General features: G+C 43.1%; 3 protein-coding genes across 7 annotated transcripts in view; all 3 read left to right on the top strand.

Annotated features, from left to right (window-relative positions):
* The window catches only part of arfip1 (ADP-ribosylation factor interacting protein 1 (arfaptin 1)), a 28,070-nt gene extending 27,669 nt beyond the window's left edge, over positions 1 to 401 (top strand). For all 3 annotated transcript variants that reach the window (XM_079500160.1, XM_079500158.1, XM_079500159.1), the window contains one exon: positions 1 to 401. This exon is cut by the window's left edge and continues 2,857 nt beyond it. The gene's annotated coding sequence lies outside the window, so the exon portion shown is untranslated.
* A 27,879-nt stretch (positions 402 to 28,280) lies between these two features.
* On the top strand, positions 28,281 to 59,115 carry fhdc1 (FH2 domain containing 1). Its single transcript, XM_079499168.1, has 12 exons — positions 28,281 to 28,489; positions 29,390 to 29,599; positions 34,110 to 34,171; positions 39,389 to 39,491; positions 40,158 to 40,243; positions 45,213 to 45,313; positions 46,485 to 46,555; positions 48,271 to 48,378; positions 50,142 to 50,212; positions 53,851 to 53,968; positions 54,838 to 55,002; positions 55,479 to 59,115. The coding sequence occupies exons 1-12, from the start codon at positions 28,289 to 28,291 to the stop codon at positions 57,699 to 57,701; spliced, it is 3,519 nt and encodes a 1,172-aa protein (XP_079355294.1). The 5' UTR covers positions 28,281 to 28,288; the 3' UTR covers positions 57,702 to 59,115.
* A 7,393-nt stretch (positions 59,116 to 66,508) lies between these two features.
* Positions 66,509 to 72,089, top strand: part of iqce (IQ motif containing E) — a 30,256-nt gene continuing 24,675 nt past the window's right edge. For 2 of the 3 annotated variants that reach the window (XM_079499171.1, XM_079499170.1), the window contains exons 1-4: positions 66,509 to 66,972; positions 69,192 to 69,239; positions 69,438 to 69,483; positions 71,204 to 71,365. In XM_079499171.1, coding sequence (XP_079355297.1) covers positions 66,895 to 66,972; positions 69,192 to 69,239; positions 69,438 to 69,483; positions 71,204 to 71,365 — 334 coding nt within the window. In that variant the 5' untranslated portion in view covers positions 66,509 to 66,894. Of the gene's footprint in view, positions 66,983 to 69,191; positions 69,240 to 69,437; positions 69,484 to 71,203; positions 71,366 to 72,089 lie in introns of all 3 variants that reach the window. The other variant, XM_079499172.1, reaches the window with a different exon arrangement.

Genomic DNA, 72,089 nt, shown 5'->3' with positions numbered 1-72,089 from the left:
ACATTGATGTAAGACCCCAGTAGCCAATGGCCTACATATTTGTCTGTTTCTAACTGGGTGTGTCCTCATTTTGTTCATAGCCCAGTATAGCAGTGTGAGAGTGTGTGTGTGTGTGTGTGTAATATGTACATCAAAATGTTGTTCCCCATAATTACGCATAGATGATATATTTGTAATTCTATTTTACCTTGGGGCTATGCAGCATTAGATGAATGCTGTTATTCGGCATCTACTTGGTGTTTTTTTTCTCCTGAAGACTTGCTACAGTATGTATGTGTTGGCGGAAACTGTATCTACCTTTTTGTAATAATGAAACGTTAATAGATGGATGTTGAGTTTTAAAAAGGGTCCCTCTGAACATTGTAGAACATCTTTTGGACAAAAATAAACCTTCTCCTTGGCTGAAGTCTCTTGTGGTCTACTTCATCATGTGTGTCTTTGCATGTTTGCTTTTATATTCTAGTTTTAATTTGGGAAGATAACTCAAATATCCGATGTATATGCTCACAACATGCTGTGTTGCGATGTGTTGTGAGCTTGTAGATATGTTCGAACCTCATATTTCCAAAACTTTGTTTTCAGGACTCAAATTAAAAAATAGACCTAGATCTAGCTTGAGCTTGTATGATCAAGTAGTAGGGCATTAATTTATGGAAAAACACAAAAGGTTTAAATATGGATATTAGATGTTTCTGCCTGACAGCAACGATACCCCTAGCTATGGTTTCATCTGCTCAAATCAACAACAATATCCTATACCCAATTTGACCGATGGGTAAATTTTTGTTTTGTTCACTGAAGAACAAAATTATGATTTTCACCCTTTACAGCTTGATTTATACATGGTTGTGCATCGCGTTGTGCTCAGACAATAGCTCACACCGCATTGCAGCTTGTAGCTCTGGTCCATAGCTCTAATGCAATGCAACGCATTAGAGCTATGGACCAGAGCTATGCAGCTTGTAGATCTGCTATTTTCAGTGCTCGACACCAGAGCAACTAAGTAGCCTATAAATCAGGCTTTTTTTGTCTCAGTTGAATATTGCCACTAGAGGCCAGCATTGAGGGGTGTGTGTGTGTGTGTGTGTGTGTGTGTGAGAGAGAGAGAGAGAGTGAGCTTGTGCGTGTGACTGAGGGGGAAGAAGGTGTATGGACATTATTACCATGAGGAAACAGACAGTGAAGAATCATTTTAATTCTGTATGTTTTATTCATGTGCATTCAAGTAACTAAGTACCTTTACTCAACTACTGTACTTAAGTACAACTTTGAGGTAGCCTACTTACTTTACATGAGTATATAAATCTGTTGATACTTTATACTGTTCCGTGTATTATGTATTTGAAAACATTAGTTACTTTGCAGATTTGTATTAACATAAAACCCCTATTCTATACTTCAAAACATGTGAGCTTGTAGATTCCTCCCCCAAAATGAGTTCTTCTACTTTTGGTCCCTGTTTGCTGCCAATACTTTTTGGTTCTTTTACTAAGTTCAATATTGAGTACAGGGCAGGCCCTTTACTTGTAACAGCCCTGTATTGTGGAATTGATGCTTAAGTTAACAATCACAAGTACTTCCCACCACTGGTTTTAAAACATGATGGTGCATGTTAGTTTCCCCCACTTCCCCTCTGTTCAGGTAGCCTATAACCCCCCTGTCTGCTGCTCATTGTAAACAGAGCAGTTAGGGTCATTGTATTGAGTTGTATGTACTGTTGACATAAGGACTCCGATGGCTGTAATCCCTTCAGTGCAACAGGATGAACCTTCAGCACTAAAAGCTTGATCCTTTCTGTCCACCACTGATGGAGTGAGTCTTGTCTGAGTTTATTCTGGTCCAGGTGCAGGTGGGTCCTGTTTAATCCTACCTCCACCACACCCACACACACACTTAACAACAGGTTTTTTATAAAGAAAAGAAAAGAAGAAAAAAACAAACAATAAAGCCTCTATTTGATGTTTTATTTCTTAACACAACCACTGCTGTATCCTTGCATATGTGTTTCCTTCCAACAATGAAAGGAAAATGATAGAAATCACAGTATGAGTGTTACGCTGTGTTAAGGGACTCACACACCTTTTCAGCTTGATGCCCAAAAGATAAATGTGGTGTCTCACCAGGAGGACCCACACTTAAAACACTTGTTGGCAGAAACCTCTTATATCCATACTCGAACTTTCTGTGTTTTTCGTAAATGAATGCCTTAGGCCTACTTGATCATACTATAGGGTCACACAAATGGTATCAAAGTAGTAGATCTACAAGCTTGAAAAGATCTGCTACTTTTGCTAGTTTTGAATTTGAATCCTAAAAAGTAACTGTTTTAGGACATACAGTATGAGGTTTCCACCCGACAGATGATATTAATTAATCACTCAAAAAATAGTGAAAATAGCTGAGAAATATGCTTTTTAAAATGTGTGCGTGCGTGCGTGCGTGCGTGCGTGCGTGCGTGCGTGCGTGCGTGCGTGCGTACACAGACAGGTAACAATACTAAGAGGTAACAATACTTCAAGTAAGGTCCAAATTGCTGGACCCCACAAGAAGAATGTAACAGAGATTTATTTTTTTAGAGCAAAGCTTACAATTAGGAATAGATTCAGGTTGGGGTCATGGTTACTGGTTAGGTTCTGTGTGTGCGTGTGTGCATGCATACGTGTGTGCATTTGAAGGAGTCAGCGGCTCGGCGTATACCCATTCACAGGCGGTGCAGATCATTACACATGTAACCTACATGTAATGATGTGGAGCTGAGCCCATTTGACAAAGTGCTCACGGGGCAATTAAAGCTCACCGCAGAGCTCCACTGTAAAGGACACAGGAAGTCATTAAGACTCACACCTAATTAGTTTTCTGTGCTGTTATGCAAGTCAGTGGTTCTCAACCTGTGGGTCTCGACTTCCCACATGATTTTGTGTCCCCAGATGACAGTAATGTGACAATTTAAGGACCTTTAAGACCTTTTTAATACCTCAAAAAGAAAGAAAAGAAAAAGAGCATTACTTCATCAAAAGTAACTATAAAAACTGCTCAAACATTGGCCAAATTGTCAAATAAAATAAGGAAGAGGCTTTTATTTTTTCTCATTGAAAATAGCCGGTATACAAGCTCACAATTCTGTTTTTCACAATATTTATCTGTGGAACAGAAAATTGAATGCCTCAACTCCTACGTTATCAGGGTGGCCATGGGGGGTCACAGTCTGAAACGGTCAGTCAGGGTAAGGCAGATATACGTATATATTTCATCTAGAAATGGAGCCGGCTGTGCGTGAAAGGAGAGGACACAGATTCCATCTATGCCGTTATTAAAGTCTGGTAGTTACTTAACACCTATACATCAATTGATCTGTTCCTGGTGTACTTTTAAGTCTTGGGTCGATATTCTACCTCCTGTCACACCTCACAAATTTTAGGATGGGGGTGATCATTATAAGTATTCTTGAGGTCCAGGCCGGGCACCTCAAAGATATGTAGACTGTACTACAGGGGCTCTCAAACATTTTCATGTCAAGGACCCCAGATTGGTATTTGGCATGTATTAATCCATACACGCCCATTTGAAATGACTATGTGCCATTTTTATTAGATCTATAGTACATTTCTACAATTCTACAGGGGAAAGTTAAACATATGATCTGATTAGTCATTCACTGTTCTTCATTTGGCTGGGGACCCCTGGAACCCCCACAAGAATCCTATAGGGGTCCCCTGGACCTCACTGACAAATATTGTGGGCTACTTTTTGCTCTGTTACACTTTAGTTACATGTTAGGAAAATCCTGTGCGCTTCCTCTGGATGTCTTTTTATTTAGGCACTGGTGCTGAGCTATAATAGATTAAAAAACCATTGAAGTGGAAAAAGTGGAACTCAAAATGAAGGACGCAAGACTGGCTCAGATAAACATTCTTATTTAGGCCTACTGGGAACGAGTAGCCTCAGCCTTCCTCAGAGCAGATTTTCTTAATTGTCTTAATCTATTTATTGTTTACATTGTAAAAGGGGGAACAATTCAGTCAAAAGTTCAAAACAAAATAAGGTAGTATATATAGGTAGGCTACAATTAAAGGGGAATAAAGAAATGTTTAGGCCTATCAAATTTGCAGTGATATACTTTGCAACTTTGTTACTTCGGAAAGCTATAGATTAAAGTAAAAAAACAACAATAACATCATATGAATAGTGCATTTGCTGACAGTCACGAGTTTCAAATGTACATCAATTTGCCTGATTGGGATAGAACTAATGTTCTATGCCTTATCAGACAAATTGACCCCCCAACATGGCAGGTGCAGACAGGTGCACCTACATTTGAAACTCATTAATAGGAAAGGTTTAATAGCCTGCTTGGGATAAACGTTTGAAACTAAATGTGCAACATATATCCAGGTTTTGCATTTGCTTGGTATATATAGTATACCAAGCTATATAGTATATAGAACCATTGGTACATTGCAATAGCAGCAGTTGTTCTAATGTGTTTACAGGTAGTTGCTTTGTTCCTATAGTGTTGCCTCGGTAGCCGGTACAGTCTACAGTCTACACAGACAGTGCAGCATCACTGCATCATCGCAGCGGTCACAGTCACAAGCCGGACACGTGCGCGTGGTGCGCCGCGCGTCCACGCCTCGGTGTCACGCGCAGCTATAGGCGTGGACGCGATTCCAGCACCTGGACCAATCGCATAGTCGAGGAGGAGTGCTGCTGCTGCTGCTGCTGCAGGCTGCAGAGCAGACCCACAGCAGAACATAGCGGACTGTCTGCCTGTCCGCCGGCTCTCTACTAACTAAACCATCCTTCATACTATAGCAACTAACCTGAACTAGGTCTCCTCTGAGAACCTCTGAGCCCCTCAAACACCACAGCCTGCAGCCCGGGGACCCCTGTCATCCTCCCCGGTAAGTGACACTGTCTGGCACCCTATATTTTATGTAGCCTAGCTGATCTTCTATATTAGAAATGAGGCTTAATGAGCTGTAGTGTAGAGTATACAGACACTTGTTCGCTGCGTCTATGCATGTGTAATGACCTGCTGCTGGGTTCATGTTTAAGATGGTTCTCTGTGACCGTTTTAACCTTCTCATTTCTTCACTGTTTTTACCAAAATATGACGTCCCTGACAACACAGCCCTGTGTCCTGCAATGCAGTTAACAATCACCCGGTATAGCCTATAGGGAGATGATGTATATATATATATATATATATTTTTTTTTAGGATAACACATAAATAGCCCATTTAAATGTATAATGGCAATTTAAAAGTTACAGCTGTGGGATATTGTTTTCCATTGATAAGAGCTATTCTGCTCATAAGTGGCACTGGTTAGATTGTGTTGTCTTATTGCATATCCTCGATCATTTTGACAATGATTGGGGGGAAACTTCATTGTGTAGCTTGTGTATTTTTTTTTTTTTTTTGTCCAATGCATTTCAACCTCTCTTAACTTGGCTTGTGTCCCTATGTTGGGCATGTCATTATTTAGGTGAACATTATCAAAAGTTTTTTTCAGACATTTTTCCAGAAATTAATAGATCTACAACATTGGTTCTCAACCACTTAGGGTTTCTTGTAGGGGTTCCAAATGGACCGGGGTCTGTAACTCGATCTGAGAGTGTACAAATGGAAACAAATGGCCCCTGAGTCTGTAACTCTGAGTGTACAAATGGAACCAAATGGCCCCTTACGGGTCTGTAACTCTGAGAGTGTACAAATGGAAGCAAATTGACCCTTACGGGTTTGTAACTCTGAGAGAGAGTATACAAAAATGCAACCAAATGGACCCTTACACATCTGTAACTCTGATAACTCTGAAAACAAGAGGGTTGCGCACACCCAGTCCCTCGCTGGTGCTGGACGAAGGTAGATACAGTTCAAAAGAAAAGGAAATCTGCACAACAGCTCCTCAGTGATGACTGGCCTACACCTGATGAAGGCCAGTCATGGCCGAATAGTTGTCACTGTATGTCGGCGACGTGTTTAAGTAAATAAAACACTGTGGAGCAGAGCTGTTGTGCTGTTGGACTTCCTTTTCTTTTGAAGCGTGCAAATGGAACCAAATGGACCCGTACATTATCAGAGTTACAGTGTCCTTGAAATTTAACAAAGGTTGAGAACGACTCTGATCCTTCAAGATTGTAGATTGTCTATTTTCACTATTTGTGGTATAGGATGAATATGCAGTATCTTGAGTGGTGAAGTCAGTGGATTTAGCTCTATAGTAGTCCTGCTGCTGTGTTGTGTTGTTGTTGGGGTCCCTAATAATAAGTGAACTTTCAACCCGCATGTTGGTTTTGGTAGCAGGACCCTGGACACGGCTTCCTTTAGCTTGGCTTTGTGCGTCACACACACACACACACACACACACACACACACACACACACACACACACACACACACACACACACACACACACACACTGAGATGAATTAGGGTGCAATCCATCCATTCAAGGGTTGGGAACAATACTCTTCCGTGGGAGGAGAAAGAAAAAGTTCCTCCGAGAGGTCGGGTCAAGGGGGGCGGGGGGCAGTGTCACCCCTGGTTGCTGGGGAGTCACAGACTTAACAGGGAACACTCAATCCTCTGACGTCATCTCAAGGGGGATGAGGTGAGGGGGGCTTGATTTATCTTTGTGGGAGCAGGCAGGGCTTGAGGATAGTAGACGCTGTAAACGCACAGATCAACTGGCAAGGCCTGTGTGAAGAGTTACAATTTACACTTTAGGCATTCATTTTAACAGGCACTTTTATCCAGAGCAACTTACGAGCACGAAAAACTGTTGTTATCAACATTGGAGAATTCTAATGTTCTTTATTGAAAACCCTGTTCTCCTAAACAGTTATTAAATGCTTAATGATTGATCACTTTCATTCAAAAATGATTGTAATTCTAGTAGCTTTTATGAATGCGGTGAGAGATCTATAAGAAGCAACTTCTTTGACGTAAAACTTTGTGTGACAAGTTTAAACCAAGGAATGCCTGGAAGCTACTGTAGCAACAAGTGACAGCCACCCCAACACGCCTTTGCCAAACGGTATTGTGTTTATCTTTTGCAAATTAGCTTTCGGTGCTTAATGTAATGACATGATATTCTTCAAATGCCCCCAGGGGTGTTATCTTAGATAAACACTGCTTTGGGGGGATTTATGGACCGTGCTTATGCTCTCCTCTTGTTTTGTGTTTGTTTGGAATTCTGTCACGTAATCTGTGTGCATGAGTGCAGCCTGTCTTTCTCAGGTGTACAACTATCCATTCCTAACACACCGGTTGTCAATGTTGGGTCTGGCCGGGGCCCACTGAGGGGTCCAAAATGGACCCTTGCGTCTGTAAAACTCAGTAACATTACAGTGATGTCAATAGGCTTTCAATGTAATGGGTCCCAGGACCCAGGGGTGGTCTTTTAGATGGGTCCCAGGGACATTTTATGAGTCCTACTTCAATGACGTTAGAGTACAGTACTGAGCACAGTATTGCATCCAAGGACATTCTCCGTCCTTTCTCAATTTAGTGAATTTAAGGATGCAGGAAGATGCGGCCTATTTGCATCACTGCATTAACACTTATTGAGAATTGTAGACAGCCTATAGATTGATATTCCGAAAGAGAGAGAGAAAAAAAGGTTCCATTTGTACACTCTCAGTTACATTGATTGATTGAATACTTTATTAACACGTTTGTTAACAGTACAGGTAGTCAAAGGTTATGCTAAAAGGATAACAGAAAAAGCCACATGGGCTTGTTTTCATTGTGGTTTATTGTACTCTCATCATACCATATTGGAATACAGCTCAATAGCATAAGGTAGGGGTAGGCTAGATTTACAGAGAAAGGAGAGGTGGGGTCAGATTAATGTGTTAATGTGTTCACGATTAATATGTTCAAGGAGTGCATTATATTGCTCTATTCTCAATTGTATTATATTGACCCTTACAGGCCCGTAAGGGTCCATTTTCCCGGACCAGAAGTTGAGAAACAGTATATCAGTATATATAACAGTATATCCCACAGAGGCTTGCCGTGTGCGTTTCTTCTCCTGGGGGCATCCCCCCCCTTCCCCCCCTTCCCCCACCCCCCTCCTCTGGTCTTGTAAACATGTTTGCATTCTCTCTCTCTCTTTCTCTGTGTGTGTGTGTGTGTGTGTGTGTGTGTGTGTGTGTGTGTGTGTGTGTGTGTGTGTGTGTGTGTCTCCCATCTGTTATTTCTATGGTTACCCAACACACCTGCCTTTAGCGTGGCCTGTCCCATCTTTGCACAGCACATTAACTGTCCCCATGTTGTTTGGTGTGGTATTGATATGCTGTGTCGTCGTTTCACATTTTATGTAATGTGTTATGGACGTTGTTGTTAAGAGAGGAGCGTACAGGAGAGCATGTGGACCTGCTTATAAATACACTTTATTTTGAAGAGATGTACAAGGCATGTGTGTGTTTGTTTGTTTGTTTGTTTGTTTGTTTGTGTGTGTGTGTGTGTGTGTGCGTGTGCGTGTGCGTGTGCGTGTGTGTGTGTGTTCACCTGATGAAGGCCAGTCATCACTGTGGAGCAGAGCTTTTGTGCAGACTTCCTTTTCTTTTGAACTACCTTTGTCTGCTTTGTTTGTTTTAAACTTTATTTAGACTAGAGCATTAATGCTGAGGTCTGAAGCCTGATTATTCTTTTTTATTATTGTTCTGTCATGATTAGTTGAAGTGTAATACCTCCATTTGACGTTGTCAACTTTGGTTAGGATCCCCCCCCCCCCCCCCTCCCCCTCTCTGTAAGTTACCATCTATGAGCTTTTTGGCAAATACTGTAACTGCCTAGTCATACAATTGACCAGAGTGAGCATACATAGATCAAACGTGCGCATGTAACTTGCCTAAAGGCACGAGGCAAGAGCCAAGCTCAGTTTCTCAACCACAGGACTTACACAATACAGTCCCCTCAGTGTTAAAGGTGCTGCAACTGCAAGTGATATCTTTGAGTTAAAACAAAAGGTTTTTCTGTTTGTTAGAAAAGTTAAAAACTCAATACAATTCTGATAGCAATCATTTCTATTGATTTGTTTGTTTGTTCAGTAACGGGTGTCTCCCTGTCTCTGCAGTTGTGTAGTAAACAGAAAATAAGCATTTTTGTTTTCACATGGGTCACCAATTTGATCCAATCGGGAGAGAGAACCCATTTATCAGCTAGTGTTCCAATTCCAGTTTTGTCAGCTCTTTTTTTCACTTTCAGTTTTACTTTGTTTATCCTGTGTCCTGTATGAGTTCTCGCTCCCGATTGGACATGAAATTGGTAATGGTATCCCAACACGAAAATGTATTTTCTGTTTACTAAAGAGCTGGAGAAACAGGTAGACCCCTGTTACGGAACACTCTAGTCTATACTCTATAGCAAATGATTTCTTCTTCATATATTACAAAATTAACACTTATTTTAACAGAAAAACATCACTTACACCCCCTTTGACTTAACTCTGAGAGTGTACAAATGTAACCAAAGGGACTTGTTAGTGTTGCGGATGGATACATGGAACCCTTGGGGTGTTCCTGTGTAGGCTCTGCTGGTGTCATAGGGACAGACAGAAGAAGTGATCTGTGTGGGCGGATCATTGATCACCTGCTCACAAAAGAACAAACGGCTGCAAAGATTCAAAGCTGTGTTTTGATGTGTAGCTCAGTGAATGGACCTCCATTCATTCATACTGCTGCTCTCACTGGCAGCCTCTCTGGCTTTTGTTTCACATGGTGGCACTCTCTTTTCCTCCTTGTCTCTCTCCTTTTCGGTTAATTTACAGATTTTAGTGTCTCTTTTTGTTTGTGCTTTGACTGGTGTCTCTTGTCTTTTTTTTAAAGATTTTTTTTGGCTTTTCTGCCTTTATTGATAGTTTCAAGTGAAGTTTGACAGCAAAGAGGGAGAGAGAAGGGGACTCGAACACGCAGCGCACTGTCAAGCCAGAGCCTATATGGAATGCGCCTGGACCACTAGGCCACCGGGCACCCCGGGTGTCTCTTGTCTTGAAGTGACCTCTCATGGTTTTGTGAGCACACTATACATTTTGTCATCACCAAACTGAAATTTGGGTGTCATGTTATAGACAGTTAATAGTGAAGAACTAAACCAAGGTACTGTAATAAAAATAATACAGAGATTAAAGATCCGAGGCACACACATCTGGAAAAACGTATATTCCTTTTTTCCGATTGATAATTCACGGTAGAAGTGTTTAAACAATACATTATTCAATTCATTTTTCTAATTTTCATATTATGAAAAACGATGGATAGTGTACATACAACCCATACATAGCAATACAGCTTTCTTAGGTGAAAAACGAGCTGCTGGCCCTATAGAATATAGATATCATTCTGTACTGGCTCGTTGAATGAGTGTACATTATGTCGAAGCCAAGCATCTACCGCTCAATCAAACAGAAGTTTGTTCAGCACCTTTCATGTCAGCTCAATGCTGAAACTGGCAGTGAAGGAATTAAAAAACAAAACTATAGTATTTATAATGAATAATGTGGTCAGATCAACATATGGAATGTCAGAACAGGTTAGCACCATATATGGAGATCTAAGGGTGGCAGCCGGGGCAGTGTCTTGAGTGTACAGGGTTTGATGAGGTCTGGCCATATATTGAGCGTGTCTTGAGTGTACAGGGTTTGATGAGGTCAGATGAGGTCTTGAGTGTAAAGGGTTTGAAGAGGTCAGCTCCTGTCTATTTTTGAGAAAAAGCATCCGGGCGGATGCTTTTTCTATTTTCCAAATCCAAAGTCATGGTTCCTGTTAATCCTAGGAGCACCAATCTACGTTTTAAACTTTTTTATCTCCTTTGAGCACCTGGTTGATCGCTCTTTCCCTCTGAAAACATTATGACAATATTGTAGAGTTGCGGGTTAGCTTGCCAGGCGCACAGCGTGGAACCCATGTGTTAGCGTACATGTCAGCTAGTCATTCAGATAAGTCTCCTCTGAACCCGTCTACAGCCTCTTTGAACACACAATGACAGAGCAGCGCGGGACAGCCTTCCCTGCCACCCCTGCCAGCTTTAATCTGGCCATTCTGAGCACCTCTGGTTTCGCATGCAGGGTTGCAGGCTACTATTAGCAGATTGACGCTAAGCCAGGGGGATATGTTGTGTTGAGGTGTCACCCTGCCCTGCACATAGAATTTTCTAAATGTCTGGAGGTGTTTGTTTGTGTTGTTGCAGTAGTAGATAGGAGATATATACATGTATGCAGGGAAGGCTTGACAGTTGTAGGATGCCATTTTGGGCGCAAGGGCTTGACGGGAGGGGAGGTCAAGCTGAGAGACCGCACAGTATTTGTGTACTACTCACTAGCTCTGCCTAAATATTGTGTGTGTTACACAGAGTACATCCTACGGTCTGGTCATGTACTGCAGCTAGTGTCTTGAACTAGGAACCTTGATCAGCCTTGATCACACACGCACGCACGCACGCACGCACGCACGCACGCACGCACGCACGCATGCATGCACGCACGCACACACACACACACACACACACACACACACACACACACACACACACACACACACACACACACACACACACACACACACACATTTGTGATTTGTGACAGGGTGTTGTGCAATCATCCCCACCGCCAGGGGACGTTCTGCAGTTTTCTTTTTCTGATCCAATATATTAATGTGCTGCATCATTAATAATGGCTGCTCTCTGACAGTAGTGTGGACGACGTTACGTAAGGACACAGAGCCCTGAGCAGAGAGAGAAGCTACTGGAGATGAGTGACGGTCAGTCACAGAGCCCTGAGCAGAGAGAGAAGCTGGAGATGAGAGATGAGTGACGGTCAGTCAGCGCCATGGCCAAGCGCCAGCATGTCCTCTCTGGGCTACAAAGTCACAGCCAGCAGTGGCACATTTTGTTCAAGTATAAAAATAAGTACTTCAGTTCAATTTTGAGATTTACTTTGCTTGAGTATGGATTTGGCCGCAGGACCCCCCCCCCCCAGGAAGTACCCTTGACAAGAAGATTTATGTTAAAACAATTACAAATTGTTCAAAGGTTTCCAAACATTTTCGATATTGCTCAAAAGTCTTCAGAAATAGCAAAATGCACTCGCTGCACGGCACGAAGTGTTGCTGCCATTTTTGAATAGTCAATGTATACAGTAAATGTATGAAGTGGATCATAAAATGTTTGTGATGCTTAACATTTTGCTGGGGACCCCCTGGAACCCCCTGGAACCCCCCTGGAAACACCCTCTAAACTAAAATTGTGTTGAAAAAACATTTAGTTCGGTACTTATATACTGTACGTATATACTACGTATATTTGGATGCCAATACTGTAGTACTCAAGTAAAATTTTGAATACAGGACTTGTAACGGAGTGTCTACATTGTGGTACTGCTACTTTTATTTAAGTAAAACACAGTAGTGTTGTTTAGATTGACACAGAGTGTGTCCTTCCTTGTGTGTCTCAGCAGCAGGCAGTGAGCTGTCAATCATACACTTGACACAGTGTTGAAGAACTGTTTACTGTCTGTCTGTCTGTCTGTCTGTCTGTCTGTCTGTCTGTCTGTCTGTCTGTCTGTCTGTCTGTCTGTCTGTCTGTCTGTCTGTCTGTCTGTCTGTCTGTCTGCTTTAGTGAACACTTTATGGTTTGACAGGTTTATCCATCTGTTATTAATGATGATTATCATAAAGTTAACATCGTGCATTATTAAGACACGACCCACTGTGTGATCCTGTCACAACTCATTTGCATTGTGTGTGATCAGAGGAGGCTGGGCGCTCCATTACAGAACAAAGTGTAGGCGGAGGAGGGGAATAATTGGGCGTCGTTCGTATGAGCTGGAGTATGAACTGAAGAGTCATCACTGTCGCCTCCAGCCGACGAGAGCCGCCGCATTCACCATGAATGAGACAATGACACATACATGTCTATTTATAGAAGCATTGGTACAGGCCAGCATCATCATGGTAGAGAGGCACAGACGCACAGAGAGAGAGAGAGAGAGAGAGAGAGAGAGAGAGAGAGAGAGAGAGAGAGAGAGAAAGAGAGAGCGAGAGAGAGAGGCAGGCAGGCAGGTAGCTCTGGTCCATAGCTCTAATGCTGTTGCATTTAGAGCTATGTTACCGATGACTTCCGGCTCGCATAAATGCAGACCAGCCTCTTGTCTTTAGCGTAAATCACCAATACAAAGTCGTAGTGGTTTGATTGCAGCATGCCAATAAGATGCAAGAATCAGTGATCCTAAGAGTCAAACCTGGAGATGACTGAGGCGTCTGGATAAGGAGCTGCATGGGCAGAGCTGGGCAAAGAAGGCTCTGATTTTGAACAGCTCAAACCTACAGGGTGGAGTGATCTCTGCACTGTGTGTGTGTGTGTGTGTGTGTGTGTGTGTGTGTGTGTGTGTGTGTGTGTGTGTGTGTGTGTGTGTGTGTGTGTGTGTGTGTGTGTGTGTGTGTGTGACCATGGCGTCATCATCAGCAGGTCATTCCTTTGCTGTTGACAAATAATAACGTACTCTGTGATGATAATCCGCTCAAAGCTGATTTTCAGGATTTTTTAGAGTGAAGAAACTGTCGAGTTTTGTTACAACAACCACGATAATCCACACTGTTCTTCAACTTCAAACGACGTTATTAATCCCACGCGGGGCAATTAGTTTCACACTCTTAGTTATTCTCTGTGGGGTTCTGTACATGTACAGTACTTTGTTTTGCAAGTCGCTTGATTGTATGTGCCCTCTGACTGTAGTTTATGACATAACTATGTTGTAGATCAGTCATTTTACCTATTTTCTAAGATTTGACAATTTTGCCAATGTTTGAATGTTTTTCTTAGTATAGTTACTTTGTTCATAACTTTTATTGCAGTAATGGTCCTGAAAAGGAAATCATCTGCATTTACCCTGCATACTCTAATACTGTATGTTGGTTTGTTTACTGATCAGTGAGAAAACAATGTCACACATTAAATCAATCATTTGGGGACCCCCTTCTAAATCATTTGGGGACCATGTGCAATGAGAAAAGTCCAGGTGAGCCTTGGGATTTTAATTCAACAACTTTCAACCTGCTGTCCCTAATTCTGTCATACTGTCTATAGGATACATTTATTGTTGTTTTTAATCATTTGACTATTTAAGTTTGACAACCTATTTATGTTTGACAGGTTGACAACCATAAATAACCACCTCTTCAATTTCTACGTTGGCTATCAAAATTGTATTTACCGTATTTATTTTCGGAAATGTTCGGAAATTTAAAAAAAATCTTGGAAAATTCGGAATGATGTAGCTTGAATCATATGTTGTAGATTCATCAGTGTCACTGAATTACAATTATTTGTTTTGGTTCAAATAATCACAGTGCGTAACGGGCATGAGTGTGCGATGGCGAGAGAGGGAGGGAGGGAGGGACAGTCACTTGAGAGGGACCCACTGTATTCCACAGGCCATGAAGAACACAAGGGAGAAGGATTGGACCAAACCCAAACCTAAACAATACCGACACACTCCAGTGAAACGACCACAACACTGACCTTTGATTAGACTTAAATCTTGCATGTCTAAACTCATTTATAGGCCTGTCACAAACCATTACGTAAGCGCCCCGGTCACAATTATACTTGAGATAATCACAATCATCTTTGAATGATCGTCAGAATCATTTTCCATGTTGAAATTATCATCAGCAGATCTATCACAACGTGGCGTGATGTGACATGTTGTGAGCTCGTAGATCTGCTATTTTTATTGTTTTTTAAGTTATTAAATAGTAGACTAATTTCTTTGCATATTTAAGTTATGTATCATATCTGCCCTGTGCAAACTGCAATTGTTTACAAAGTCTAAATGCCAAATTAATGTAATGTTTATGTTCCAATGTTCAATGTCAAATCACAATTATAAAACTGGGCACAAATCAATTAAAAGTAAAAATGTCATGATCGTGACACAGCCCTTACTCATTTTCCTGTCCAGAGTGATTTCATGCGTCAAAGAAAATAAATTATATTATCATCAAATATAAATAGTCAGTGGCATTACTGGCAGAACTGCGTAGCTTTGAACTCCACGCGTTTCTTCGAGGTGAAACTGACTTTTCAGCTAAAACAATCCATAGTTTATCTTTCATTGGCCAGTGAGTGATGTTCCTGTGGCTTGTGTTGAGCTGTGAATATTTCATAGTGGGGTGTCTCACGTCGGGGTCAGTGCCTCAGAACTGTTCAGGACAGCATGAGTTCATCTGGAACGAGGAGGATTACTTCATTATTTCATACAGAAGGATGGTCTTCCTGCTTTCTTTGTCGCACCTCCAACGGTGCCATGGCATCACAGTCGCTTTCAACCAGTCGTGGAATTGTGTTCAAATTGTGTTAAATTGCTGTATATTCTGATAGCATTCATTGCTATAGAGTGTTTGTTCGGTAACTGGAGTCCACTCTCCATGTCTCTCCTGCTCTCAGGCCGGGATGCAAGTTTTATCCAATCAGGAGAGAGAACTCTTACAGGATACTTTGGAAGTAATGACACAAAGAAATGAGCACACACAAATGTAAACCGGAACACCATAACATTTAAACTGATACTGTATATAGGTACTTGAAAATGTATATTCTGTAATCTGTTCGAGCTCTAGAGTGACAAGGAGAATAGGAGATTATCACATTATAAATAAATAAATAACAAAAAAGTGGGCGGTGCATTTTATCATGATGATGATAATGATGATGATGATGATGAGAACATCATCATACATCAGCCAATTAAATCATCACAGTCCGTGCTACAAACACATTCCGTGCTTAAACGGAAATACAAAGCTGTGCATAGGAGCGTCTGTAGTGTCTGCACCTACCTGTAAGTACAAGTAGAAATACCACTATATAGAAATAGTCTGTTAAAAGGCTTACAACTTACAAGTTAAGTCTCTGAATTCACAATACTTGAGTAAACGTACAAAAGGTATTGGCATCATCAAACTATAATAAAAGAACCAAAAGTGACCCATTTCACAAGGTTTTACAAAAGGCTTTCAAAATGTCTTTCAGAAATAACAAGAGAAGAAAGTTGCAGCATCACACCACGTTGTGAGCTTAAAGGGATAGTTCAGATTTTTTGAACTTAAGTTGTATGAAATACTTGCCATTAATATAGTGGTTGCAACTGTATTAATTGATTGCCCGAGTCCCATGGTGGGAGTTCTGCTCTGTATTTTGGTCAATATTAAGTAGTTCCGGTCATTTTGTGGGGGGCACTGGGGCCACGCAGTAAAAGTAAATGTATCCACAAAACGAACGTAATTTGTATTGTTGACCTATTTCTAAAATATTAGTGCGACTTTCGTTCAACTTTGACCCCTCTATCACATGGAACTATTTTTTGGGTGTAGTGATATGGACACAAAAAACATAGTTCTGTGTGATAGAGGGGTAAAAAAAGAACGGAAGTTGCACTAATATTTTAGAAATAGGTCAACAATACAAATTACGTTAGTTTTGTGGATTAATTTACTTTTACTGTGTGGCCCCCAGTGCCCCCCACAAAATGACCGGAACTACTTGATATTTCACCAAAACCAGAGCAGAACTCCCACCACAGGACTCGGGCAATCAATTAATACAGTTGCAACCATTATATTAATGGCAAGTATTTCATACAACTTAAGTTCAAAAAATCTGAACTATCCCTTTAAGTAGACTTTTTTCGAATATCAAAATTAGACATGATTGGTTAATGTGTGTTTTGTAATAATAATCAAAATATGCAAAGTGACTTGTAATTGTACATTTTTGGGGGTCATTTGAGTACCACTGAAGTAGTTACCACTGAACTACTGAAGTAGTTACAGTATAGTTACTTTCCGCCACGGAGGAGGATTACATCATGACTTTATTCATGGGATCACAGTGGCTTTCAAACTTTGCCTGACTCCATCTTAGTGCAACTAGAAACAAGTCACTAATCTTTCAATCTGGGAACACATCGGCCAAATAAAAATGTAAAAAAATAAAAATAATCAGCTGTGGAGCTCTGAATCTGAGAGATTACTAATCTTTCAATCTTTCAAAATATTCGATAAATCTAGGATTTTCTGGATGGATTGCCTTCCTGAATAAAACGCTACTTTGTCCAAAGCTCTCACTCCCTCATGCTTCATAACAGAAATGAATGAATAATACAACATCAGTTCAATATTAAACCGTTGTTGGCAGTGTACTATAGCCGCCCGAAAGCCACTCATCTGTGCTTTGAATAAAACAAACGTAACTCAGCCTTATTTTTACACTCCATTGCAATTATTTATTTACAGTGCGATTGTCTTTTTGTTCAAATGCCAGTGTAGCCAGGTGTGAAAAGGGTATCTGCAAAATAAAATAAAAGTAGACACTCTTTCAAATCTTGAGAATGAAACAACACAAAGGAACAAGCAGTTAGTAATCTCCACATTCTACTGAGATAATAGATCGAAAAAGGAGCACACAAAACAAACGCTATTTTTTACTTCTACCGTACTTCTTCTCGTGGAATCAGTGTGTGCACTCAGGGCCCTGTGATTGAGGGACGTTGATTGGCTCTTCCACATCTTGGTTTCAGCAAAACGTCCATTACCATGCCAGTGCTTGGGGGCCAGAGGCAGTCTGCAGAAGACACACGATAATGTGAATTGACGCGACCGGGATGGTTTACCATGCTACTAGAGAGTACATTACAGGAAAGACCCGTGCGAGCAGAGAGGGTCATTGTTGTCATCCGTCGCCTTCAGCCACACGGTGTGAAGTAGTGCAGAGAAAGAGTCTGCTGAGTCGTTGCCAGGCCTGCGTTACTGCTAATGTTTGTTCTGTTTGACACACATGCAACTGAAAGATGTCATTTCATACACCTCTGTGTGTGTGAATGAGCATGTCTGGGCTATGAGCTGCTTTTGTCTGGTCTCCGGGTTGTTGTTAGGGGGTGTACGACGTCAGTGTTGCCAGGTCTGCTTATTATAAGCGTAAATATTGGCGGTAGCTGCAATATTCCAAATGTGTACTTGCTTAGTTGGGCTTATTCTCTAACGTTGGTTAAACAAGTGGTTCTCAAACATTTTCTGGTAAAGAACAACCCAAATTATGTATTTGTCTGCAGACAAATACATATTTTTTCTTTTTTTTAAAACACATTTTCAAATTGTGCGTATTTGCTTTGTCCTAAGTAGCGTGTGTGTGTGTGTGTGTGTGTGTGTGTGTGTGTGTGTGTGTGTGTGTGTGTGTGTGTGTGTGTGTGTGTGTGTGTGTGTGCGTGTGTCTGTGTGTGTGTGTGTGTGTGCGTGCGTGTCAGTAGCTTACAGGAAAAAGCGGCATCTGTTTGGCTAGAATAAAAATATCTGACAACGTGCTCTTTGGTACAACTGGGTGACAGAATTGATGCAAAAAAGGGATGAGACCAAGGCACTTTAATAGTTTGACTTACGCATAGCAAGAATATTTAAAATGCACATGCACGTTGCGGGCGGCAACAATGCCTTCATCAGGGTGACTAAACAAGATTGCAGAACAAACATGGCTTTTAAATAGGACATAACATCACAGGCTCATTACTGACTTGAATATTTACTACTTTAATATATTCACGTCTGTTTTCTGAATTCTTAGTTCCTTTACTCCCAGGTCGATTGTCTTTATAATCTTTTTGTATATTATATTGTTAGCCTATTTTTTTTACTAGTGTTAACCACTTATTCTGTACTTGTTATGTATCCTTTACATGCTGTACTGTATGTCTGTTTCTATCTAACTAGTATCTATCTCTCTCTCCGTTCGTCCGTCCAATTCACCTTAAAGCAGTTTATGAGCTCTGAAAAGGTTGTCTGAGGTCATCGGTTAATAATATTAATTACCACATTATCTGACCCACAGATTTGCTCCTCATCGAATATGGAACATAATATCAGGTTTACATGAAGAATTTCAGGTCAAACAAAAAAAAAAAAGAAAAAAGAAAAAAAAGTCAATCCATAACATGACAACTCCTGTTGTGCCCCTATCTGTGTTTAAGTGACGTGGGAATGAAAAGGCCGGTCTTCCACCCGCCCGCACCCCCACGGCGGTTGGTTGGTGGTCAGTGGGGTCGGAAACGGGATCAAAAACAAACACCCCCCCCCCAGCCCCCTCCCCCCCAGTGGAGTAGTGATTACTCCCACTGGGCGCGCACAAAGCTGCTGCTCGCTAACGAGCGTTTCCGTGACGATGGTGACGGCACAAGATCGGGTCAAATTCCCCTGTCAGCCACACACCCTCTGAGATGTGGGGGGGTGGGGGCACTCAAGAATCCTGCGACGGGTCAGTGCCGGCCGGGTAGGCCTATCACAATCATTACATAACGTTGCTGTTGCCGGGCAGAAACCTCTCATCTCCAGGGTCCCCTACGCAAGTATGGAAAAGTATGGAATTTCATTTCATACATTTTTGAGGGGAGCTACCCCCTCCTATAATCAGCTATTAGTGTAGATTTTCGTCTTACACAAACATTACATTTCCATTGACAATGAATGGAGAATTTACGTCATATGTATCTGAGCAAATTGACATGTTATGACATGATGATGTACAATGAAGAGCGCCCCTCACTTCACCCGGGTGTGATTTAAAAAATAATAATGTATGGAAAAATACTTACAGTATGTTTCCAGACTATTACCTCTGTTCTTTTTTCCCGGCAGGGGACGCCCCTGGTCCCTGCCCGGTCGGTGATTCCAGCACCCCCCTGGCCACCCTGGAAGTCCCTCTGACACTGAATCGTCCCACTTTTTATATCTGACACCTCAATTTGTTCGGCCGCAACTTGCCCGGGGAGTGACCCAAGGGCCTGAAATTAGGGTCTAGAAAAAGGATGGAATTTTGAAACTCCAAATGTGTTGGAACTTTTTCTAACTTTTTGTATGACACAAAAGCATCAAAAGTATCAGATTCACCAAGCGTGGCGCAACGCGAGTGAGCGACGTAGATCTGCTACTTTTGATTTTTCATTTGAATCCTGAAAAGTAACAGTTTTGGACATAATGAGGTTTCAACCCGCCAGAGACTATAATCACCTGTTGGCAATTATTTGAGCTACAGTAATCGCAATTATTCTTTGCTTAATCATTAGATTATGTTCCATTCGTCTGTATAAAAACAGAAAACTGTTCTATTTAGAAGACATAGAATCGGCCGCAGGTCTTAATGGGTTAACAGAAATGTAATATTGCCATCATAGTTTCCAATTGTCCACTCTCTTTTAACCACTTTCAACCCTTGTTCGGGATTTTATATTAGTGCAAAACATTCAAAACGCCTGTTCCGCAATATTGTGGAATAGTAACGGCACGTTTATGTGTAGTAAACATGTAAAATGTTAGCAGTGTTACAACCAGCGCTATATTTTAAACCAAGGAGATGCCCCCACAAGCCAACAACTTTGGTATCACACTATGACTTGGCAGACAGAAATGCTGATTTTGTGTTGTCATATATCAATATCTTACTGTTACTTTTCAGGATAAAAAAGGCAAAGTATCAGATCTACAAGCTTGCGTATCTGCTACTTTTGGTGCTTTTGTGTGGCCCTGTATGATCAAGGTTACTTCCCGGCAGCAACGATATACTGTACTTGTGGACAGGGCCTAACATTGTGAGAGACGGCACTGACTGGAGGTCAGTACTACTGGTTTGAGAAGTCGTTAATGTGCTTCCACTGACTGACTGGAGGTCAGTACCACTGGTTTGAGAAGTCGTTAATGTGCTTCCACTGACTGACTGGAGGTCAGTACTACTGGTTTGAGACGTCATTAATGTGCTTCCACTGACTGACTGGAGGTCAGTACTACTGGTTTGAGACGTCATTAATGTGCTTCCATTGACTGACTGGAGGTCAGTACTACTGGTTTGAGACGTCATTAATGTGCTTCCACTGACTGACTGGAGGTCAGTACTACTGGTTTGAGAAGTCATTAATGTGCTTCCACTGACTGACTGGAGGTCAGTACTACTGGTTTGAGAAGTCATTAATGTGCTTCCACTGACTGACTGGAGGTCAGACTCAGTACTACTGGTTTGAGAAGTCATTAATGTGCTTCCACTGTCTGACTGGAGGTCACTCAGTACCACTGGTTTGAGAAGTCGTTAATGTGCTTCCACTGACTACTACTGGTTTGAGACTTAAAGCTGGTTGCAGGAGAACAGCAGCACATTACGCACGCACGCACGCATGCACGCACGCACGCACGCACGCACGCACGCACGGCACGAACACACACACACACACACACACACACACACACACTACACACACACACAGTTCTCACTTCTCCATCATTGTGATCTCTGGTCTCAACTGTTGAGAGACCATCGGCCTAAAGGCGTGTTGGACCTCATGTTACCAGCATTCAAGAGAGCGAGCGCACGCACGCACACACACACACACACACACACACACACACACACACACACACACACACACACACACACACACACACACACACACACACACACACACACACACACACACACACACACACACAGGTTAGTTTCCAGCGGTCAGGGGAGCATTCCTCAGGTCCTGGGTGTGTCAGGTCTGTGTCAGTATAATGGAGACAGATTGGAGCCAGAGGGCCCATCAGGCCAAGCTGCTACAGGTGCATGCAGGGTGACAGCTGGCAGGTGGCTGCTGGCAGGTGGCTGCCTGTCATTCAATCACACCCTCTGACTGTCTGCTTTGTCCCTCTCACACTTGTCTGTGGGACACATTAGCCCTGTCAGTCAGTAGTAGTAGTACCCGCATTCCCTCCAGTTCAAGTCGTTTAAAGTGGTCAGTGGTTCTCACACTTTTTCCATGTCATGGACCCCCCAAAATTGTTATTGTATTTGGCCACGGACCCCCATCTGAAAAGATTTTGTGCCAGGGACCCCCCATAAGGGCATTTGGTGTTGTTAAAACAGCCAATCTACAAGCTCTAGTCTCCACTACTTCACACAACAATCTTGTCCTATATGAAGTATGGCTAGTATTAGTTTAAAGAGAGTTGAAAGATACAAGGTTTCTGTCCGACGGCAACGACTTGCAATACACAGTGGGTGCAAATTAGCAGTGTGCACACTTTGTTTTGTTTATGTTTATGTTTTGTTTGCACTACGGTGCTTGTGTGCGTGCGCGTGATCGTGTGTGTGTGTGTGTGTGTGTGTGTGTGAGTGAGTGAGTGTGTGTGTCTGTGTGTGTACAGTATGAGTGAGTATGTATTTGTGCATGTATCTGTTTGGCACAAAAACAGCTGACGGTGTGTGTGTGTGTGCGTGCGTGCGTGCGTGCGTGCACGTGTGTGTATATTTGTGCATGCATGCGTGTGTGAGTCTGTTTGGTTCAAAAACAGCTGACGCTGCAGTGAAGCTGACTGCAGATGAAAGAGAGACAGTGAAGACAGGCCGAGAGCAGAAATGTGAACGCTGTCTCTCCATGTTTCCATCCTGATCTTGACACCTTGGTGTCTGGAGCCACTGATCACTACACAATCACACAGACTGTGTGATTGTGTATCTATACACTCTATAGCCAATTTACACGCTCGCTTGTGAAATCTTCGATGCTGAAAAGGGTTAAATAATAATGGACCAAACTGAGATATTGTCTGGGCTCTAGAATCACAAGTGTAAACTGTCTCTGTCGGGGGGAAACCTCATATGTCAAATAAAAAAACCAAAAGTAAGATGCTTTTGTCTTTGTGTGATGATCAAGTAGGGCGCAGATTTACGAAGAAAACAAAAACGATAAGAGGTTTCTTCCCGACAGCAGCAAAATGACGGTTCTATCAGATCGAAAGGACACCTTGGTTAACTTCTCATCCTCCAAAGGTGTTATTTGTGTGAGTGAACAAATATGATGTGGTTTCGTATTATTTCTTTTGGTTTTGGATGGCAGTGTCCTGGTGACAAAGCTGCTGTGTCACTGTCACCTTCCTCTGCTCACAGCAGGAGCGAGGTCAGGTTGAACCTCAGCTCAGATCCAATGAATTACACATGAGTGGAGGACGTGTGTGTGTGTGTGTGTGTGTGTGTGTGTGTGTGTGTGTGTGTGTGTGTGTGTGTGTGTGTGTGTGTGTGTGTGTGTGTGTGTGTGTGTGTGTGTGTGTGTGTGTGTGTGTGTGTGTGTGTGTGTGTGTGTGTGTGTGTGTGTGTGTGTGTGTGTGTGTGTGTGTGTGTGTGTGTGTGTTAGAAGGAGACTGGCCATGCATGCAACATGAGGCCATCAGTGATGTCAGCTCCTGTGTTAATTCGTAATGAAGGTTGGATATCAGGTAGACCAGCTCCTTACCACCATGACTTATAACTAGTAGAGTAGACTAGACTAGTAAAAGTAATATTAATATTACTAGTCATCATCATCATTTTTCGACCACGGTCGAGATCGTGGATTTCACAATAACACGCCAGACTTCCCGGTCCTTCATTGCCCTCCCCAGTTCCTGCTTACTGATGCCTGTGTCCCTAGCGATGACATCAGGGAACGACAGTTTTCTACCTCTGGTCTGCTTTGAGGCAGGACTCCAGAGAAGAAGGGAAGATATAACCTCATTGTCAGCTCTGTAGCAGTGGCCGGCAAACTGTTCTTCTGGATCGGACTAGTGAAGAAACACGGGGAAGGTTGCCATATATTAGATTAGTCGATGGGTGGCTCTTCCAAGACAGATTTTGCGCTCTCATTAGAAGGCGGGTGTAAGTGCCATCCAACCGTTTCTCTAGTTTCTTTGAAAGTGTCCATGTCTCGGAGCCATAGAGTAGAATCGGCTCAACGGTCGTCCTAAATATTTTTACTTTTAACATCTTACTAAGCTGGGATGACCAGATCTTATGCATGTCATTGCAGGCTGACCAGGCCATAATCTTCCTAGTTTGAAAGTTATTTTGGGAAGAAGATATATGAACCCAAATACTTGTAGTCATCAACATGTTTCAGAGGAGTGTTGTTAAGTGTTTTTATAATGTGGTTATTGTTATAGGGTTTGTTTTAATAATATTAGTTGCGACCAGAGGTCGCTGTTAACTATGGAATTGCGCATTTCCTGCCAGTTGGGGTGTCGGGCACCATATATGGTGGTCGGGGTGAGAGAGCACGTGACATCACGTGACATCATCAGGGATGGAGCACGTGACATCACGTGACATCATCAGGGATGGAGCATGTGACATCATCATTCCATATGTTGATCCTTCCCCATCCATCCTTCCTCTTCGATGTCTCCCTTTTGACTGATACCTGTCCATTTAAACTCCAGACAGGCCTGCGCCCAGCAGCCGGCAAAAACTAGAGTTCTTAACAGGCCCGAAAATTAAGATCTTACCACCCATTCCGCTCGCCCAGCAGTCTGCTGTCACCCAGGCGGACACCCTCAGGCGTCTTACCGGTAGTGGTACTTATAGTGTTTTTATTTTAATAATATAATAAGGTCTGTAATCACCGGTGAGTGTTTATTTTGTGACATTTGCGTTTGTGTAGACCAGGGGTTCTCAACGTTTTTTGCTGGGGACCTCCGGAAATGCTTTAGCCATGTCACCACTGGTGTAGACGCTCGACAAGGCCAGATGCACCACGATGGATTTGAACCCACGACCTCCGTGTTGGTGGGCAGGCACTTCACCACTGCATACTTACTTTTAGGTGCGCCTTTATTACTTAATACAGTAGAGTAGACTGAGTAGGAAATGGGGCGATATATTTGTGGAGGGGGGTGACACGCAGAAAAGGTCGCTGGGATCCGGAGTCCAACCTGCAACATGCTGGCAGGGTGCCCAGACAGCTGCACCAGCCGCCCGGGCCCCGAGCACCCCATTCTGTCCAATTAATTGTAACTTCTGTTATGTGTTATAGCAGTACAGTCACACAGAGCGTGATTATAGTGAGGTGTATTTTATTTTTTCCAGCAAAATAATAGTTTGATTTCCGTTGTTTATTTGTTGTTGTAGTAGTAGTACCGGTAGTAGGCTATTGTAGTGGGCTCCTATACAGAAAATATAATATAATCCATAGGTTTATAGATGATAACTGGCTGGTCAAAAGATAGTTGGAGAAATTATGTTAAAATATAAAATGTTAAATATATTGCGATTTTTAAGCCACACCATTTTTTTCTCCAAGGTTGACAAAAATGGCTTTATAGATTGAAACAGATACTTTTGTATAGGGGGTCAGGGTGTCCTTGAGAAAGAAAGAAAGACAGACAGACAGACAGACAGCTTCCTCTTTTACAAGTAGCCGTAGAGCGGAGCTTTGATCAGCTGCTACCTGAGAGCACGGTCTCTGCTCTCCTCTCCTCTTGTCATCCATGTCAGCCTGGGACTATGGGTGTCTCCTCTTCAATCACACTGTTTGCCCTCAAGCCCCAAATCTGACTCTCAGGTTGCTGAAAGGGAGATGTTGGGGCCCGTCGGCGCTCGCGCGTCTCATCATATCCACTAACTGTCTGTCTGTTTGCTTGTTGAGACAGAGTGGAGGATCATTATCGTCGTGGGGAGGGACGGAGGGACGCAGGGGTGTTTGTCTGGAAATCGAGACGGTTTGATTTGACCACAGAACAAGGATTTTGGGGGAGACGAGCCTTGGGGAAAGTCCGGTTAGCTGAAGAGGTCTTTTCACAAAACGGGCACCATGTAACTTCATCTACACAGTAAAATCATTAGTGTTACTTTATAGGGGATGGATGTAAGTGATATTATTTTTTATTATAGAATAATTAAGTGTTAAATAGCTATATATTCCCATGGCAATCATTGGTTCTAAAGCTTTTCAAAGTCTCCCCTTAACTCTGACAGTATACAAATGGAACCATGTGGTTCCATTTGTATACTGTCAGAGTCTGTGAGGTCCTCCTAAAGCAGGGTTTCTCAAAGTGGGTGGCATGTCACCCTAGGAAGCCTTGACGCAAGTCCAGGCGTGCCTTAGAATACTTTGATAATGTTTGGAATTGATCAGTATCACTTCAATTTAGCCACGTATACACCCTCTATAACGGACTCTAGGGTGGGCGGCCATCTGTCTTGACCATGTCGGGGGAGAGAAAGAGAGAGAGCCTCCTTACCACAAATACCAGATCTACAAGCTTACAACAAGTCACGGTGTGACGTGCTGTGAGCTAGATCTTCTATTTGGGGTGAATGTTCCCCCAGAATAGGGATGCTTCAAGTGGTTAAATGCCAAGTATAAAATGTATTTTCAATCTGTCCTATAATGGAAACAGATATTTTTCCTCGTGACTAGCCTAAGTATCTTAGGGGGAAAGATTTAAATATTGACCTACTGTTAATATTACATATAATGTGCTATAAAGTACCAATGTAATTCAGGGGTGCCGTGGATGAAAAAGTTATTAATAGGGTTGCCGTGGGCCAAAAAGGAACCCAGAATCCACTGGAATCCACTTTGAGAACCACTGCTCTAGTGTGTTTTCTCAGGTGGGTCTCCCCATCTCTCCAACACTTTTTCCTGATTGGGATACACATTTCATCTAATCAGGAGGGAGAACTCATACAGATAACATGATAAACAATGGAATTAGGAAGTGATCGACAACAAATTGGAACTGGAACACAAGCTAATAAATGGGATGTGGGATTCTCTCTGCTGATTGGACAACATTTGTAGTCCACGATATGCATGTATTTCACAGAGAAGGGGAGACCCCCGTTACTGAACACTAATGATTACTATCAGAATATAGAGTTTTAACCTTTCTAACAACAACAACAATAAACGATTTGTTTAAACCCAAAAGATATCACTTACAGCACCATCATTTTGTTCCGTTTGAGCACTCTCAGCAATGAGAGGATATTACACTGTATGTACATTGTACCAGTGTGCCACCGGTCATTTTACACCCCACAGATTGACTTCAAAGACCAACAAAAAAAAGAGAGAGAAGGAAATCACAATAGGATTATTTGCCATTTCCCTGATTGTGAGCTGTTGTGACTGGCCTGATGTGTTGCAAGCGTTTCCGTTGACCCGGGTTTCACCTCACGGGTCACGACATCACGCATGACTGCCTCCTCATAATCCCGTCCCGTCTCTGTTTTGGTTTGTCCTGTACAGCTCCATGGCCCTTACTGCCGCTACCCACAACCCCCTGCTTCTTCTCCGTGTCCTGGGAGGCGCTCTTCAAAGGCCTGGCGGTGGCGGAGGAGCGGCTGAGTGATGGAGACAGACACCATCAAAGAATACGCCGCTTCCCCTGGTTGTGCGCTCCCTCCACTTTGACCCTGCGACCAGCGGCCATTTTGGCAGTGATATACAGTGATGTTTTATCATCGTGAAATTTGATTGATTGACCTGATGCGACCTGAAGAAAGCTAGCTAGTACATTTTAAACATTTTTAGTTTTTGTTTATAATTTTAGAGAACCTTTTGAGTGGATAAAACATCCATCTTTCTACCGCAACCCCACCACGGACATTGACGTCTGGCAAGCGATACAGTGATGTTTCCTCATGGTGAAGAAGACTTCGGAGTCGACTTGATACGACCAAAAGAAAGCTAGCTAGTTAATTTTAACTTTTTTTTGTTAATCATTTTTCGAGAACTTTCCAGCGTTGTGACGAGGTGGTTTGTGACGAGGCTCGTATGCTGACCTCTCACCCTCGGGACTGAGGAGGCGTCCCGCCCTGGCCCCGCCGCCCTGCACTGTGATGCTTGTGATTAGTGGTCCGTCTCCGTCCAATGACACAGAGGCCTGCAGCAGCGAGGGAAGCAGCTTCTCCAGCGTCTCCACGTAGGTTTGGCAAAATTATTTATTGCATCATCACCTTGATTGCAATTGATTTCAGATCAACGCAATTATTATATGCAATGCGATATGTTGTGAGCTTGTACAAATTATGTCACAACGTATCACATTATATTTGGCCTGTTTTGGCCATAGTACAGTACATTACCGGAATTTATTTTCATTATAATTGATAATTATAATTTATTTGCATACCGTATTTAAGTTAAAATGTTTCTGAAAAACCTACGTTTCTAAGTGGTTCTCAAAGTTTTTCATGTCAAGGACCCCAGAAATGTAATTGGCCGCCGACCCCCATCTGAAATATGTTCCAGGGACCCCCCCAGAAGCAAAGATTTGAGTTAAAAAAAGCTCGCTCTTAGAGAATATATATTCAAAGATTTGGCCAAAATAGCAGATCTACAAGCTAAAAAAATTTGGGGACAGTTTGAGAACCACTGAAGTGACCAACTAATATTCCATGACGGTTTTTACAGCCCCACCTCCACGCCGACTAGCACCTCCGACCCGTCCCCTATGTCCATGCACGCCTTCGACGCCCAGGGCTCCTCCCAGCATGAGTCAGACGCCGCCCACCACCTCCTCCCTCCTCCCCCGCCCCCTCTGCCCCCTCCCCCGCCCCCTCTACCCCCCTCCACCACGCCGCCGGCCAATCACGGCGTGCGGAAGAAGCGGCGCGTGCGGAGTTTCTTCTGGAAACCCATCCCGGAGGAGAAGGTTTTAGTTTTTTTTATTTATGTTTTGTTGCATGTCGGATAGAAACCTCTTATGTCTCTTATGTTTTTTCGTAAATTAACGCCCTACTTGATCATACAGTGTCACGTATCAAACGTAGCAGATTCACAAGCTCTGCTACTTTTGATTTAATCCTGAAAAGTAACAGGTTTGGACATATGAGGTTTCCACCCGACAGAGACGTTATATTTGTTTTTCTCAACCACAGAATTGGTGTTGAGAATGTAATTTAGATACAGTAGCATGTTGTTTAGACAGATGTTAGGTTCATTGTTTACCTGCTCATGTCCTATAGTTTCAATGTAATTTAGATACAGTAGCATGTTGTTTAGACAGATGTTAGGTTAATTGTTTACCTGCTCATGTCCTATAGTTTCAATGTAATTTAGATACAGTAGCATGTTGTTTAGACAGATGTTAGGTTCATTGTTTACCTGCTCATGTCCTATAGTTTCAATGTAATTTAGATACAGTAGCATGTTGTTTAGACAGATGTTAGGTTCATTGTTTACCTGCTCATGTCCTATAGTTTCAATGTAATTTAGATACAGTAGCATGTTGTTTAGACAGATGTTAGGTTCATTGTTTACCTGCTCATGTCCTATAGTTTCAATGTAATTTAGATACAGTAGCATGTTGTTTAGACAGATGTTAGGTTCATTGTTTACCTGCTCATGTCCTATAGTTTAAAATGTACAGAATTAATATTTGGATAGTATGTTGTTTAGAAAAATGCTAGGTTAATTTCTTAGCTGGTATCCTAGTTTCTCAGTACTTTGCTCTCTCTGTCTGTACTCTATTTGTTCACTCTTATTCTGATCTCTCACTCTGGATAAAGAGTGTCCGCTAAGCGGCTAAATGCCTGAATTGTGAATTGTTCAGGTGCGGGGGAGGCCCAACATCTGGACGATGTCCGTGCGACAGCAGCAGCAGTACCAGATCGACGTGCGCTCCGTGGAGGAGCTGTTCGGTCAGCAGGAGGAGGGGCCGGTGGTGACCACGGGGGCGGGCCGGGGGGAGTCCCCGCCCGTCACCGGACGGCCCGCCCTCATCGCCCGCTCACGTTCCTTCAGGGAGAGCAGCAAGGACGAGGTGAGTAGGAAACCAGGACATCATGTACTGTACTGTACTGTACTGTACTGTACTGTACTGTACTGTACTGTACTGTACTGTACTGTACTGTACTGTACTGTACTGTGTGTACGACTGTCTGTATGTCCCCTGTAGGGGTGGAAAGTCTAAAACTGTTACTTTTCAGGAGTCAAATCAAATCAAATGCTAAATTAGCAGATCTACAAGCTCTATACGCTACTTTCGATGCTTGTGTGTGACGTTGTGGTATGAACAAGTGGGACATTAATTTACGAAAAAACACAAAAAGATAGAATATGGAGATAAGAGGTCTCTGCCAGACAACAACGATATCTAAAGAACGTTTGATAGACTTATCACTTGGCGGGTGTATTTCTGAGGTCTAAAATAAAAAGAAGTTAAGACAGAAACACCAAAAATGTGGTGTCAGTAGCAGGAAGAATATTGAACAATAATAAAGAAAGTTTGAGAACCACTGCTCTAGTAGTAAAACAAACAACTTGTCCCAGGTGTTTGTGGGGAAAACCGCTTATAAAGCAGTGTACAGGAGTGAACAATGCATCTATTGCACTCCTGGGAGTAGGATTGTTTAATCCATGGAAGTGTCAATTATTGTATGGGTACCGTATACATTAGTGAATGCACAGTTTGCACACACTCTAAGAAACAAAGGTCACACAAGTGATTTTTAGCTGAGGTCAGAATCTTTTCTCCTTGGGGTCCCTGGTGGCTCAGCCAGTTATAGCACAGCTCTCCCTGTGGGCATGAGAACACGGGTTCAAATCCAACTCCCGTCTCGTCTCTCGTGCCTGTCCTCTCTGCCAAGAATGCCAAAAATAAATATTTCAAAAAACAAAATCAGTTGTTTTTTTATTTTTCTGCCCACAATTAAGCCATACAAAGTCTAGCCACCCACGTCTATCCCAGATGGACAAGAACCCACTCCTGCCAAACTCCTCTGCTGGGTCTCCATGCTGCCAATCCTTACGCCTTTCTGCTCAAATGATCTAAATGTATTCATGCTACAATCTGCCCACACTCTAAAATCCTCACATGTAACTTATTGCTATAGTTTAACCCATTTGTGCTCAAACGTTTTCATGTCAAGGATCCCAACAATTACACAGTACGTGTTTGACCACCACCAGAATGCCCAAAATAGAGATGGCAGGTCTGTAGGTCCTCTGTAAATATGGACCACATTTTTCAATAATGTGTGGTTGTCACAAAATCCTCTCATGGCAACACCAGAGTGCCTTGGCACACCGTTTTGGGAACCACTTACCTATAATACTGACAAGCCAAATTCCCCCTTAAGGGGCTAATTCACACCCTCGTTCTTCAGAGAAGTGTAGAAGAGGAAATATATTTAGGCTGCCTGTACTTAGCCAACACAATAGCGTTCACCCGTCAATGTGCGCTCGTGGAGAGTAATGTTTGAGAGGTAAAGTAATCCATGTGAGGCTTAAGGGACACTTATGTCACGACACAACACCCTTTCTGTGTTCCCACAATAGTGTGTAACGCAGGTTTGCTGTAAAACACACACAAAAGTCTCTTGGAAACCTCCGCATATTACAGTAAAATCCTCGGCCTAAATTCAACTCTGAGCGCCGTACATTTGGTTCCATTTGTACACTTTCTGAGTTACAAATAGATCATATTAACACTGACGGTTTTACTGGGCCCACTTGGTCCACTGGGGCTTTCAAATATAGCCTCCTCCTGTGCTGTGCTCACAGACACACCAGGGTTGTCTCTTGTCTGACGCAAGCAGGCCATAATCTCTGGCAGTGGTGCAAAATAACTTGAGGTATTTGTACTTTACTTGAGCATTAATTTCCATTATTTTTACTTCTACTCCAATACGTCTTGGATTCAAATATTGTACTTTTACTCCACTACATGTATTTAAAAACTTTAGTTATTAGTTACTTTGTAGATGTTTGATTATCATTATAAAACATGCGTTAACCACTTCAGCTCTATACATTTATCCGATTAGCCGATCTACAAGCTTTTTTTTTTTACATTTGAAAACTTGTGAAATGGTACATTCTGCATAATGAGTACTTTCTACTTTTGGTATTTTAGTTTAAATAGATTTTGATGTCAATACTTTTATACTATATTACAGAATTGATACTTTTACTTAAGTAAAACATGGGAGTACTTTTTCCACCACTGATCTCTGGCCATCTTACAGTAATGTGGAGTGCTTTGTTATCGTGATGTATGTTGTGACACGACGTTGCGGTCTCCCCTTTTGTGCGTCGTCTTTAGTGAAATAGACAGTTGGAAAGCTGAGAAATGAGACTTTGTTGTCACGTCACAGGTTTACAGGCGTTAAAAGATGGTGCATGCTATTCTTTTATCATACAAGCTCACATTGTTAGCGGTTTCAAGAAGGGGTGAAGCACCGAGAAAGAATTGAGAGATAAAGAGACATGGAAAACAGGCCACATATGTAAAATGTCATTAAGGTGCATGGATAAAAAAAACGTAATACTATAATATAAAATAGTGATAAACAGCATTTAAATAGCAGCAGATATTCAAATAGTCATTTGTGTGTACAGTCTCTTGTGCAGGTCAGACATCGCTTAGGAGCAGATATCATACATGTCAGTGTAATACTACAGTATACCAGTAAGATGCCCTGAGGGTGAGAAGCGACCTCGGGTTCACGCATCTGCCTGGGTGACGGCAGACTGCTGGGCGAGCGCTGGCGCTTTGGCATGGGGGGTCAGATCAACATATGGAATGAATTCTGTACTGGCCATATATGGAGCGTGTCTTGAGTGTACAGGGTTTGATGAGGTCAGATCAACATAAGGAATGTCAGAACAGGTCAGTTCGATATATGGAGATCTAAGGGTGGCAGCGGGGGCAATGTCTTGAGTGTATAGGGTTTGATGAGGGCCTTAAGTTTCGGGTCCGCTGAGAACTCTAGTTCTCTAGTAGTTCCTATGGTCGCAATTAGATAGTACCAGTGTAGTAGTGGAGTGTACCCACAGTCATACAATAACCCTGTTTGGCAGCTTGTGTCGTCAGGAAGGCCGGCATTGCAACAGGTGGAAAAGCTCTGTTGGGATTCTATGATCGGCTAGGACACTGGTTCCCAAACACTGGATCTATTTGTGGGTCACGGACACATTGTTATGGGTCCCTTTATTTTTTGTTTCCTAAATTTGGTTTTGATTATTATTATTTCAAAACAATTTCAAAAAACATTCCCAAAAAGAGCAAAGGTTTTCATGAATTAAACCAAAATTCAATGATTTGTTTCAGGATAACTTCATAAATCGTGCCGCATTGTGAGCTTGTAGATCGGCTATTTTCACCAGTTTGGGTCCCTGGAGAATTTCTGCTTTGGATCACGGGCAAAAAAGTTTGGGAACCACTGGGCATGATTGACCGATTGCTTCTCAACTGCTCTAGTAGACCGTCCACGGCCATCTAGATTAGAACAGGGTTTGACCCATGTGTATGTACAGTATGTAGTACGCCAGCCTGTGGCTAATCTCAGTGCCAGATTTCTTGTGCACACTGCCAGTAGGCCAAGGCAGTATATCCACACATATCCAAATATTTGTATTGTTTAAACAGTGTATTCTTGATAACTTTTATGTGCTCTAGCTGCTTTCATGACAATAGTTGTCATGTCGAGCATCTCCTCTCCTCTCCTCTCCTCTCCTCTCCTCTCCTCTCCTCTCCTCTCCTCTCCTCTCCTCTCCTCTCCTCTCCTCTCCTCTGCTCTGCTCTCCTCTCCTCTCCTCTCCTCTCCTCTCCTCTCCTCTCCTCTCCTCTCCTCTCCTCTCCTCTCCTCTCCTCTCCTCTCCTCTGCTCTCTCTCTCTCTCTCTCTCTCTCTCTCTCTCTCTCTCTCTCTCCTACATTCCAATTTCTTTCATTAACCCACAGCTGTGGCTAAAGTCTATAATTAGTCTCGGAGACGGTTCCTTTAGCCAGAACTCACAATACCGCCTCACCATTCACTCGATGGCAACACAAGACGGCAATTCCCATGGTGGGTGCGGGTGGCATGTTGCATGCGCTCATGTGGGCCCTGTCCTACAGGGTGACATGGTTACAGGTTCATATACAGGTGTCACACAGGTGACAGGGAACATGTGGGGGCAAGAAAATATGGAGCCGTCCAGCAACTCTACGTCTGACCTCAAACCCTTAGTTCTCCATATATGGTGCTGACCTGTTCTGACATTCCATATGTTGATCCTACCCCACCCGCCCTTCCTCTTCAATGTTTCCCTTTTGACTGATACCTGTCCATTCAAACCAAAGTTATTAGTGCAGCCGCGCCCGGCAGTTCTCATCAGGCCCTGTACACTCAAGATACGGCCCCTGGGCCACCCTTAGATCTCCATATATGGAGCTGACCTGTTCTGGCATTCCATATGTTGAACTAAATCTGAATCACACAAACTGACCTGACTGCTTGTCAGTCACTGGAAACTCAATCGTTTTGTCTCTGTGCTGCTTTGCTTTCAGATCAGCATCCTGGACTCCAAGAGGGGCATGAACGTTGGCATCTTCCTCAAGCAGTTCAAGAAGTAAGTACTGCTGCATGCTCACTTCCGGAACTGTGTTTATCGATCAGAGCTGGTACGTGGACTTCATGAACTGGGTTTATCGATCAGAGCTGGTACGTGGACTTCATGAACTGGGTTTATCGATCAGAGCTGGTACGTGGACTTCATGTCGAACTGGGTTTATGGATCAGAGCTGGTACGTGGACTGGGTTTATCGATCAGAGCTGGTACGTGGACTTCATGAACTGTGTTTATCGATCAGAGCTGGTACGTGGACTTCATGTCGACCTGCTATACAATTACAATACCGGTGGTTCTCAAACCTTTTCACTTCAAGGACCCCCATACCTCTAGTATACAAATCAAAGTAACCCAGAGCATGAGTACCTCACTTTGAGAACCAGTGAGGTACAGTGAGGTATATGAATCGTGAAAGGGAACTGTTAAGGAATCGGACCATTAAGAGGAACATTTTGTGTCCTCACTTTTCCGTCTTCACTTTTGTGTTTACACAAACCCGGAAAGCTGGGCATATGTCTGTTTTTACGTTAGAAAATGTGTGTCCAGTACTGGGGGATTGGGCACTTATTTTATTTGTACCCAACTGCTGACAGCCCCAAGTGGAGGAGGGTGGGGGGTGCAGGGTCAGGTCGTCATCCGTAGAGCCCAGCGGAGCGTGTGCATATCGTTACAACTCCATTGATCGCTGCAGGATAGGACAGGAGAGGAGGGGAGCGTCCCCCTGGTCTCCCCAACACAACACGGTTGTGTAACGGGTTCAAGTGTCAGGCAGCTTGATAACAATAGCACACACACACACACACACACACAAGCACGCACGCAAGCACGCACGCACGCACGCACGCACGCACGCACGCACGCACGCACGCACGCACGCACGCACGCACGCACGCACACACACACACACACACACACACACACACACACACACACACACACACACAGCGAGGGGACAAGAGACAGAATGAGGAGTGACGTCTCACACTCCTCCCGAGTACGGAGGAGGGTAGAGAGGCGGGAGAGTGTTACGAAGTGCCTCGTCATAGTTCTTTATGTTCTATAGCGTGAGAAGAACAGTGGCTTGAATGACAGAGAGGGAGTGAAAGAGAGAGATGAAGGGGTAGGGAGAGGGGGAGAGAGAGAGAGAGAGGGGGGGGGAGATAAAGAGAGAGAAGGAGAGAGAGCATGAGAAAAATCACACTTGTATGAAGTGAGGGGCGCCCACTGTGTCTGCCACATGACATCACTGCTTAAAGCAAACAATATACAGTCCATAGACTTGGTTGCCACATGTCTGACATGTCACACGTTGGAGGGGCTAGCGGCGAGGGAGACGGAGCAAGAAAGAAAGAAAGGAAACAGTACTGCGTGAAGTAGATCTAGATATACAGATAGATAGTGGGAGATACACAGAGAGAGAGAGACAGAGAGAGAGAGAGAGAGAGAGAGAGAGAGAGAGAGAGAGAGAGAGAGAGAGAGAGAGAGAGAGAGAGAGAGAGAGAGAGAGAGAGAGAGAGTGAGTTACAGTACAGAGAGAGATAAGGAGAGATACAGGAGGCTAGTTCGGTGTCAGGAAATCATTTCCCAGCGCTCCGTTCATTATACCATGTCCTCCTGTTTGGCCACTCGGAGGAGGCCAAATGTGAATTGGCCCCAAGGTGACTTGTTGCTCAGACTGAATGGATTTATAGTTTGATCAAAGGAGTTTTTAAATGTATTCACTAAGCACATCCCTGCTTCAAGTCTAACGTTCCTTGATGATGCAATCTCAGCAGGATGGTGGTGTGTGTCATTTGAGTTCGGAAGCCAATTTAACGAGTAGTAACAGAATCGATAGTTGGTACTGCATATCGTCACGGTCGGGTGGAAACCTTGTTATATGTAATAACCTGTGTTCCAATGGATCCAACGTCATTATTATTTAGTCACAAGCTCTTTTAATACTTTTCATCTGTGATATATAAACCCCACAGACCTGTTTCACCTGTTTCACCCTGGCGTCCCTACTTAGGAATACAAAACCCTCACTGTTTTAGGAGTCCATGTCAATAGCCAAATGTTATTTTATTTTTTTACACATTCGGAAAATCCCCCAGATCCCCCAAAATAATTTGGCGGTCCCCCGAGGGGTTGCGACCCACCGATTGAGAACCCCTGGCTTAACCCATTAAAACTGGCAAAGCATCTGTTTAACCACTAATTTTACACTTTCGCTTTTCAAAAATAACACATCTACAAGGTCATAGCGCGGTACAATTTTTTTTGCAAATCTTTGAATATATTTTTAAAGCAAATCTTTGCTTCTAGAGGTCCCGGGAACAAAATATTTTGAGATGGGGGTGAGTGGCCAAATATATATAATTGTGGGTGTCCTTGACATGAAAAAGGTTTTGAGCACATATAGCAATATACGTGTGTGTTTTTCAGAAAACTGTTAGGATTTAGAAGAAAGATTTTTAGAATTGGCCTCAGGTGTTCTAATGGCTTAAATGACTAAATGAATCTGGCGGGTGTGTGTTCCCTCTAAACTCAGCAACTTCATTACGTACCATGTAGTGTTGCACTGCATTGACAAAGGCAGGTCTGACTCTTATTTGCGTGGCAGCATATTTGCATATGGCTCATTTCCATCACATTTGACTGTCATGTCTACACCATTAATCTGAGCATGATATGTGATGTCATCACACTCTGCATGCATGTTAACCCATTCAGTATCAGAACCCCTTTTGGTGTTTTAAGCATTATGTCATGCTTTAGCTATTGAAAAATAGCAGATGCGCTACGAACTTGTAGATCTGCTATGCTGGAATCTAGTGGCAGGTCTAAATGGGTTAACATAGTCTCTCGTTACTTGGTTACCACACACTGAATCACTGATTATTTGCCCTGATTGAAGCAGTGTTGATCTCGTCTACTAAAACTGTGATGAAAAATGTTCATTGCCTATACCTTTTTTCACTGACAAACTATTTAAAAATTAATACAAACGAAGCTATGATGACTAAAGCTAAGACTAAATATATTGACAATTTCGTCAACAAATAAAAACTAGACTAAAATATTAGGGAGGGACTAGTGGAGAAGAAGTAGCTTCATGTTTGGTTGCACGCACGTCACATTCTGGAAATAGCAGATCTACAAGCCCGCAACGCGTTGCAGGACGGCGTTGTGAGTTTTTAGCAAATTGTGATGATATGATAAGAGCTGATGATTTTTAATAACTAGACTGACACTAAAACGTTTCAGATGACTAAAGTGGGGGGGGGGGGGGGGGGGTGAAATCATGAGTGTGCATTTTTCATTTAATGAGTCTACATACCAAGAATCAAGAGGGGTTTATTAGGACCATTTGTACACTTGTTTATGGCAGAAGCTGACCGATTATCTCAAGCTAAAGTTCCTGCCAGTAGGTGCTCAAACTGTAGCCATGGTGTGCCGATGGCCTAGTGGCGTATACCACATATACATGTAGGACGTCTAATGCAACAAGTCGCATCGCAGGCTCTCTCTCTCTCTCTGTCATTCTAAACTGTACTATTCAATAAAGGCGGAAAAGCCCCAAAAATATCTAAAAATAATCTGTAACCATGAGCAAACTGTTATATTTAGTAAGTGTGACCCAAGTGCACAGAAAGAGAGGAGGCGTTCAGGTGTTGTTCAGGTTTATTCACAAACGTATTTAGGGAAAGGAGTGGGATAGTAGTAGATTGGTGGTGGCTCTCCAGGTTGGCCAAACTCAGCGTGGGAATCCAAGCACTGGGGAGGAGGAGGAGAGGAAGCGTCAGTCTTCAGAGAAAAACAACAAAGGCAGGAGCTGCAACTGTGTAAAGTTGAACAGCTGGGAAAATAGCTGTGTAAAGCTAAAACTGTAACTAGCACTATAACTCAGTTTAACAATACTATAAGCTTGGCCTGTACTTTACCAGACATGTAGACATGTGAAGCTCTGGCGTGGAATGAGCTGGGAATGAAGGGCAGACTGGGCTTTTGTAGAGGCAGTGCTTGATTGTAGGATGGAAGACAGGTGCAGTGAATTGGTGAAGGAGAGCAGGTGTTCTGAGTAGAGCCATGGAGTAGTCAGTGAGGGGGGAGTGGCTAAGCAGTGCTTGCATGTGAAGGTGAGGAGGAGTGAGCCGTAACACAAACACCGTCACCATGGCATTGATCAAATGATGTTTTCACTTTATATTGTGAATGAACTAGACAGGGTACTTCTGTGGCCTACTGGCAGAGTGCACAATACATTTTGCATTGAGACTCACACAGACATACTGACAGACCCTTTCCCAGACAGCTTGGCTCCCTGCTGTAATTAGGTATTGGGTATATCTGATAAACAAATGATCACCCAGGCAACCTTTGGGCAACGACGAATGCCTTGGCCAGGTGATAATCTCTATTTCACTGAAGTGAAAAGAATAGAACTTTATTGTCTTGGCCAGAAAACCTTCCTTGGGCTTCTCCCAGCACAGTAAAAGTACAGTAGCTTTCAGTAGTGGGAAAACTTTTTTTTACGGCGGCCATGTTATGGTTCCACAAGATCTAGAAAGCCCATTTTTTTCTATAGTGATTTCCGAAAACATATTCATTATTATAAGCCTGGTCAGCGCATCCATGCAATCATGCAATCATGATTCATGACCATAAAACATTTGATTCTGTGTCCAAAAATATTGGAATATTGAATTATAGAATCCACTACATCCACTATGAGCTGCATGCACGTGACATGCCCCACGCCACGTGTACGTGCATGCCCACGAGAGTGCTTTCCATTTACCTAGAACAATAACAACAACCAAAACAACCATTGATACACCATCTTACAAAAGCTGCCAAGCGTCAACAGCACAAATTAACATAGGAATAGTACCCTGGCATAGCTGTCAGATTTTACTGAAGCAGCCACAGATACATATATGAATAAGCAAGGCTGATCATGGATTCATTCATGAAATAAATCTGAATAAATCTACAGAGCTCTAAAGTAGGGAATTATGCAAACTAAGAGAATCAAATCTGACATATCATGTATGTATAACTCATACTGTATGTCCAAAACTGTTACTTTTTAGGATTCAAATTCAAATATAGGAAAAGTAGCAGATCTACAGTACATAAGCTCAAAACGCTTTGCTTCGTGCTGCATTTTGACCTTGTGGATCTGCTACTTGTGATGCTTTTGTGTGACGCTTTTGTGTGACGTCCTGGCAGGTCCAACATCTCCATCGTAGAGGACATCAGACAAGGAGACGGAAAGATTTACGGAGCAGAGCTGCTCAAAGACCTGCTCAAACTGCTGCCTGACATCGAGGAGGTGTGTGTGTGTGTGTGTGTGTGTGTGTGTGTGTGTGTGTGTGTGTGTGTATGTGTGTGTGTGTGTGTGTGTGTGTGTGTGTGTGTGTGTGTGTGTGCGTGCGTGCGTGCGTGCGTGCGTGCGTGCGTGCGTGCGTGCGTGCGTGCGTGCGTGCGTGCGTGCGTGCGTGCGTGCGTGCGTGCGTGCGTGCATATGCATGAATTCAGAGAAACAGCAATATAATACAAAACAGCATCATATTACCAACAATGAAAATGTACAGATATTTTAAAGCTAAGGTTTTAACTAAGACTCATTGAAAATACGATGCAAATCAACCGTTATAGATATATTCTCAAAAAGGGTTCTCTTGCTCTGTTGATAATGGAACCATTTCAATTTTTACAAAGAAAGAAACCCAGATGTGTTCTTTTATGAAGAATCATGTAGAACGTCGCAGTCCTGCCCCCTTTCATGACGATTATTTGTTCGGCCCAAAAAAATCATGTTTGTTGTCATGAGTTGTCACGATCCGAGTTGCCTTTGACCGAGGCTTACAGGTCTTTAAATAAATACTTTATGAAACGTCCATGCTCTATAGCCTCCATACAGTAGAAGCATTTGAGGAGTTTTGTGTTTTTGCTTCCCTTTATAACCTGCAAGTTTGTGTCTCTGTTGCATCCTCAGGTCAAGAAGCTGCAGTCTTTTAAAGGAGACCCCAGCAAGCTGACTCTAGTGGATAACTTCATGTACCAACTCATCCAAATCCCACGGTAACATACTTACATCTATCTCTACTGTGCAACTCTACCTTCTATTCTTAATTTGTTTTATTCCAGGCTAAGTCAAGTAGACACGTAAATTGTTAACACGTCTGTTTTTACTCATAGATAGATGCTTATTTGGATTTTGTACCTCGACCACATGACAGAGCTTGGGTCTCTCATGCCTGATTTATACTCGGCTGTGTTGGTGCCACAAACCAAATACAGCAGGTCTACAAGGCTGTAGATCTTCTAGCATTGCCTTACTCAAGCTGTACTCTTAAACAAACACTGGAAGCATGGAGGAGAGGGGCAGTGACTTGGCCAATCACTGCTGACCCGCCAACTGGAGAGTGTAGTGGTTGAGGGTTGAAACACTCTAAAAGGTTGGAGACCACCTGATGACCTCTCCTCCAGGCCAAGGCATTCATTAGAAATGGATTATATTCGCATCTTTGATGTGTTTACAAACTAAACTTCTAAGTCAATCTGGATAAGAACGTTTGATAAATGCCTGACTTGTTGTGTAACTGGTCTATTTAGCCTGGGAAATGTAATGGTGTGCAATGGTGCAATGGTATAGGCAGACTCTGATTTACAATATTTAGAATTTGAGTGAAATGTCATGAACCATAGTCAACAAAGGCAAGGCAAATTATCACATAAATAAAATGCAAAGAAAACAATTAAGTAACTAGGATACCAGCATAATCAAACCTAACATCTGTCTAAGCAGCATGCTATCTACCATTCTTAACATTAAATGTTAAGAATTAACATTTGTGGACAAGCAAACAGTAAACTGGTGACATTAGCCATGCTAAGCCAGGTAAGCATTGTGTTTATATTGGTCCTTAGTTAAATAGTCAACAGTAAAAGCTTGTTAGAGCATCAGCTCCTTTGTTGATATATGTGCCGAGTTACCCAGCAACCATTGTTTGTTGCACAAGTCTTTAATCTCTGTTTGGATTGGTTGGCATTGTAGTAAGGTGAGCTGTGATGAGTTCTGCTAGCATGCAGGTTCATTCCTTAGGAGGTTAACCTGGCTTTTTCAACCTGGTGTCCCTATTTTGGGAATTCCATTACAGGCAAAAATGGCACAAAATGTTTCATGAAATAATGAAAATAACCGGTCTAGCAGTTACATTTTTGCTATTTGTTGTATGATGAAGTAAGTGGTTAAGAGCAGAAGAAAATATTAAATAAAAAATGATTTTTATAATGTCTAACTGAAAGATCGAAATAAACCATTCATTCATTCCATCCTGATTGGCGAATTCCAAACATTGCTGGCCCACAATAACCTACCTGACCTGTGCTCCGAGGATCACTCCTTCTAGTTGAATTTGAATCCTGAAAAGTAACAGTTTTGGACATAGGCCTATGAGGTTTCCACCCAACAGAGACATTATACCTACGTATCTTTTTTTTTTTTTTTAAATGTTCTGTTTATTAATTTTTTGTTTTTTTACAAGTATAGCAGTAACTTGAGAAATACAAACAGAGTGACAAATACAACAAAAACTGAAACACAAACAACACACAAATTCCAAATCAAGACAACCAAAGAACATTCAGAACAAAACAAAACATACATATACATATATACAAATAAAAATAAAAATAAAAATAAAAACCCCACTCCAATATAGTCAATGTACAGAGTTACAGTTCTTGGTCACAAACATCATCCAGACAAGACAGGTTGGCTAGTCAGGCGACAGCTATTCAGGTTCAATCGGGGGCACAAGTGTAAGACGGTCAACATGAGATAGAAAAGGCTGCCATGCTCTATTGAATTTGGAGATTGAGCCACGCAATGTATATTTAATTTTTTCCAATTTTAAAAAATATAGTATGTCAGATATCCAACGGGAATGTGAGGGGGGGTATGTTTTTTTCCAATGCATGAGAATAAGACGTCTTGCCAGAAGCGTCACAAAAGCATACCTACGTATCTAACAATGTAATAACATATATGAATAATTAGCCAACATATCTGCATTAGTATAACTAGCTGTCACAAAATAGCCAACAAAAATGTATACAAGCAAGGAATGAGGAGTGCTAGTGGTGCGGTAGAGTCTGAAGAGGTGAGTGCTAGGGGTGAGGTGGAGTCTGAAGAGGTGTGTGCTAGGGGGTGATGTGGAGTCTGAAGAGGTGTGTGCTAGGGGGTGAGGTGGAGTCTGAAGAGGTGTGTGCTAGGGGGTGAGGTGGAGTCTGAAGAGGTGAATGCTAGGGGGTGATGTGGAGTCTGAAGAGGTGTGTGCTAGGGGGTGAGGTGGAGTCTGAAGAGGTGTGTGCTAGGGGGTGAGGTGAAGTCTGAAGAGGTGAGTGCTAGGGGGTGAGGTGGAGTCGGAAGAGGTGTGTGCTAGGGGGTGAGGTGGAGTCTGAAGAGGTGTGTGCTAGGGGGTGAGGTGGAGTCTGAAGAGGTGAGTGCTAGGGGGTGAGGTGGAGTCTGAAGAGGTGTGTGCTAGGGGGTGAGGTGGAGTCTGAAGAGGTGAATGCTAGGGGTGAGGTGGAGTCTGAAGAGGTGTGTGCTAGGGGGTGAGGTGGAGTCTGAAGAGGTGAATGCTAGGGGTGAGGTGGAGTCTGAAGAGGTGACTGCTAGAGGTAGAGAATGAGCAGGCGAGTTTTTCAGACTGCAGTGGAAAATGGGGAGTGAGTCTGCAGTTATGACCAAGAGAAGGGGGGGGGGTCCTTGTACAGCTTGGGAGCCAGGAGGTGCCAGGAAGGGAGAAGAGTCTAGGATGCTTGGAGCATTGGCCAGAGTGTCATAGGGAGGGAAGGAAGGGACAGGCAGTTCAGCCAAGATGGCGTTCAGTCAAAATTGGCTGTGGCTTAAGAACTTGAACAGCATCCAAGATTCCACGTACACCACTGAAATGAGAAACCGGAGAAATCAGAGGACATTTGATATCTGAATGACTCCGGTGTTTTCACAGGATTGAAAGGTTTATTGAAAGGTTTAACGTGACACGTTAAACCTTTCAATAAACCTTTCAATTGATCCCTGTAGGGGGGGAGTCAGGGGTCATCATACTGTAGCAGTAACAGCAGTAAGAATGAAACACACAGGATACAGTAGGTACAGATAGAGTAGAGATAAATAATATACAAAATAAATAGATTTCAGTCTACAATTACAATTTACAATTTAGGCATTTAGCAGACGCTCTTAATCCAGAGCGACTTACATTAAGCAATAACAAAAAGCATGGCATACATCACATGTATAAAAAGTAGTTATCATGAATCATGCGTAAACTAAGAACGTAACAGTGGAGTATCTATGTAAACTATACATACTATACTATATAATATATTATACATGTGTACTATAAAGTGCTATGACTACATAAAGTGCAATTCTAGAGCTGTCTACATAACAAGCTATAAGTCTGTTTAAAATACTATCTAAGTCTACATAATGTGCTATCTAAGGGGCTAGGCTAGGGCAAGTGCTACGGGCCATGGTGGAGTCTGAAGAGGTGGGTTTTCAGACTACGGCGGAAGATTGGGAGTGAGGCTGCAGTTCTGACTGCAATGGGAAGTGCATTCCATAGTTTTGGAGCCAGAAGGGAGAAGAGTTTGGGACGTGTGGAGCGTTGTCCCGGCGTTTTTAGTGAAGGTACCTCCAGCTTCCCTGCGTTGGCTGATCTGAGTGAGCGGGAGGGTTTGTAGGGTACGATCATACTTGTGAGATATGGGGGGGCCATGCCTTTGGTTGCTTTGAATGCCAGCATCAGAGTTTTGTATTCTGTGCGGGCAGCGACCGGGAGCCAATGGAGCGAGCGGAGAAGGGGGGAGACGTGTGAGAATTTTGGCTGGTTGAAGACCAAGCGTGCTGCGGCATTTTGGATCAGTTGGAGGGGCTTAAGTGCACATGCCGGTAGGCCAGTAAGGAGGGAGTTGCAATAGTCAAGTTTTGACAAGACTGTTGTCTGGATTAGGAGCTGGGCTGACTCCTGGGTGAGGAACGGTCTGAGCTTGTAGATCTGCGCTGCGAGGAGTTAAGAGGTTTGATGGGTATCCGGAGAACTCGCCAGTTTACCAACTCGCCACGATTTAGTGCATTTTAGTTCATTTAAAATTGCATTGAATTGAGAGAGAGAGAGGATAGTTGTTTAGAGTTAACACTAGAGAAAGTAGGAATGCTAAAAGTGTAAACACCAAAGTACCGAAACAATGTAATTCATTAGTAAACAATTCCTGAAATGGTAGGCCTACTTATCATTGGTACATTCACATACTCACCTTTGTATCATCATCTAGCTGACCATTTAATTGCACAAAATAATTTGATCACTTTGGAAATGAACTATAGTTTGACATACTACACTGATGAAGACAGCATGTTAGCATAACGATGAAGACATTGATGAAGAATTTTCGCCGTGGCGACTTGGTAAACTGGTGAGTTCTCCGGTATCCGTTTGATGTACAGGGGGAAAAAGAGCAGAGTGAAAGCTCAAGTGTACTATGGATTGAGAGGGTTTAAATGGTTAAATATCTAAAAAATAAAAAAAAGTCTATACAGTATATGAATCTATAAAATCTATGAGACAAGAATGACTCGGTCAAAACTGCCAGTTCCCAATGTGTCCACTACGGTCGCTACTAGAGTTAGTAGCAAATGTAGTCCAGACGCTTTTCAAGCACCTGGCATCTGCTTCATCTCTCTCAGATAAGGGGTCCTTGCCCTGAAAAACTTTGAAGAACCCCTGTTCTAGACCTCAGAGTTTTGAGAAGTGGCTCGCTATGCCAGTTCAGCCAGCTTTGCCACTTTTTGCTGTGTTTATTTGGCCATCCTCCATATCCACCCTATAGGGGTTATACGGCAACTGACCGATCAGCACGAGCTTACCGTATCACCCTCTCAGTCCTTGTATCGATCCTCTTACCCCAGGTGACATAATGGCAGGGTATATGATAGTATATGAATGTGACACCTGTGTACTTGTGTTTCCCTGTATAGTTTTGAGGTGCGCATTGAGGCCATGGTCCTGCGTGAAGAGTTCTTTCCGTCTTGTGCGGTGATGAGCCGCGATATCGATGTCATCCACGTCGCCACTAAAGGTAATGGCACGCACGCACGCACGCACGCACGCACGCACGCACGCACGCACGCACGCACGTACGTACGCACGCAAAACCTCTAACTCGCACACAATCTGTGTAAACCTACACACACTAAAAAGTGATGCGTATAAACACACGCACACACGCACACACGCACACACGCGCACAGTCGCACAGTCACACAGTCGCACACTTGCACACACACACACACACACACACATTCTCGGATACACACACGCTCTCGGACACACACACACACACACACACACACACACACACACACACACACACACACACACACACACACACACACACACACACACACACACACACACACACACACAAACACACACACACACACACACACACACACACACTCGGACAGGTGACCCAGTTATCTGAGCTGAACTATGTGAAGTGGTTGGAATGTGTCACCCGAGATGACACAGTGTAGGTACACACAGGTACAGTTACACACCGAGGGCAACAACCAAGTGATGATGTTGCATTTTCACCAATATTTGACAATGTTATATTGTATGTTTAAATAGGCATTGTCTTGAAGCAACAAGCATAACTGTATCCCAAACAAGGAAAAGGAAACACTATGACCCCTGCTCATTATGCTGTGGTGTGATGGCTCAGGGTAGAGCACTGTTTCCCAAACAGTGGGTCGGGATCCATTTGTGGGTCGCGGACACATTTTTATGGGTCCCTTTATTTTTTGTTTCCTACATTTAGTTTGTAATAATTATTAGGCCTATTTAAAAACATTTTCAAAAAACATTCCCAAAAATATATATTTTTTTCCAATAATTAATTGATTTCAGTAATTTCATGAATAAATAAAAAAAAGTCTATGGAATTCCATAAATTACAAAACAAATGTTTAAGAAGTAGTGAAAATAGCCAATCTACAAGCTCACAATGCGGCGCGAAGTGACGTGTTGTGAGCTTGTAGATTGGCTATTTTCACTCATTTGAGTCCCGGGCAAACATAAACATAATTTCTCTTTTGGATCACGGAATAAAAAGTTTGGTGACTACTGGGGTAGAGGATAGATAGAGTATAGCAACTTTCAATGGGCCTGGTTTTCTTTTTCAACAATACATACTGGGTGCCAATGGGTGGTGTGTTGCAGTAATTGATGTGTCTTGTTCTGTGTAGAGCTGATGAACTGTGAGGAGCTTCATGCCATCCTGCACCTGGTGCTGCAGGCAGGGAACATCATGAACGCTGTGAGTACACAGCACTACTGCATCTATACTGTATTCTATACACATTCATGTTTTTATATATATATATTTTTTTTTACTATTTGTACCGGTTTCAATGTTATAGCATTGATTTTGGACAGAAACATCTTATCTCCATATTTTAACTTTTTGTGTTTTTTTGTAAATTAATGCCCTACTTGATGCAGTCTCACACAAAAGCATCAAAAGTAGCTGCTTTGAAAACTTTTTCAAAATAGTAATTTGAATAGTTAAAATAGCCGATCTACAAGCTCACATCTTGTCGATGTAGATCGGCTAGTTGATTTTTTTTTTAAATGTTTTTCAAAATAGTAAAAAAGGAGTCAACAGTCTGTCTTGAGAGACTACATAACAAGTGACTACAAGTAACAAAGTTAGGATATAGTGTGTGTGACAGTAGACCTCCTAAATGCTGAGCACCAAGTAGGCTATTAGGGAGAGTTCTGGTCCTAGAACTGTCATGTTCAGGAGCCATGGAAAGAAATACAAACCCACACCAAGGAAAGGAGGACATTTCATCACTAGAACTTTTGAGTTTAATTTACTTTTAAAGGAACATTTTGCAACATCATCTACCCAGGTCCTCTCTAACACTCACAATGGTGTTGTTTGCTGACAAATCATTGCATCTTATGGGGCATCAATTAAGCTGCGCTTCTCATTCTCTGCACCTCTGTCTCGTACACTGTACTCACTCAGTGTACTGTGTTACAATCTGACAATATGACTCACATCACAATCAGAATCAATGTAAGTTGGTGAATCAACTCCTTAACCGAAATGGTAAATATTTACCAAAATTAAGAGATACAAAATCAAATTGATAAAACTAAAATGCAGGTGTCTTTTGTGTACATTTAGTGTTGTTGTCTCCACCAGGCCGAAGGCATGGGGAGAGAGTATGTTTTGCACTCCATCCGTGTGTGTGTGTGTGTGTGTGTGTGTGTGTGTGTGTGTGTGTGTGTGTGTGTGTGTGTGTGTGTGTTACCAGCTAATCTCCGGCACCGTTAACCCGGTCAATGCCAGATTTTGCACACACACTCCCTGGATGCCAACAATGAACCTCTGCCCCAAATTTTCCAGAACGGCCTGTTATAGCGCCACCAGGAGGCCGACTTTTGAAAAACACATATTTTGATATTACTCCTCCAGATTCTTACTCCTCCAGATCCCGCAAATCGTTACACACTATCTCTATAGTCATGTGTTCAAGACAGATCTGTCCGATATTTCATATTCCATCCTAATTGGCTAACATTGGCTTTCAAAGTTTGCAGGATTGGCCCGTTTTGAACAAAAAGCCTCAAATCATGAACGCAGCGTGCAATTTGCGTGAAATCTTTCACAGACGTTCCTACTAGTTTGAGGAATATATTCCACTCTTTTCACATTGGCCTGTTATAGCGCCACCAACAGGTGGATTTTTGCAAAGCACATTTCTGGAACAAAATGCCTCAAATCATCCAATTGCCATCCAAGGCGTAAGAAGAAATGGCACCCTTTTCACATTGGCCTATTATAGCGTCACCAGGAGGCCACAACCTGACCTGCCCTGGTGGAGACCTGTGCCCGAGGGGCACTTTCTCTAGTTTTGTTTATGTTGAGTTGCCTTCTATGCAAGCTATCGTTGAATCGGATTGTTCTTGTATTGTGTCTTATGGTTGTGTTGTGTCTTATGGTTGTGTTGTGTGTTTCAGGGAGGTTATGCGGGCAACGCTGTGGGATTCAAGCTGTCCTCTCTCCTCTCGTTGGCTGACACCAAGGCCAACAAACCAGGCATGAACCTCCTGCACTTTGTGGCTCTGGTGAGTGCAGCTTCTTTATAGAATTACTTACATATTTATGCTCTCCAGCCCCATATGGGGCATAAGGCATCCATAATGTTCCTCTGCCAATCACTGTCTTCAGCAACCAGATGTGCCTCGTGGAGATGGGGTCTCCGCGAGAGACCCATCTCCAGCAGCTCAGCCTCTTCTTTATATAATGTGTACGTATAAATGTGATAATACTGTATTATAAATGAAGAAATGATAATATTATGTTTTCAGAGTCCTTTATATATAAATTATACATGAACTTGCGGTTTTACTTGATAGACGGCTTTACTTGATAGTATCTTTGTCTGCATGTTTCTTATGCTCATTAGCAAGGAACTCACCGGTATATGAGTCAGACTGACCATATCAAACCATTAATATTTCATGCAAAAAAGGATGAGTGACCAAGGCACTCTTACACTCTATGGAGCCTTTGTATTTGTATGGCTAATGCATACAGTAAGTAAGTAAGTAAGTAGCCTTGTTGGTTCCCAGGATATGTGGCCCATAGCCTAGCTATATCTCCTGTTCCCACAGCGTGAGGCAGCTTGATGTACAGTACATCCCCCAGACATGATGTACTGTACAAGTGCACTCTCTGGACTTGATGCTAGTATGTCGCAGGGACTTTCCCCTAGGCCTGTAACAATTATTACATAATCGTCTAATTCCATGATGAAAAATGTTCATACATTTTCAAATATTTTACATAAATATCAGGAATAGCAGATCTACAAGCTTCCTTGAAGATCAGCTATTTCCACTATTTAAAAATGGTCTTGAAAGTATATTATTAAAAGTGTCTGTAATTTCTTTGTATAGTTAGTCATTTGTCATATCTGCTGCTGTGCAATTTGTGGTTATGAAGCCTAGAAAAAATCAAACAAAATTTTAAAGTTGTATTCATGTGTTCCAATATTCAATGCCCAATACACAACTAAATCTTTAATCGCAATTAGTTGTGTGACAATTCATCGCCAACTTAAAATTGTAATCGTGACAGCCCTACACCACAATCCAACCGTTGATGCTGACTTTGCTGAGTGCCAAGCAGGGGGGCATCGGGTCCCATTTTATAGTCTTACTATGATGACCCGGCCTGGGGATCGAACCCCGACCTCCCAGTCTCAAGGCGGACACTCTAAAGAGTAGCATGGGTACAAAAATTAAACAAAAACAAAAAACACGTCGCAACAAACACCAGCCTTTATCGGATGATACAAATGAGGGTGGGAACCCACATATAAACACAATATACAATACGATACATGAGATCATCTTTATCACCCTTGTACGAAAGAGCACCTTGGTGGATTTTACTCATCTTCCTCCTCTCTCTGTTTTTCTACATGAATATTTCATATTGGAAAAAGCAATCGCTCTGATTTGAACGTTTAGATGGATTGATGACTTCTTGGCTGGCGTGATTATATAACACTTTTTTAAATAAATAATAATAAGCAATGTGAGAAGAGAGGCCTGGAAGGTGAAACAGTTGTGTGTCGTTCACAGCAGGGGGTGATGACGGGTAAACTGCGTGAGACGGGATTAATATTGCAGGAGGGCCGGAGAGGTAGCAGATGGCACCAGAAGACACTTGCATAACAGACAGACAGCAGTCACTTCTTCAGTAAAAATAAACTTAACAACATGATGAAGATGTAAACTATGTCCTCTCTCTCTCTCTCTCCATGTCTCTCTCTCTCTCTCTCTCTCTCTCTCTCTCTCTCTTTCTCTCATACATGCTGTAGGAGGCTAAGAAGAAAGATGAGAAGCTACTGAAGTTTCCAGAGAAACTTCAACATGTTCAGAGTGCCGCAAGGTAGTAAGAATAAACAAAACTCTTAGCCATTGCTTTTCTGTATAAGCCAAGAACACATGCAATCACTAAATAGCCAACAGCATGCAACGTCAATTTACAGTTCTATGCAGAAAAGCACAGTACAGTGACTGCTCAGATTTGGGACATATTGATTATCATAATGATGATGTTATGACATAGTAATTGTCTATCGACACGTGCATCATACAGGATCCAGCACGGTTCCAACTCAGAAACTGAGAATGTGACATGCATTGTATTGCATGCACGCCCCTTGCACGGTGTCTACAAGCGGCCGTAGCTTAGTGGGTAGAGAGGGCGTAATCAGAAGGTCATTAATCCCCCCCCCCCCCCCCCCCCCTGTTCATATCTTTTAAAGTGTCCATTAGGACAATGGATCCCAAACTTTTTAGCTCAAGACCCAAAACAGAAATTAAACATTTACCCAAACTAGTCTATATTCATAGAAATAGAAGAAGAAGTATTTATGAAATACTTGTTGGAATTGTTTAATAACACAATTGATGCCCATGGATCTTTTCAGAATAGAGACGTAGAGTGCGTTTTTGGACGATTTTTAACACAAAATATACCCATAGATTTATTCAGAATAGAGACCCAGCATTTTTGTATTTCATTGTTGGATTGAAGCCATTACGGCGTATTCTGCAGACACATTATTATGCAAGCCAGGTACAGTACAGTACAGTACAGTACAGTACAGTACAGTACAGTACAGTACAGTACAGTACAGTACAGTACAGTACAGTACAGTACAGTACTTAGACCGAGACTGTACTGTTTGTACTCTAGTCCCTCCGGCAGGCAGTGGCTTGTCAGGCTCTGTGAGTTTGTCAAGGTAATCGCTGCATGGCAGCATCCTGTACTGACATGACTAATCATCGTGCCATATGGATGGACATCGGAGAGACAAGGATTAGTCAACACAAATATAGATTTTAGACACTATATAATATACTAATACTACTTTACATATCGTCTCTGTCAGGTGGAAACCTCATACAGTATGTCCAAAACTGTTACTTTTAGGATTCAAATTCAAAAATAGCAAAAGTAGCAGATCTGCAAGCTCGAAACGCGGCCAATCTGCTACTTTTGATGCTTTTGTGTGACGCTGTAGTATAATCGAGTAGGGCATTAATTTACAAATAAACACAAACAGTTAGAATATGGACAATGGACATTCTGCCTGACTCTGTGGGGGAAATAAAATGTTTTCGGTTTTTGAAACCTAACAGTATATCTATTATACAATTGAAAAGGTGTGCCCAAACAGCTGTGCGCAACCCAGGAACAAAAGGCACCAGCTACTACGTCACTGACACACTGCAACACACACTGCAACAACCCACTAAACACACTAACACGTCACAGACTTACCCTCCGTGTCGATCCATGGCTATCTCCTCATGTCGCGCAGCACGCCCACACTCAACACCACCCGCGTAAAAATTGTCATTGCACTGCCACTAAAGCCGCCTCCCGTCCAGACTCACACACAATATCACTATCAATAATAAACACAAACACGCCACAAGCACCGACACCCCCGCCTAATTTGTTGCCAGGTCTATGAAAACAAGCCCAGAAAAAATGCCATTCAACACGCTACTTACAACTCGCTTACAATTTGCGGACCTGGCAACACTGCATCCTGTTTTCCCATTGGCTACGGTTGCTACAACACGCATTTGCACTGCATGTTGGGAGCAACACAGCTTAATGTAGGGGTCACCGATTGCTGTGCTACATCCCCCTCATGTTCTCACCACCCCGTTCGGCTACACCACACACACTAACCTACACAATTCTCCACATGCAACACAGGGCCCTTATTGGCTAGCCCCCTCACATGGCGATCCCCACGCAGCAAAACACAGGCCAGCCAGCCACACACACACCCACACACACACAACGGCCACGTTCGGAAATATCGCACTGAGCGCACTGTGCAAATGCAATGCAAACTATTAGGCGACTGTGCTTCGGTGCGGTATTTCCGAACGCGCCCATCTCATCGCCACAACGCGCGCAGTCGGATGCCAAGCTCTTCCGCGCATTATTCCTTTCCCAGTCTCACCACACCACGGACTCATTGTAACCTCGCATCAGTGTCACTGCAGACACGTAATCACACTGTGGAGGATTTGTGACTGAGTGACTGTGTGTGTGTGTGTGTGTGTGTGTAGTTTGATTTCAGCATGTTTTACACTGCACAGTTGCGCAGTGCACACCATGGGACAAATCGGCTTTTCACCCCCTGCCACTGTGCCCACAAACGCATGTACAAGAGGAAAACAATCTAAACATTATATACTAACGTCAGCATCGGGCACATTAACACACACAAGCGTTATTAGTTGAGTTTTCTTATTGAAGTGCCTCTGAATTGTAACTGTGCGTTTATGTCAGTCAGCGATGCGATCCGTTGTTATTCAGCCACCAGCAGCACCATACGCACAGACTGGAGAGAGGCGACGTGTTTCTCTCCCTTCGGCTCATGTAGCCCTCATTGTAACTACAAATATTGTTCCCGAAGAAACAATGTGGGGTCACTGCAATCCAACAGATTGTAGGCCTACTATAATGCAGTCAAGGTCCCCACAAAAATATACTACAGTATGTTCTGCTCCATTCTCAACATCTTTTGGTTTCCAAAAACAGTAACTTATTGTAAGTAAACAAAAACAGTAAAAAGCAGTGTCATGTGTGCTTATTTTAATTTAATTTAATTTGCTTTGATGTGAAAATAAAATACAACACATAATAATAATACCCATCCGTTACTACATGTGAAGGGCACAATACTGGGTTTAAAAACAGCTGAAACATGAAGTGGAGTCTGTCAAATCTCGCAATTTCCTTCTTCCCATTGCGCTGCAACGGAACTAGGATGAGCCGCCCGAAGGGCGGCGAAATTCTAGTGACAAACAATGTTTGTGTGTGGGGCTGTTTCACAGCATAGCCTACTGTAGTGTACTGGCTGTATTGTGGAGTCCTTTAAAGTGTCTCCCAGGCTCCGCAGGCTGTTAGACTGCAGTCTACAAAGCTGCAGAATATAATGACACAGCATAATGCTCAACATTATGATAATAATACTGAGAGCTTCAACACACACATACAGTAGCAGCAGTAGTAGCAGCAGGAGGGGTTTATGTGCTGTTGGTTCTCTAGAGCCAGACATTATTGCTGATATACAGTATTGGCCATTATTTGACTTATTGGGCGACATTCACATCATCAATATTATTATGCAGCCAATGTGTCCTAATTTTTGACCATGCACTTTCAACAAGGTGTCGCTATTTTGGGCATGTCATTACTCAAGTAAAAACAAACAAAAAAAACAGCTGTTATTTTTTAATCATTTTAAGTAGGGTTTATTATTATTATTTTTAAGAAAGTATTGGTCAAAACATCAGTAATTGGTAGTCTAGGGCTCTCCAAAATCGGGTTCAGCATTGAACCCAAAATATGCCGTTAGTCGATTCATTTATGTGGTAGATTTACAAAAATCCACACATTCAGTGACTATTTGTCTACTGTCTTCTCTTATAAGATCTCAGTATGGTCAGTATTATTGGTAATGTCTACTGTGTGTCCATGTTCTCCTGCAGGATCTCAGTGGAGAACATTGAGATGGACTTCTCCTCCCTCTATGTGAGGACCAGGTCCCTGGAGGAGAAGGTCCAAGGAGAACAGGACCTCCTGCTGCAGCTGGAGCCCTTTCTGCAGGTGAAACACACACACACGTGCGCACGCACGCACGCACGCACGCACGCACGCACGCACGCACGCACGCACGCACGCACGCACGCACGCACGCACACACACACACACACACACACACACACACACACACACACACACACACACACACACGCGGACTAACAAACTACACTGCTTGTGTAGGCCTACTCTCATCTGATCTGATCTCATTCTCATCGTATGGAATCTTATTGTATCAATTGTCATCTAACACAGTGGTTCCCAAACTTTTTAGACTGTGACCCAAAAAAGAAATGTATTACTTACTTATTTTTTTATCTTTCATTTTTATTCCATGATTTTGCACCCATTTTTTACACTCAGTGTCAATTATCTAATGTATTCCTGGGTGCTACACTCCCTATGCCAACCTGGGGAGAGCAACGGACTGACCTTATGATAACTTATATGCATGAGGAGTCCAAAGCCGCTTCTTTTCACCTGACAGGGGGGAGTTTCCCTGGTTGGACGTAGTGTGTGGAAGGAACACGTTATTCCAACCAGTTCCTTTACCCTCCATCACCTCCAATGTTTTGCTTTTTTGGGAATGTTTTTTTTAAAGGTTTTGAAATAATAATAATTTAAAACAAAATATAGAAAACAAAAAGTAAAAGGACCCATAAAAATGTGTCCACGAAACACGAGTGGGTCCAGACTCCCGGCCCAGTGTTTGGGAAACGAACTAACTATTAACTAACTAAATCTAACTAATCTAATGGTGTTCTGTGTGTGTGTGTGTGTGTGTGTGTGTGTGTGTGTGTGTGTGTGTGTGTGTGTGTGTGTGTGTGTGTGTGTGTGTGTGTGTGTGTGTGTGTGTGTGCGTGTGTGCGTGTCAGAGTTCAGTACGGACCCTGCAGGACCTGCAGCGGCGCAGGTTGGACCTTCGCAAAGAAGGAAACGCTCTCATTGACTTCTTTTGTGAAGACAAGGATACCTTCAAACTGGACGAGGGATTTCGCATCTTTCAGGACTTCTGTCTCAAGTTCAAGAAGGCTGTGAAGGTGAGCTTCTCTTTAACATACTTTGTTACTAGAGGTGGTTCAGCAATCTCTCGAAATAATCATTTTCTATTTTATTCTCGTTGTATTGATCTTCCCTTTGGGGCAAAGATTGTCTTAACGGAGTAGTTCGCCCTTATTTTCTATCAATTACACACCCCATGAAGTCTTTATTATTATTATTATTATTATTATTATTATTATTATTATTATTATTATTATTATTATTATTATTATTATTATTATTATTATTATTATTATTATTATTATTATTATTTGTCTCATCCTGTTTTATTTGTCTCATCCTGATCCAATCATTTGATGACCGGGTTATTGTTCAGTAGGAGTCTTAGTAGAAGACCCTTTGAGTCTCCTTCTGAGACTCTTTAGGCTTATTGGCTTAGGAACTACTCCTTTAACATGTTAGCTAGAACACCCACAAAGTCTTGATCTTTGACCTCTTGACCTTCCACCGTCAGGACAACCTGGACCGGGAGCTGAAGGAGGAGGCCAGGCAGCGTCGCCTTCGAGAGCTGGAGGAGAAGCGATTCGCTTGGTCAGCTGCCGACCAGAGCGGAGGCATCGGCCGGAGCAGCAGTGAGAGCGACATGGAGCTGCTCACCAAGGAGGGTCTCCTGGACTTCTTCCAGCAGAGGTCCCATAGCCCCCACAGCCCTCTGGGACGCTCCGCCAGCGCGCGTCGCCACCGCCACACTGTCTCCGCCGTGGCCGCCGAACGTGAGCTCCAAGCTTACCTGGAGCTGTTCGGCGGCAGCTCCTCCGACTACTCCAAGTTCAACAGCCTGCCTCGCTCCGGGCGAACCAGTCAGCGGAGGACCACCCCCTGGCTCTTGTCCCAGGACGACAACCGCGAGCTGACAGGCCGGGACAGGCCGCTCGCGGCGACGTCCCCGCGAGCCGAGACGGAACCCATCAGCCCGCTGGTCAGATATTCCACCTCAGGGTTCGACGCAGACGAAGACCCGTTCAACAACAACACGATAAGCTACTCGTCTGTGTCCGAGGGCAGCGTCCTGCCTCGCAACTCTTATGTCTTTCAGAAGACAAGTCAAGAGCACAACCTGGCAATCAAGGGCCATATGAATGTCAGCGTTGAGAAGCACCTGCTAGTCCGCGTGCCACAAGCTTTTGACCTGTGTAGTCCAAACAATAACAATCGTCACACACCCTTTGTCCACCAAGGGGACGTACTTCTTACTGATTTGGAGATGGAGACCCCTCCACAGTCACCTGTCCTGGACAACCTTCCAGGTCATAAGACCTCAGGAAGAGCAGTGAGTCCCAAGGAAGGAAACACGGTCCCTCCTGCCCAGTTGGTGACGTCTCTTCATAAAGGGAAAGAAGAAGATGAAGACAACAACAGCACTGTTTCATCCACGACCTGCGATACGACCCTCCCTCTGGATCCCTCGGTATCGAATAAGAAGCCAGTACTCTACATCCTAGACTGCACAGAAACGGACTGCTCCGTTGCCTTCGACTGCTCCGACATCGACAGCTCACCACTGACGAGAGAAGGACTGACGTCCGACTTGAGAACCTTAGACTATAACAAGGACAGCCAGGAGAACCAGCAGAATCCCAGTTCCCTGTCATCTAACCTGGAGTCCATGTCTACCAACGACCAGACTATCTCCACTTCAACCAATGAGCTCTCTGCACCACGCTCTCCAGGCGTGGCGTCCATTACTCCGTGTGCTACGGCTGAAGAGTGGGACACTGATAGCTGTGACACTGCCGAAGGCAGACAGGTGGGGGAGAAAGCCGTCCAGACCAACTTCAAGAGCAACGTGGCTTCCAAAGCATCCAAGGCCAGTGGAACTCATAGCATCAGAACGTTGACCACCAGTGAGAACCAGGGCATGCGTAAGGTCGTGCCTATAACCAAATCCACCAGGGTCGGCATCCACGTGAAACGGACAGAGCGAGGTGCATGCCTGGACGGCAATGAGCCACATTGGCCCCTTCGTGACCAGAGTACCCCGGCCAGAGGAAGAAGTGAGAAGACCTGCCGGACCCCACGACACTCCAGCTTGCCTCCGGACGAGTCCAAAGTCAGGTCAGGCAGCCTCACGTGCAGCATCTCCAGATGGGCGCGTGACTCCACTCCGAAAAAGTCCTCCTTCCGCAAGCCCAGCGCCAAGCCTCTGAGGAACATCCCCAAGCTGGCGCCAGAGGAGAAGATGTGCCGCTCCACCATGAGAGCCCTGGCTCAGGCCCATAGCCAGAACCAGAACCTGAACCAGGTCGGGGCCTCCTCTGAGGTCAGCGGTTCACAGACGCTTGTCACCAAGATCACCTCGGAGGTTCCCAGCTTTGCCCGGAATACCGTAGCCTCCTCCTCCAGGACCAAGAAGGAGCTTGGCCCCCCATCTGTACCCTCCACTCCTTCCAGGAGCCCCTCGCTTCTGGCTCGGACAGCCTCCGTCAAACAGAATAAAATATCGCCTACAACCCATGCTACTGCTCCACACAGTGAGGACAGGCCCCACGGGGGAAGTCTGCGTAAGGTGCAGAGCGCAAAGTCCCCCAGACAGAGTTCCTACTGTAGCGACACCCCACCACCGCCACCACCTTCAACACGAGAAGACATTCACAAGAGTAATAGCTTTACTGAGAAGTCTGTCCAGACCAAAGACTCTGTACCATCCAGCAAATACCCCAAACCAAGCTGGAAATAGAACTAGACCTGCGGGAACTTCAATGAATGGGGACTGATTCCCTTCAATAGATGTACATCAACGTTTAGTTTCCTTCCTGACTTAACACACGTTGAACGTTGAACTTGTGAACCGAATATTTGATGCAAAAAGGTACGAATATAATCACAGATCAATGTGATTGACCAAGTGGTGACCTCACCTCATCTGTGTGAGGATGCTCCACTTTGCTTTCATTGTTTGGTTTATGAATTTGCGAAGAGAAAGATACTAAACGATGAACTAAACTGATGAAATGCAAATCCCACATTCGACACAGAGCGTTCATGGCCAGCTTAGTGGTCTACTGTAATACTACTGTCTGTTATGACTCGGTCCAAGTAGCTAAACAAACACTACTGAAAATATAATGCTGCTACTGTAATTAGCTTTGACAATGTGAGACATGTGATTGTCTTTCATTTCAGGGTCGTGACACTTTACCTGGCTGCTGTCTTTCTTTGCCTTTTTGTTTGTCCTGAATGCTGTTCTGTTTTTCTACGTATCTCCCTGCTTCATACCTCAGTTAGACTGTAGTGGCCTTGTACCAGAACGACTAAGGGCCCCTGATCAGACAGGACACGTTTTGCATTCTACAGTCTAGCCTACAGCAGCTTGCAGTGCTTTTTTTCTATTGATGTTGAGAGGCAACCTGTTACTCTCTTTTGTTGCTATAGCTGTTGCATGGTGACTGCAGTGCTAAAAGAACAATGGCGGCATGTGTGCAAACAATCTCAATTTTACATAATCTGTTGCTGATAACGTTGTAGGCATCAAATGCGCCATGCAGTTGCTCAGTGTTTATTAATTTCACATGTACGACGGCTAGTGTCCAGGGCACTCCAAACACATAGGGCACAAGAATGCAAGTTGCCCTGCAAAAAAGCTTCACTAAAAGGAATTACAAAAACACACCAAGGCCCAAGCTGCTCAAATGCGTCCTGTCTGATCGGGACCCTAACAGAGCCTGGAATTGGTTCTTGTTCAAGTCGGCATTGTGATTTCATCTGCAGTGCAACGTTGTTGTTGTTGCATTACGTGGGGTTACTGGAATTATACCAGTGCAAACCAGCTGTGGTGCATCTTCCACTAATTGTATGTATGTATGTACAATACGTATGTATGTACAGTATGTATATCAGTGGTCACAATGTGTAAATGTTTTAGAACACCTCCATTGGATATGGAGTAGACATGCACGTAGGAAAAAAATTATTTTTTCCTGTATTATAGGCTAATCCTGTAGATCAACGCTAATGCTATGAAACAAAAGCATTGAACACATACTGTGCGTAGCCGTTGGAATTTAAATAACCCCAGGCGTGATTATTGACAAACATGATATTCTCAATGTAATTATTTTGGATGCTATTCTCGCTGTAATGTTTGATTTCATTTTTTTCCTGTGGTGAATGTTGTTATATTTTTATATATAATATTTTCTCTTATTTTGTGCGAACTCGCGCTGGCATCTCAAGAATAGAAAATGATCAACACAGCTGCTCAACATCCCATACCAAAACAATTATACTACTGTGTATATAGTTATATTACAAATGTACAAAACCTGGCCAAGAATATATATATATACTGTATACTGTATGTACATTTTGAAACCCCCACCACGACATACCATTTCTTTTATAGATTATAGGATACTCCAGCCCTGTTTTTGCACCTCACACGCTTGCCTTCCTCACACAGCGCCGTTGCCTAGACAACAGCAACATCAAAACAACGGGACATTACCATAAAGCCTAATGTAGCTGCTCCAGCAGAAGAAAAACAACAACAACAAAAAAAACACATCACCAGTAGACACTTGATTGTAAATAAGAGTTAGTAGAACTCGACCCTTTACATTCCATCACGCCTAAAACACAAGTGGATGTTGTGATCCACCCTGCTTAGTAAGTCACATTGTAAATAATGTAAAGACATAGTATTTTTGGACTATATATCTAGAGCTAGATCAATATGTTTACATAGCATACATTGAAGGGTGAAAAAACACAGTGATCATGAATCATACAATATTAATACATATATAAAACATAATCTTTATCGCTCCTCTGGCTCTGCAGTTGAAAGAAGGTACTGCATATGTTTCATTACAAATAATGATGAAAAAACAGCATGGTGGACACCAATACCCTCAGTGTTAATTTATCCACTTGTAAGTGCTCAAATTGTGGGTCCATTTGTTTACATTGTGCACTCTCAGAGTATAACTAACACTCAGGGTTACACAGTGTAAGATGCCATCTATGGCAAACTTTAGTCTCTCGAGCCAGACTGCTGATACTTTCACTTATTTTCCTAAACGCAAAGAAAGCACTGACAACGAGTACAGTATACTGAGATTAGATATGTTGTATGTCACTGTTTGTGAACAGCAGTATGCAGCAACAGACAGACAGCATTGTTATTTCCCACAGTAAAGAGTTTGTGTAAAGTCAAATTATGTTTGATAAAATCAAAATGTATTTTTTTTTTACAAACATAGTGCATACAGTAGGCTATGTGTGTGTGTGTGTGGGGGGGTTAACTTTCACATACACCGTCACATACATTAATGCAATATCCATGTGTCTTTTGCCTTAACATGTTGTTGCTGTTGGGTGGCAACCAAAACTGTAGAACAGCAGATCTACAAGCTCAAAACGCATCCCAGTGCGATGCATTTTGAGCTTGTAGATCTGCTATTTTTGATACTTTTGAGTGACACACAAATCAAGTAGGGAATCAATTTATTAAAAAGAAACTCACGGAATATGGAAATAAGGTTTCTGTCTGACAGCGACGATATTCAGCATACATAATATTTATCTCAACCTCACTCGGTGTGATGATTACAACATTATGATAGGAAGGAAGGATTTGAACATGACAACTCTCCTTGGAACCAGTGGTGATTTTCCCAGAGCGAGTGGCGCAGTTGTGGGTTAAAGTGTCCTGCTCTGTAAAGCCCAAACCACACCAAAGGGTCGGGTCGGGACAAGGAGTTGCATCTGTGTGGTTGACCTTAAAAAACGTTTTGTCCCGACCCGACCCTTTGGTGTGGTTTGGGCTTCATGATGCACATTATTGGCATTTTGTCTGATAGGGTATCTGACAACCAGTAGTTTTTACTTACACCTGTTGTTACAGTAACTGTGATTCGAGGTACAGAAAACTTCTAAAAAAAAACCACACACAATACATTCTTATCACCTGATTTGTTTAAAGGTATATTCAGTGATTTCACTTAATTCAAATATCACTTATTTTTTCTTATTTTTTGGATAATCCTTTTTTGGATAATCCTACTATAAAGTGTGCTGACCATATAAGGAGTTCCTCCCTGTCCCCAGTGAGCCCCTGGGGTCAAAAAACCCTAGTTTCGGTTTGGGCTTTGGGTGGCAAAGCCTTCATCCAATCAGGATGAGAGGGGCCTTCCTCCAATCATGATCGAGTGGGGCGGGCATTGGTGCACGTGCTGTTGGTCTGTTGTACTTCCCCCACTGTAGAGCGTGTGCATGTGCACATCTTGTTACCGGGTGGACCAGGTTTTTTTCCAAATCACCCAAATCACTGAATGCTCCTTTAAGTAAATACCAGCCGATATGATGAAAGATTAATCGTGCATCTGCTCATGGACACTTAAGCAATCCCCAGAGGGCCATTCTACCTCCTGAGCCACTGCCGCCCGTAATACTGTGTTGTTGTACAAGTCTGGCCCAGACATGACGTTATACACTGTAGCTTTACTATACAGTCCATCTCACAGCTGAGTTGCTGTACAGGCTACCCCCCCCCTCCCTCCCGCACGCACGCACGCACGCACGCACGCACGCACGCACGCACGCACGCACGCACGCACGCACGCACGCACGCACGCACGCACGCACGCACACACACACACAATTTATACCCCCCAATCCTCGGCTTTCTATTCAGGCTTCCCTCTCAAGAGAAGACCTCCCAAGACTATCCCACAATGCCTCCTGCTGTGAGTCCTTTCTAGGAGCCCAGGGCTGATACAATAGGTGGCCTTTACATTAAATGTCGCCGACCAACGACAGTGGGAGGGGTGGCTGAGGCTCTGCGGAATTTGAATACCTACTTGAACAGCATAGGGTGCTTCTGTTTTTTTGTCTTTGATTCTTGATGCTGGACCAAAAGTTTTTATTAAAACAAATAATAATTCACTTGGGTGAAACATGTTTGAATGCTAAAACACAGTACAGCATTTTTATTTTTTACTGTCCATGGACGGGGTATACGGACGTAAAAACAAATACAGTCCACTCTGGATTTAAACTAATATATTTGGTAGAACTCATGCCAAATCTTATGATTACCTTAAATTGTGTGAAATTATGTGAACATTTTGACTTTGGAAAAAAAAAAGAAAGAAAGAAAGAAAGAAATGAAGCCAGTGCTGCCTTTAAAGTTGCAGTACCCTAAAAAAAAGTACCCTATGCAGTCACCCATCCTACCGTTCCCATGTTCCTAGTTATGGGCTGGTTGCCACAGTAACCTGGGCTAAAAGGGGGAGTCTGCAACACACAGTCCATAGAGGAGACTGATGGACGGGAGACAAAAAAAGAGAAAGAAACACTAAAAGTCTAAACTAATGGCCCTCTAAAGCTGCAGTCAATGCAGGCCTCCTCCAAATCATGTCAGAGTTACAACCCCTGGCGCCCCAACTCACCCACACACTACAGGCGCTATTGACGCCTGTGACATTATTGACCCTGAATGTCATCAGCTTCTTTTGGCCCACACTCTTTCTAACAGTCACCTGCACAATGATAACTGTGACTTTGATGTTTAAGTATGTGAAACGTTTCATCTGTATACCATCCACCACAATTGCTACATGTTATCTCACACATCAGCATGGGTTTCTTAGTCACGTTGAACCTGGTGTCCCTATTTTGGGCACGCCAAAAACCTTTTATTTTTGTTTTCTTCTTTTTTATATAGCAGATCTACAAGCTCACAACATGTGTCGCTTTGTGGATAGGCAAAAGGAAGCGTCAGGCTTTAAGGTCGATAGTTTGTGCACACACAGAGGGGAAATGTCCAAGGTGTTTCTCTGCTTGTTCTAAAATGTGTTTCTTTGTGATAAATATGTTTCTGAGCATGTTTCTGCTGTAGATCTCAGACCTTCTGAGGAGGTTAAATAGCTGCTCTGCTCCCCTGGTACTACTTACTTGAGCCCTGTTGTAAAGCTTACTTCTCCATCCTTATAGTGTGTCAGTGTCACTTGTCCACAATAACCTAGAACCAGTTCAGACTTGTTCTTATGTACAAGACAAGTATGATTTATGAATCGGTTGTTTCCATACTTTTTCATGTCAAGGACACCCAGAAAAGATGCACATCAGACCACAGACCCCCATTTTAATGTTAGGATAGACCTGTGGTTCTCAAAGTGGATGGGGGATCTAAATTGACCCTGTAACTCTGACACACATGACACACATGGAACCAAATATCCCTGTTCTATTTGGTTCCATGTGTGTCAGAGTTAAGAGGACCTTGACATCTAAAAGTTTGAGAACCATTGGGATAGACCACATGACTGTCGAGGTGCCAACTTGCACCTTGCACACAAATAGGCCATTCATGGCCTACTTGTGCGCAAGCAGAGCGTGCAAGTACTGCTACTAAGTATAGATAATGTCTATTACAACTGCTGTTCTAAATCCTTTAGACCCGTTATTGACCTCATACCAACCTTGAAACGTACCTTAGTTACGTCACCTTGGAGCTCCCTTATTGACCGGTGGACAACACCGACATACATACATACATCTTATTGGCTGGTGGACAACATCGACATACATACCCAGCCGATCGCAGTACTTGCGCCCTCTGCTTGCGCAAGTAATTCTTTCCTTGTTTTTCGGACTCAAGGACCCCATGTTGGTCCACATCAGACATCAGTTTGAAAAGCACTGGTATAAATCACAGTCGTATAAATGAGAGAGTTACAACAACTCCGTTCACTTCATGGGCCCAGTCCAATGGCGGCTCTTCTACATAGACTTCTATTATCGTAGTGTGACAAACTGAAGGACTGAACCGTTAACCGGAAGTTTACAGAATGCATTGGAGTCTATGAGTGAGTTAATGAGTTACACGAACCATGTGACCGGGCTGTTTTCTGCCCCCTCATTGTAGAACGGCAGAATGGCTCTGGTATAAATTAAGCTTTACAACATGATGTGTGTGTGATGGTTGGTTTCCATGGAGAGCAGAGTATCATCATCATATATGATGTCATACCACAGGGCTGTGTATTGTTACTGTACTCTACTGCAGTTGATGTATTGCTGATGATGATATAAAAAAAAAGAAATCAATAAAATCACATATTGCTGTGTCACCTATAAAGCACTGGCTGGATTGTGGTTATTATGCCAATACAAGATACAATTTAAATATGACACCACATACATGTGGTGTCAAAATGTAATATTTCCAACTGATTTGCATTGTACATAGGCTATACAAAACAACTTATTGTATTGTTGTCTTTTGTAATATTTTCTTTCACATCAGGATGTAATGGTCATTAGACTTTAGAATCTAAAGTCATCTAAAGTTTAGATGAATGTAGAAAGGTGTGTGTGTGTGTGTGTGTGTGTGTGTGTGTGTGTGTGTGTGTGTGTGTGTGTGTGTGTGTGTGTGTGTGTGTGTGTGTGTGTGTGTGTGTGTGTGTGTGTGTGTGTGAGAATAATTGTTGTATAAATACTTTTGTCAAATAATAAGAAAAAAAACACAAAATCTCATCAAATGGTGATCCTTGGCTCAGATGCAGAATAAACTAGAAAAAGTGCACAGGTCTCCACCAGGAGGATAGGACTGTGTGAGATGTTTGGCAAAATGTTTAGGAGTAATATAAACATGTTTTTTTGTTTGTTATTTTTTTGCAACAATTTTCTTCATTTTGTTGAGGAAATGCAGAGCCAGATCACTCATAGCATGAGGATAGAATTCTGGATGAGCAGGACATGTGCAGCATTTCGTACAAAACGGGCCACTCCTGAAAACTTTGGAAGGCAATGTTAGCCAATCAGTGTAGAATCTGAGAAATCCAACAGACTCGTCTTGATCACATGACTACAGAGATCATGTGTACCGATTTGCGTGACATTTGGATGAAATCTGTGCGACTAACATAAGCAATGTGTTTTGCAGAAATCGGCCTCATGGTGGCGCTATAACCGACAGATGTGGAGGGATGCAGGGACAATGTTTTTCCATGGCCTCTAGGGAGTGCGCATACATAAGTTGTATACAGATCGATGCGCTAAAAACAGGAATTGGCCTGTTATAGCGCCACCTTGAGGCTGATTTGGGGAAGAAATTAGTGGCATGTCGTCCTCGGCCTAGTGGAAATGTGCGTGTATAATTTCACGGAAATTGCACACTGTGTTTGTGATTTGTGGCATTTTGTTCGAAACGGACCAATCATGTGAGCTTTGGAAGGCAATCTTAGCCAATCAGGATGGAAGATGGGAAATGGTGCAGATCCGTGTTGATCACATGATACACTAGATAGTGTATACCGAATTGTGTGATGTATGGATAAAATGTGTACGAGTAATCTACAGAAATGTGTTTTGCCTAAATCGGCCTCATGGTGGTGCTATAACAGGCCGTTGAGGAATATTTGGGGCAGAGGTTCGTTGTTGGCATCCAGGGAGTGTGTGTGCAAAGTTTGGCATGGATCGGGCCAACGGTGGCAGAGATTAGCTGGTAACAGACGGAAGGAAGGACGGACGCACACACACACACACACACACACACACACACACACACACACACACACACACACACACACACACACACACACACACACACACACACACACACACACACACACACACACACACACACACACACACACACGGACGGAGTGCAAAACATACTCTCTCCCCATGCCTTCGGCCTGGTGGAGACAAAGACAATAATGGACCTTGATATGGAAAGGAAAACCACTGGTTTTCTATGGAATCTAGACTTCCAGACAGTGCTTTGGTCTCCATCAGAGCCATTGATCTCCATGCTCTGTGGTCTAGTAGGACACCTACTGGTTGAACTGAGGTAGCCTACTGTGTTAACTACAATTCATCTCTTTTACATTTTACATTTTGGGCATAAGGTTTTCAAAAACCCGTAAAAGTGTCGTACAAAGCCAACTCTTGTCGTGACAAATCATGACAACAAACACAATATTTTGGACCAAACAAATAATTACAAAGAAGAAAAACAACAACAAAAGTGTTGTAACCTGCCGTTTTCTTCTTCTTTCTAATTATTTATTCAGCCCGAAAGAATTGTGTTTGTTGTCATGATTTGTCACGACAAGAGTTGGCTTTGTCCGCGGCGTAAACGTCTTTAAATAAATACTTTCTGAAAAGTCTATGAGGAAAATGAACGGGGATTTATTTTCCGGGTATCTCGAGGGGGCGGGACTGTGACGCTTTGAGGGCAGTTTTGAAGGAGTCAAGGGATTCGCATGTGACTGTTTGTTAGTTGGGATGAGAATGTGTTGCTCCTCGGTTTTCAACAGCAGGGGGAGCGCGCATACAACAAACAAACCATCTCAGTAAAGAGTAAAACAGGCTCCATCTCAAAAGTCTCCAGACTCTTCCTTTCCTAATTCCTAGTATCCGTCTTGCCACGACATTGGTGGAGAAAACCACAGGTTCCTCCCCCGCAGGACTACTCCGCCAATGAGCGACAAGTCAGCAAAATGAGTCAGAGTCGAAGAAAAGACAAAACATATTGACACGGGGCCGTGTAGGCTTCGCTACATTGTATCAGCACGGTTGCTAGACGACTCAACCCTGCAACGTTTGATGTCAAAACAAAACCTCTGTAAACGGTTAGCATTTTCCTACACTTCTACATCTTATTGATTTAAAAAATATATATATATATATTTATATAAAAGAGACATCCTGTAAAAGAGCTCTAGGGCATGATGGCGGACATTGGATATAATAGAGGAACGTTGGGGAAATGTATATATTTTAGTCCCAGGTTTTGATTGCAAAGAGTGCACAAAACTGAAGTCAGAATCCTGGGGGAAAAGATGAGAGGAGGATCACATGCGGACAAAGTCGAGCTTTCCAAGGAAGACAAGACGGGATTCACAGCACAGTGATTGTTCATGTTTAGCTCAACTGCTACCAAGATGTCACTGGAGACAAGTGATCTCCAGACCGACGAGGAGGACTGTGAAGATCTGGTGAGTGACCGTGAGTCTTGGCTTCCTTGGTGTTGTCGGTCCGTGTTTCTTTCAGCTCATGCGTGATCGTTTGGACCTTCTTTAGCTCGCGTATAGTAGTAGAGATTAGATCACCAATGATAGTTCTAGGATGAATGAATGTCATTTTTGTGCATTAAGTCACAACACAATCAGAGATCCAAAACATGCCCAGGCTCTAGCCGCAATTTGCAACTCTAGATTTTTTTATAATGGGATGAATCTAGAGTTGCAATACCCTCCATTGACTCCCCACTCATCATTTTGCGTTTGCGATCTGCTTGTCTTAAACGACGTTAAACTCACCAACATTGCAGCTGTAGTCCAAGCTTGAATTATTCTCTTTCAATCTGCAAAGCTTGTTTTTCATAAAAATCCCCCGTAGACATGTTATGAGCTACTTTCTGTCAAGAAATTCTGTGCAAGTGATTATTTTTCTAAGTGCTGGTGTTTGGAAGCGCTCGTCGTAAGTCACTGAACGTCCCTGCATGCATCTGTTTCGCATTTGCACATAATGCAGGAGGCAGCAGCGCGACCCCTTAATACAAACGAGCGCTTCCAAACTCCAATATTTCTTCTTCTTGACAGAAAGTAGCTCATAAGTTAACATGTCTACGGGGGATTTTTATGAAAAACAAGCTTTGCAGATTGAAAGAGAATAATTCAAGCTTGGACTACAGCTGCAATGTTGGTGAGTTTAACGTCGTTTAAGACAAGCAGATCGCAAACGCAAAATGATGAGTGGGGAGTCAATGGAGGGTATTGCAACTCTAGATTCATCCCATTATAACAAAATCTAGAGTTGCAAATTGCGGCTACCCAGGCTCCATCACTCCAGTAATATCCTTTCACGCTCTGTAAACAGCTAGTAAATGTGCATTTTGGTCTTAAATTGCTCATGTTTGTAAAACAGACATATATTCACAATTGCAAAGGTTAATTGCAAAACGTGCACATTCCATCTAGAGATCAAACTTTAAGAACGTAAGTCCCACACTTGGAACCTTTAAGATTGGACCTTTAACTTAAAACCAGCATAGGCCAAATTCCAATACCCAAAAACTCGGACACTCGCTCACTCACACTCGGTCACTCCAGCATGTCAAATATGATTAAATTGGTGACCTGCAGAAATATGTGACCATCTTGTTGTCTTCACTCAATTTACATGGAAGTCTTTAAATATGTGGCCTAAATATTGCTAGGTTGAAGCTGCTAATGAACAAACTGCAACGATTTACATTCAGACACTGACGTTATGTGATTGTCTACACAATTGTCACATTTTTCAGCAGGTCACCAATCTCTTAACACCACCATGCTGGAGTCACCGAGTCTGAGTGAGCGAGTGGCCGAGATTTGGGGTATTGGAATTTGGCTTAGGGTCAACACAAAACATACCTCGATGTTAGATTAGCCGCAATTTGCAACTCTAGATTTTTTTATAATGGGATGAATCTAGAGTTGCAATACCCTCCATTGACTCCCCACTCATCATTTTGCGTTTGCGATCTGCTTGTCTTAAACAACGTTAAACTCACCAACATTGCAGCTGTAGTCCAAGCTTGAATTATTCTCTTTCAATCTGCAAAGCTTGTTTTTCATAAAAATCCCCCGTAGACATGTTATGAGCTACTTTCTGTCAAGAAGAAGAAATGTTGGAGTTTGGAAGCGCTCGTTTGTATTAAGGGGTCGCGCTGCTGCCTCCTGCATTATGTGCAAATGCGAAACAGATGCATGCAGGGACGTTCAGTGACTTACGACGAGCGCTTCCAAACTCCAGCACTTAGAAAAAGAATCACTTGCACAGAATTTCTTGACAGAAAGTAGCTCATAACATGTCTACGGGGGATTTTTATGAAAAACAAGCTTTGCAGATTGAAAGAGAATAATTCAAGCTTGGACTACAGCTGCAATGTTGGTGAGTTTAACGTCGTTTAAGACAAGCAGATCGCAAACGCAAAATGATGAGTGGGGAGTCAATGGAGGGTATTGCAACTCTAGATTCATCCCATTATAAAAAAATCTAGAGTTGCAAATTGCGGCTAGATGTTAGATATGACTGGGTTGTTTTGAAAATACTTTAGTTCAGTAGCCTTACTAGCCTATCATTACAGAATGTTTACTATGCCAATGTCCCTCAACTCTCCTACTCTATATGTCCTGTCCTCCTCTCCTACTTTCGCTATCTTGTTCCATAGGTAGAGGATGGCTTCTCGCTCTCTGCTGACATCTCAGAACATGAGAAGGTAAACAACTCTTAATGGTCCACAGACACAACTGTTTGTGACAGTCAGTGTTCAAACCGGATTTAGTCAAAGTCGGCATGGGCATATGTGATGGCATCACACTGCCTCCTGCACTGAAATGATCACACATGCTAAATTGGTGAATTGCAGTGCTGTGGAATTTGCTCGTCTCAAACGTTTTGTCTGTGCTTTCAATAGAGAACGAGGATGAAGAGATGTTTGCGGAAGCCACCTCCTTCCCCAAGTAAGACCAGCTCGACACAAAGAGACAGTGGGCACTAGGCAGGAGATCAACTTTTCATCTCATCTTTTCTGTCTCCCATTCAGACCTGGAACACCTACTTTATTATACCTTACAAGCCAGGAACACCTCTGTGTATAGTTGTTGCGATATACAGTATATGGCAAAATTAGGTTTTTCAGAAAACCTATGTCAGGATTTTGAAGGAGTTTTTAGTATCTTGAAGAGAGCACAAGCACTCAGTTGAGTAGTTCACAGTATAAGAGTATAAGTGCACGGTAGGAATAGTCTACAGAAATTAATTCCAGCACTAACGTTTTATCCATTTAGGATTCCTTAGCAACAAATGGACGTTTCGGCTGGTAGGCCTTCCTCAGCGAGAAACTGTTTTTTAGAATTATATACTGGCGGCAGTCACATAAAAAAATCACACCCGTATGAAGTGATGGGCACTCTTCATCATACATCATCACATTCCGGCCAGTCACAAAGGCGTCCTCACTTGTCTGTCCTCACTTTTTATCCTCAAGTCCTTTTATCCTCAAGGGCCAAGGCTAATCACTTGTGCCATCCTTAATTTTCTGTCCTCACTTTTTATCCTCAATACGTACTTTGCTCAGCCAATCAGACCCAAAACTCGCACAAGAGTTAAGATTGGTGGAGATTTTCCAAGGAAGTGTTAGATTGTGGGTCAAATTATCACGTCACCATCACAATAGTCTCACGTAGCCAGACAACTATTCCATAATCACTGAATGCTATAGTCTCCCGAAAGCCTAGAATGGCTAGAATGTCATCTGCTGCTCATTTCCATTCACAAAAATATATCTCAAAAATATATTTACATTTTATTTTAGAATTTTCATTTCTAATAAGCAGCAAGCTATAGTGTACATCCATCCATCCATCACCGCTTATCCGTAGTCGGGTCGCAGGGGCAACAGCTCCACCAGAGAGCTCCAGACATTCCTCTCCAGAGCAACATTAGTAACTTCCTCCTGGGGGATCCTGAGGCGTTCCAAGGCCAGTGAGTCGATGTAATCCCTCCATCTGCGCCTTAGTCTGCCCCGAGGTCTCCTCCCAGTGGGACGTGCATCGAGGACCTCCCTAGGGAGACGCTCGAGAGGCATCCTAACCAGATGCCCGAACCACCTAAGCTGGCTCCTTTCCAGGCGAAGAAGCTGCGGCTCTACTCTGAGTCTCTCTCGCGTGACTGAACTTCTCACCCTATCTCTAAGGGAGATGCCAGCTACCCGTCGGACTCATTTCGGCCGCTTGTATATTGTATAGTGTACAGTATGCTTTGATTATTTTGATTCATATTAGGACAAATTTGTGTGACTGTAAAGACTAATCAGAAGCGGGCGGACTAGTCTGGAACAATTGGATTCAGGTCAAAAGAAACGTAGCCCTTTAAAATGTAGAATATAAGGCATACGCTTCCTTTTGAGGTGCCATGAAGAAAACAAATATGCTACATATAGTGTAGAACCTTGTGTGTGTGTGTGTGTGTGTGTGTGTGTGTGTGTGTGTGTGTGTGTGTGTGTGTGTGTGTGTGTGTGTGTGTGTGTGTGTGTGTGTGTGTGTGTGTGTGTGTGTGTGTGTGTGTGTGTGTGTGTGTGTGTGTGTGTGTGTGTGTGTGTGTGTGTGTGTGTGTGTGTGTGTGTGTGTGTGTGTGTGTGTGTTCGTTCACGTGCGTGTTCACGTGCGTGTGCACATCCAGAGTCTCCCTACCTCTCCAGTCTGAATGTGAACCCCAGGAGGCCAGCAGTACCAGCTTGGAAGCCACTGAGGAGCTCCGTGGCGACCAGCAGCAGAGGGGAGAGAGTGGACTCCTTGGGAGAGCCAGCCACAGCACGCTTTACCTCCCTCAGTAACGGCCACGGTGGGAATCTGCAGTCTACAGTACAGCTACACAACCACAGCACATCAACAACAATAAGACCTGTTTGCTATGTTGTCACCACTAGGCCCGTCACAATTATTACATAATCGCCTAATCACAATTATTTGAGATAATCACAATTATCTTTTGAAAAGAAATTGAAAAATGTTCACACATTTTCCCCTAGTAGCAGAAACAGCAGTTCTATTTCATACCTACTGACCGCCAGAGGGCGGTGATTTCATCACCTGGATATACATCGCGCGCACGCGCAGAGGTCGAATATTAATACCAACACTGTCACTCGTGACCCCCTGTGGGCGTGAGCCACCGATATAGGTGCCCAGTTCACAGGGTTCATCCTCTTTCATCTTTTCGCCTTTGAGCGCAGGTCGATTTATTTTATTGAGCTCCAGCTACTAGCCCTTCGAGGCTGTATGGGGGGGCTCTCGACGCCGGTCATGCCTATAAGCCTCGTAACCGTTCGGTTGGGGCTACCTTGCGTCCTCCAGAGGCTGCATGGTTGGCGGCGATAATTTTCCGCCGGGCTCCCTGGTCCAACTATTATGTTGGACTTTATTTTCTACAGGTAAGTTGTGTGTTACTTTACTTGCCCGGCGGGCGTGCCTGCTACAGCCTTGCGGTATCTTCGCTTTGCTGTGAGGCGTTACATTGGGTTGGTGACAGTGTTTGTTCGCTGAAATCCAACTTGTATGATTTGTTG

The sequence above is a fragment of the Electrona antarctica genome, assembly GCF_951216825.1.
Source record: "Electrona antarctica genome assembly, chromosome: 4".
NCBI lineage: Eukaryota > Metazoa > Chordata > Actinopteri > Myctophiformes > Myctophidae > Electrona > Electrona antarctica.
This window is presented reverse-complemented; position numbering and strand designations above follow the sequence as displayed.

What these genes read in the sequence shown, in the direction of transcription:
- fhdc1 (XM_079499168.1), top strand. Translation starts at nt 28,289, where the DNA reads ATGTCCATGCACGCCTTCGACGCCCAGGGCTCCTCCCAGCATGAGTCA. An exon ending in TCCTGCACTTTGTGGCTCTG is followed by an intron (nt 48,379 to 50,141) that starts GTGAGTGCAGCT and finishes TACATGCTGTAG; the next exon opens with GAGGCTAAGAAGAAAGATGA. An exon ending in CATGTTCAGAGTGCCGCAAG is followed by an intron (nt 50,213 to 53,850) that starts GTAGTAAGAATA and finishes GTTCTCCTGCAG; the next exon opens with GATCTCAGTGGAGAACATTG.